At 33.8% G+C, this 72,089-nt stretch overlaps 2 protein-coding genes and 1 pseudogene across 5 annotated transcripts in view; 1 reads left to right on the top strand and 2 right to left on the bottom strand.

Moving 5' to 3' along the window:
* Nucleotides 1–14,287, top strand: part of LOC145254698 (protein fem-1 homolog C-like) — an 18,103-nt gene extending 3,816 nt beyond the window's left edge. For 2 of the 3 annotated variants that reach the window (XM_080113363.1, XM_080113364.1), the window contains exons 2-3: nucleotides 3,664–3,781; nucleotides 10,563–14,287. In XM_080113363.1, coding sequence (XP_079969489.1) covers nucleotides 3,713–3,781; nucleotides 10,563–12,302 — 1,809 coding nt within the window. In that variant the 5' untranslated portion in view covers nucleotides 3,664–3,712 and the 3' untranslated portion in view covers nucleotides 12,303–14,287. Of the gene's footprint in view, nucleotides 1–401; nucleotides 482–3,663; nucleotides 3,782–10,562 lie in introns of those variants that run through there. The other variant, XM_080113365.1, reaches the window with a different exon arrangement.
* A 13,660-nt stretch (nucleotides 14,288–27,947) lies between these two features.
* Nucleotides 27,948–40,298, bottom strand: LOC145254697 (uncharacterized). 2 transcript variants are annotated; one of them, XM_080113361.1, is made up of 2 exons: nucleotides 40,194–40,298; nucleotides 27,948–31,414 (listed from the first exon to the last, which is right to left on the bottom strand). In XM_080113361.1, the coding sequence occupies exons 1-2, from the start codon at nucleotides 40,215–40,217 to the stop codon at nucleotides 29,648–29,650; spliced, it is 1,791 nt and encodes a 596-aa protein (XP_079969487.1). In that variant the 5' UTR covers nucleotides 40,218–40,298; the 3' UTR covers nucleotides 27,948–29,647. The 2 variants fall into 2 exon arrangements, with proteins under 2 accessions (XP_079969487.1, XP_079969488.1); XM_080113362.1 differs by lacking the exon at nucleotides 40,194–40,298 and adding an exon at nucleotides 34,449–34,620.
* On the bottom strand, nucleotides 38,441–38,669 carry LOC145255053 (U2 spliceosomal RNA; annotated as a pseudogene).
* Nucleotides 40,299–72,089: the final 31,791 nt, after the last annotated feature.

Genomic DNA, 72,089 nt, shown 5'->3' with positions numbered 1-72,089 from the left:
TCTATATACCTATAAAAGTGAGTGTTAGATAATAACTTGATTAAAAGTTATAGGTCTATCTATTTATCCATCTGTCTAGTGATATTGTTAAAATAGTTAGAGTTGGTTTTATTTATTGTTTAATATTGGGTGTTAGCTGAGGATGTTTACATCAATTAGCTAAGTTAAATAAACAATGACCTTGGGCAGGCATACGTCGACAGATAACACGTTGAGACGTGTGTTTAATTAGGAAGTCAAGATTTCGGGAAGGTTAGAGAAAAGGGTTGAGTTTGGTCAGGAAAGTGAACGGGCGTGCTTAAAAAAAGCCAGGAAGCGGGCTATAAAGAATAAGCATGTAGACATGTAATGCAGACGCATTATGAATACCATTTGAGACAACTGAAATAAATTTATATTTTAGAAATATAAACTGTTCTGCGACTTGATATTTATCACACAACCCAGAAGTGAAGGTGAAAGATTCTTGGCGAAAGAAAAGGTATGCATTTATTTTATTTTTCTCATAAAAGAATGATACCTTTATGTAAATCTGAACTGTAAAATATACGCGTGTTATAACTCTGATACAACCCTACTCAGTTTATACGTCGATATATACCCTATCTAAACAATACATACAATTCATACGTTTATCTGGTGCCCTTTGGAGAATAGTTTATATATCCACCTCTCTAGAGTACACGAAGATGTGTGTAAGGAAACTTTTCAACCTATATACTCAACGATTTTTTATTTACAGACTTGAATTCAAATTTCAAAACTGAGGAAAACTTTTTGATCGGTTTTAATCTAGAAAGTCATGCTGGAAGTCCAAAACTGAAACATCTGTACGAGGTTCATCGGATTTTTATCTGTTCGTCAACTGTTTCCCAAATGAGCATCAATGAATCGTTAACGTGACGGATTCCTTATGTTAAGAATAAGTACATATAAAAGCCAAGTACGTCCAAGGATGGAATACTGTTGCCATATAGTGGCAGGAGCTGCCAAAAACAACCTATCATGCCTTGACAGAGTACAAAATAGACTTCGTGGTTTAGTGGGGGATGCCCTTTTCTCTACTCTGCAACCCCTCTCCCACAGAAGAGACGTTGCGAGCCTATCCTTGTTTTATCGTTATTTTCATTGCAGGTGCTCGTCTGAACTCCAATCCCTGGTCCCCCCTCGCCAATCTTTCACGAAAAACACCCGTCTAGCTGAATCCACTGTGAAAAATTTCCCCCACTCTATATCTGTGCCTAAATCAAAACGCGGATTCCATGAACAAAGCTTCTTTCTTAGAACTGCACGCCTGTGGAACTGTTCCGTCTGCCTGCTTCCCACCGGACTACAACTTGGATGTCTTAAAGTCCAATGTTAACAAATTCCTAATGAACCGTGCCCTTTAGTAAACACTTCATCAAATCACCACACTAACGTAATGTACTTGCAATAACCCTCATCCCTGAGTGGCTTCCGGGCCTTGATAAGTGGTGATCACTGTAAAAAAAAAGTAGGGTTAAAAATATCGTGTCAAGCTGGCCTGATGGTTATAGTACTTGACTAAATGTATTTAAATTTTAGTTATCGCAGTTAGTGTCTAGTTTGTTTTTTTTTACAAGAAAAGAACTGTTTAGAAAAAACGCATAATACTCACATGCAGATTTCTGTTCTTTCCGGTTTTTTTGTTTTGTTTTTTTTATATATCAATTTAATATTACGTTTAATACCTACGGCATTTCTGCTTATGATAAACTAGCAGAGAAACCCGACGTTCCCAGGGATTGAATGATGATCAACGAATGTTTCAAACTCCTATATTTTTGTCATCAAAATCCGTGAAATCGCCCGGGGGAAGCTTCACATTACTCCGTGCAGTAACTTACTCAAAACTATACGGTATTCAACACTGCACCGTAGAGAAAATATTTCTTTTACACAATTGTATATAAACTTAGTTAATGAACGAAACAAAGAATTTAAGATACAGACCATGCCATACAAATTTAAAAAAAAAAAAAAAACGTAAATTTTCAAGTCTGAAATTCTTTGCAGTTAATGAATAAAAACTAAATTTACGAAACTAGACTACGTCATGCAAAAAGAAACAAAACACGTTTTAATCATAACCACAGCATAATTTTCACCGCCCTTTGTTCTAAGCGACGCCAGAGAAAAAAGATCTTTACTGCTGATAAATAGGTGCTAGTGCAGAGTGATCCGCTATTTTTTTTTAAATCGTATTTTCAAGTTTAATTAAAGTTGTTTTTTAATCAATTGTAAGGTTGAAGTATAGAATAGGTACAAAACACCCTCCCCATCTTAAGAATGGCTTTTAAAATAATAACGTAATTATTTACGTCCTGGTTACTCTCTGCACTAGTACAGATTAATTAAAATAATGGTTTCGATGATCGGTAATTATCGGGGGGGGGTATCTAAGACAAAACTTAACTAAGATCACTCCCAGACTTATATACTAAAGTTCTGTAAATTTTAAAGAAAATCTGTGCAACCGTTTCTATGTCTATAAAAAAGTGTCATTTATATAATTGTACAGAGAAGAAATCTGCATTAAATATATTTATACGCATTTTACCACGTACAACGCCGGCCGGTCTGCTAGCAAGAAAACTTGTGAGCTTACCGTAAAAAAACTGTAAATCTATTAGAAATATTCCATTGAAATCAATGGAATGACTGACATTATCAAATGCATATCTAAAATATTAAAATTTTGATGAGGGCAGAAAAAAAAAACAACTAAAACACTTTCTTACCCCAGAGGTAAGTTCGAACTAGAATTTAATACAAACATAATTAACTGATCTAAACACCGTACTAATCAGGCATCTTTTTTAACTGGACAATGAGTGCGTGATTAAAAATCTGGACTGACAAACGGTATGTGATACGAGATTCTTTAAATAAATTTCCAGATTTTTTTTTTTTTTAAACAATCATTTAAAATTGTCGTAGACTCTTGAAAATTCAATGTTATCGGTCTACATCTTAGATGACTAATTTGTACGACTTTAGGTTTAAATGAAGAGTTACAGCTGGAATTGGAATGAACCCTCCTGAAATTATCTTGTCACATATTGTGAATTTCCGAAATGCAATCCGGACATGAGGACATTTAGAAGAGGTATATGCAATAAAGTCGTATTTTAAAACTTGAAAATGCCACGGGAATGTATGGGATGCTTCAGACTGGTTTTAAACAATCTTGCATGAATGAGGGCACTAGTTTTTGAGTAGCATAAGAGATTCAAGGCAGACAAGTAGTTTGCGATTGATAATGAGATCTGTAGGCTGTTTAAAGAAGTCAAAACCCCTAAGAATTTCATAGATGAGGACGGAAGAATTTGACCTGCTATAGTTTTATAGTATTTTCTTAGGTACATTTAAATTTCAGGGTATATATTTATTACAATGTTAGGGGGAGGAAAGTGCAGAATAATTGCAAAACAATCTTCGTTCCATGAAAATAATTTCCTAAACAATATCTTATTTCAATAAAGTAACTTTTCTGTATAAGTATCATGTTCGGATACTGGTTACCTGTTACAATTGATAAAATCAAATTTGTTAATACCTCTTGATGTTAACATTTCGGGTATTTTTTTATCTAAACATTAAACGACATTAATGATTTACTTTTGTAGTTTTTTTTTTCAGTAAATCCAACGTTGGGGACTGAGGAATCACAAATTCAAATAAACACAGAATGAACTGCGTACCACAGAAAACGAGGTGTAGTCGGTGTAATAGGAAAAAAAGGTTGACAAACAAAAAGGTAATATTGACAATATTAATCTAGCACTTCTGCAGTATGTGGACGCCGATTATTGTTAGGCGATTACACTAGTTGCTTCTTGGTCAAATAGCACGGCAAATAAGTAACAAGCAATATTTATCCGAACAGAACAATATTTTTAAACCAAAACATTTGTTTAAATATGTATCAATATATAATTATAAAAAAGGTGCTAATGCAGAGAGTTATCCGCACTATTTTTTTTTAAATCGTATATCCAAGTTTAATTAAAGGTTTATAATTTTTATTCAATTGAAAGGTTAAAGTACAGAATAGGTACAAAAAACCCTCCCCTCCCAATGTTAAGAATAGCTTTATAAATAACGTTATTTCAGCACGGATCACTCTCTGCATGAGTACCAAAAGTATTGAAAGGTGTGCGTAAAAAAGAATACGAAAATTTTAAACAAACTTGTAATGAAAGCAAGATTGGATTTTCAGAAAGTATTTTTTCCAACAAATAATTTAAATGAAACATTTTTCGAATTAAAGAAACATTAAAGGGTCAACAAAAAGTACAAATTATCGTCTCCTGTCCTTTTGCCGAGAAGTTTATGGTGGCCGCTTTCCGTATACTGCAGAAGTGTAATTTTTATCAGTAGACGCATTTTTTACACGCTTTTGGGTCAAACCTATAGACTAATCTAATAAGGTCCGTTTTTGTAGACTTTTTTTCTTTATTTTTACATGCAGATTCTTGTGCGGTGTACACCGTGTGAGTTCTTTTAAATTTTAAAGTACTTTTATATTTTTATTGTGTATTATTTCATTTTAGTTACACAGCAAAATAATAAACGCAGTTAGCATGTTTAAAGCTTCCTAATATTATTTCAGCAGAATTCTTAAACGGCACTATACAAAAATGAATCTCGTACGGTATAAAACCCTGTATTTATTTAACTGTGACGAATTATCGAATTTTTTTATTCAATATAAAAAAATGTTCAGAATTTGTTATATTTTATATTTTTGTATTTCGTTGGCACTTTAGTTTAATCAAAGTATTAACAAAAATGAAAATATCGAAAAAGGTTCTATTGTACGTGTATGTTATAGAATGAAGTTCTCCGCCAAAAAAAAAAATTAACTCAATTGCATCAAGTACTTTTTACAGCAAAAACAATTCATGACACCGGGCAAAAGTTTTGATTTTTAAGAAAAGCTAGTAGATGGGGTGAAAGTGTAGCGTTTTAAATAAATTCAAAGATGGCTACCTTTTAACGCGCTGTCAGAAAAATGTGTTTTTTCCGGTGTAAAAAAAAAAAATAAAATACGTAAATAAATAAATAATGGATCAAATAAAGCGAAAGTTTTTTGTTTGTTTTTTTTTTCTGAGAACTTCATTAACTAACGGATACGTAAAATAACTTTTCGATAATTTCATCTTTTAATGTCTTGATTAAACTGTACAGATACTATTTTGTTATTCCTTCTAGTTTTGTTTCAGAATTTAACATTAAATGTGTGCTTATAAATTAGGATTAGATATTTTAAAATACGCAGAGTTTTCATCAGCATAAAATATTCTATTCCTAGTCTTAAATTGTTTGGCGAGTGTGCTATTTACACGCTTTGCTATTTTTGGTAATTTTAAGTTGCATTCAACTTTATCATGCGATTTGTTTATTAAATCCTTAGATGAAAGGGTCAATGTTTACCATTGCACCAACTGAAGACGCCTCAATATTTTCTTATAAAATAACTTTTTTTAGGATTTCAGATATGCTGAACACAAATGTAGCAGGGAAAATTAGCGCAGACAAATAGTTCTAGCAATATAAACACCTGTATTATATTATTTTTAGTAGTTTTATTCGGCCACCATCTTTGTTTCTATAAAATCGTATATTGAGAACGCGCGCATACGCTGCAGTGAGCAGTCGATGTGTGTAGTCAACTCAACGTAATGTGGAATGTCTATTCCGAAAGCCGTTCTTAATATGGAGAGACGGTATTCCGAAAGCCGTTCTAAACATGGAGAGGGGGTGTTTATTCCGAAAGAAATTACGTTGAATAAACGTTTACATCTGGTAGACTTACGTACACACATAATCTGTGATTGCTCACTATCCATTTCATTGAAACAACAAAGATGGCGGCCAATTCAAACTACTGAAAATTACGATGCATAATAAAGGTATTTAAATCTCGAAAAATATTTGTCTGTGCTATTTTTCACTACGATATTCATGTTCAGCATAGTCGAAACCCTAGAAAATGTCGAAATATCGAAAAATGTTGAGGCGTCATCAGTTAGCGTAACGGTGCACTTTGACCGATACAAGTACAGTAAATTTTAAGAATGTTTTTCTAGCTATTAGTACAAATACCTTAAACTGAACTATATTTATGTGCGAAATAACGTCCAAAGTATGTATGCAGTCATTGTGTATGTATGCAGTCATTGTGTATGTGTGTATGTATGCAGTCATTGTGTATGTGTGTATGTATGCAATCATTGTGTATGTGTGTATGTATGCAATCATTGTGTATGTATGTATGTGTGTATGTATGCAGTCATTGTATGTGTGTGTGTGCAGTCATTGTATGTGTGTGTGTGTGCAGTCATTGTATGTGTGTGTGTGCAGTCATTGTATGTGTGTGTGCAGTCATTTTGTATGCACGTGTGCAGTCATTTTGTATGCACGTGTGCAGCCATTTTGTATGCACGTGTGCAGCCATTTTGTATGCACGTGTGCAGCCATTTTGTATGCACGTGTGCATGCAATAATTGTGTACGTACGTGCGCATGCAATAATTGTGTACGTACGTGCGCATGCAATAATTGTGTACGTACGTGCGCATGCAATAATTGTGTACGTACGTGCGCATGCAATAATTGTGTACGTACGTGCGCATGACATCATTATGGATGTATGTATGTATGGCATCATTGTGTGTATGTATGTGTGTATGCAATCATTGTGTATGTATGTGTGTATGTGTGTATGCAATCATTGTTTATGTATGTGTATGCATGTCATCATTATGTATGTGTATGCATGTCATCATTATGTATGTGTATGAATGTCATCATTATGTATGTGTATGCATGCAATCATTGTGTATGTGTGTATGCAATCATTATGTATGCAATCATTGTTTATGTATGTGTGCATGTCATCATTATGTATGTGTATGCATGCAATCATTGTGTATGTGTGTATGCAATCATTATGTATGCAATCATTGTTTATGTATGTGTGCATGTCATCATTATGTATGTGTATGCATGCAATCGTTGTGTATGTGTGTGTATGCAATCATTATGTATGCAATCATTGTGTATGTATGTGTGTATGCAATCATTGTGTATATATGTATGCAATCGTTATGTATGTATGTGTGTATGCAATCATTGTGTATGCGTGTGTATGCATGCACTCATTGGTTATGTGTGTGTATGCAATCATTGTGTATGTATGTGTGTGTATGTATGCAATCATTGTGTATGTATGTGTGTATGTATGCTATCATTGTGTATGTGTGTGTATGTATGCTATCATTGTGTATGTGTGTGTATGTATGCTATCATTGTGTATGTGTGTGTATGTATGCTATCATTGTGTATGTGTGTATGCATGCAATCATTGTGTATGCATGTGTGTGTATCCAACCATTATGTATGTATGCAATCATTGTGTGTATGTGTGTATGAAATCATTATGTATGTGTGTATGCAATCATTTTGTGTGTATGCATGCAATCGTGTATGTGTGTGTATGTGTGTATGCATGCAATCGTGTATGTGTGCATGTATGTGTATGCAATCATTGTGTATGTATGTGTGTGTATTCAATCATTGTGTGTGTATGCATGTGTGTATGCAATCATTGTATGTGTGTATAGAATTATTGTGTATGTATGCAATCATTGTATTATGCAGTTATTGTGTATGTATGTGTGTATGCAGTCATTGTGTATGTGTGTATGTATGTAATCATTATGTATGTGTATGTGTGCAGAGAGAGAGAGAGAGAGAACTCGTGAATTTAACGAGGTTATTAAAGAAAAAACAAAACATTTTTATTGATAGACAGATTTAAATAGTCGCGACACTAGACATGGTAATTTTTCGGTCAAGACAATAAGTCCTCGTCAAAACCGGGCTTCCTCGGTTTAAGACGAACTTCATTAAATACCCCGACAAGGACTTTTGGGCTTGGCCGACCGTCTGTCCTAAGAATTAGCATGTCCAGTGTTGCGACCATGTAAATTTCTCACATATATTATACTAACAAAATAACATTTTATTAAAGAACACCTATATTGCTGACTGTTTAGAATTACTTATATTTTACTTAGCGCAGGACATATAAATTATATAATGAACTGAGCAAGCATGTCGGTAAATAATTTAATTTTCAACATGAGTTTTACTCGTAGAAATTAAGATTTGAAGGTAAGAGTCGTACCGTTGAAAGTACGATCTGGTTTCGAACGTCCGCTTGTGTAAGTAGCTTTACAATCGATCGTCCATAATATAAATCTCACCTGTCTGTTAAAATGTATGTGTGTCTGCCTAAAACTTTCGACCGAGGGATCGGATTTTCACGAGATCGGTATCGTTTTAAAGCTCCACCATTCGGATGACAAATTTGGCTAAAAAAATTAATTCTTTCACCTTCAAAAGAAATCTTTTCTACAAGGTGGGATCGCTTTTCTCGCCGATATTTTCGAAAGCTGTGTACTAGCCTTAATTTGAACACACATCACTTCCGATATGGTGCTGAGCGCGGCAACAAAGACGTCAGGGTTTTTTTTCACGTACTTCTCGTCCTTCACGGTACGGGTTCGAGCCTGGCTGCCTACTACTTTTTTTTTTTTTTTTTTTTTTGCTCAACACACACCCGGGAAACGCCGGGCACCCAGGCCACAATATAATCAATCCAATAAACATTTTTGCCCATATTCATACCAGACAATGTACATTGATCCTACAACGATGTGAATGATCGACTATGACTACAGGGGCCCTCAAAGTAGGGAGTTACAGCCAGACGTATGGTGTTTACGAATTTTTTAGATTAATTATGATTGATTATTTTTATTATTTGAATTCATCAGAGAAGTGTTCTCATCTTCAGTGATTTTTCACGCTTCGGTCGATGTAACCTCCGACCTTTTTCAGGTGTATCTTGTCAAACTCGGAAATGTTTCTTGCTGAACTCAGGATTTTGGACAGAATTTCGAGCGGTATCCTTTATTTACTTCACGGGGCTACTATGCTCTTGTTCCGTCAGCCATGGCTGGATGAAGGTCCTAAGTAAATTGAAATTGTATTTTTCGTTTGCCCGCACGGAGTTTAAAAATTTTAACTTTCAGGAGAATATCACTTTTTACAATTGATTTTTCTTTCCAAGTACTCTAAACACTGCGCCACGGGTCCACAAATTCCTGTGTTCAACAAGATACCCCTAAAGAAAGTCGGTTACATCGACGGGAACGTTGTTAAACTCACACTCAAGATGAGAACAGTAGTCAGACGAATCCAAATAATAGATGAGTGGTGTCCAGTTTCTGAAATATTCAGTGAAACTCGCCGGTGTATATGTAAATACCGGTTTTTATTGAATATCGATTCAGAAAATGTACCGACTCTTTTCAGTTATTCTTTCCGACCTAATTTTTATGAAAATATTCCTTTATACGACGGTATAAACGTTGATATATTTATTGTATAGAATTGTTTCTAGAAAAAAAGCATACCATTACAAATACGTTTATTTATAAAATATTCAAATGAATACGAACATTCACATGTTTTCAAGAGTATATTTTTAAATTGCAACGTATTTGACAATGTTTCAGTCGTGGAAATCTCTGACCTTTTTTTTTTTCTTGCATTTTCTCGTAGTCTTTTGGGAATTTCGGAGTTAGGTTTTATCACATTCCATATTTTCCTGTATCTATAGATGTCTTCAACACGCGATTATTAGTGCGTTCATCAATGTCCGAACTCCGTATCTATAACTGGAATTACTATCAAATAAGCTTTAAACAAAACTTGCATCAGATTAATGGAATTCAGGTGACCGGTCATCTCCCTCTCCGTACAGACCAATAAATCTCTTGGGCATCATGAGAAAGTTGTTGAAATCTGTTAAATAAGTAGTAAACCGTCTCAGCAAAAGAATCTTAGTGACATGCAATATGGTTTCCGTTTTGCTATATCTACAGATGTGCTGACAGTGATCTCATAGGATTAGTGAATCTATCTACATAATCTTTCTAGTGCAATTGCTCTTGACATATCAAAGCCCTTTAATAATGACATAAATTTCTACTTCAGAAGATCTTCAGCTATGGTATAGCTTGATATGTCTTAACTATTACATTATTTGTCTATGATAGTTTGATGGGCAGAAATTAAAGCCATCTAAGAAAAAATAAGTGAGACATTGTTTAAGGAGTTTGTAAAACGTGAAATTAGGCTGTCTAATTAGAGCATCCGGTAATTATGACAAATAGGTGTTTATGTGTATTTTGCTATTTTTAAATAATTTTTTCGGGTTAAATTCAAGTTTTACGATATCATTTTTTATTATTATTGAACTTGATGATAGCAGCACAGAATAGCTACACAGCACTTTTCCTTTTCCATGTTAAGAATGTCTTTCGAAATAACTATTTCAGTGCGGTACCAAAAATACATAAGTACCGACAAATATATGAAGGATTGCGAATAGATATAGCGAAATCTTGTTAAAAAAAAATGAAATGTTGCTGAGATTTAATACATATAATTCTTTACTTGCAGATGAATGAGGGTATTGCAGTTCAGGCACGCCCAGCACATTTACCGAATGGGCGCTCGATTTACGATTTGATAACTGCGAATAATCTGGAGGGAATACGTTCCAAATTCGGTCCGCTGACTCTACGCCATCGCCAAATGATTACCTACCAAAAGGTCTATAGGAAAACGCTTCTCGGGCGTGCTTGTGAACTCGGCTTCCAGAACATCGTTAAATATCTCTTAGACGAGTGTGAAGCTAATATCTCGCAATGGTACACTTCCGGTGAAATACCCTGGTCACCGTTACTCGTGTCTATTGAGAACATGGACGTTTCAATGTTTTTTTTATTGATAAGCCGCGGGGCTCTTATTGCTGATGAGAACGAAGCGATTATTTGTTCTACTCACGCTTTGTATAAAGATTATTTTTACTTTGAATTCGTTTTGAATTGTTACATTAGTTGTCATTTTAAACTCAATATTGAGTTAAATCAACATCCGGACAACATTTTAATCGCTTCGGCCTTAGGAGATGTCAAGAGATTGAAAACCTTAATAGCCTGTCGCATAAACGCAAAAGTAATAAACGCTGTTGAGAATAATGCCTTGTGCATCACCATCTTTATTGGGGATAGCAATGCTGAGCACCTTTTACTGAATTATAAGGTGTTTTCAGCGACGGAGTATGTGCGGGCTTTGGATATATGCGGGGCGAAATTTGTATTATTTTGCTCTGACCTTAAAAAAGGGTTGGATTGTTGGAAGAAGTCGCTACGAATCCGTAACGAACATTCTATGGGGTTTTCGGATAAATTTTATAACCAATTTAAAACTGGTTTGGGGTTGGAATTTTTTTGTGAAAAACAGCTAGACACACTGATGAATCATGAAGCTGAGCTTTGTATCCAAGCGTTACTAGTGCTTTCCCGTTTGCTGTCTCCATTCAATGACATTCTTCAGGATGCGTTTGCGATTGTAGCCCATCACAATGAGTTCTACGATGACTTATTACAGGCCATGGAAGTACTCGGCGAACTCTCGGATATCCTATATGTGCCTGAAAGTGGAATGTCTAACCCTATGCAAAGATCTTTTGTCGAATTAAGGAAATTGCTTGAACGTCACTTTTATAGTAGTCCCTCTGAAAGGGATATATTTTTATTACAGTTTCGAAAATTGATGTCTTTTATAGTTTGCATTGATTGGGGATTTTTTTACAGACTTCGAACAAATTTTTACATTTTTGCTCATTTTAAATTTCTGAGCCATGTACTTTCGAAGATTAAAGACATCAGAAAAATCCATCTGAGCAAATGGGAAAAGTTTTGGATTAAAACTGGGATCCGCAGAATCCTACGGAATCATTCACATCGTTACCCAAACACATTGCTTCACATGGCAGTCCAAGAACGGAGCGCCTCTTTTGTAGTTCCTTTTATTCTAAGTTGCTCCGTTGATGCAAATTTCACAAACAACCTTAAAAGCACCGCGATGCATATAGTTGCCGAACTACGGGCGGATAACTCTCATCTCCTGCATCTAATTAATTTGTTAGCTGATGCTGGCGGCCATATTGATGCTGTAAATAAATTTAATAAAACCCCATTTATGATGCTAAAGTTGAAGGGAGTTATCGACAATCCTTTAAAGTATTTGTCCCTTCAATGCCTTGCCGCGCAAACTATTCATAAATACAAGATAAAAACCCCTGTAATTTATCCTAAAATCTTAATAGCATTTATTAAACTTCATTCACATTAAGATTTTTTTTTAATCTGGTCTAATTTGAGCGAAATCTGATTTTTGTTTTGTTTTCTTGTCAATGATTTCATTTTTTATTTCTTAAATGTTCAACATTTTATGTTCTAAGAATTTAACGTGTAATTTTTTGGCATAGCCCGTTAAAACCCGTGCTATCTACTGTATTTGTACGCATGCTTACGAAAAACGTCGGAAGTACCAGAAGAAAATTTTGTGACTTGCTTTCGAGTAAAATGCCGGCCAACTTTTTCATTTGTAAATATATTCGTAATGGTATTCTGAAATGAAGAATTAAAACGTGGAAAAAATTAATTGAAAATTTAAAAAATGTATTTTGTGTGAATATTGGCTATTTTACGATACTTGAATTTCCAAACAAGTAAGAAATCATTAGTTCTGAATTTTGATATAAGGTATGTTTGTATTAAGATATGTATATCAAGAAAAGTACAATCTGGAAAAAATAGTGTATCGCACCACATATATTAGTGATGGGACGATTAAAATATTGTTTTAGATTCCAAACTTAATTCCCGATTCCGGTTCTTTATACATTTCTAAAAATTAAATTATAAAATTACCGTAAACATACCTGTTAAATGTGCAGATATTTTTTCAAAACGTAAAAGTAAATACACATCGATTACAAGTTTACTATTGGTTTAAAATCGATAAATATTTATTTTATCCTTACAATCAGCACCGAAAGATTTTTACTTAAAAAAATCAAATAAAGACAATTAAAAGAATCGTTTTTAGCATCGGAAAATATGCAAAAATGAATCAGATTCCATCAAAAGTTCCGATTTCAATTTTGATTATTCGTCCCAACACTAGCACATGGGTGTGCATGTGACCGTTGCAATTTTTGTAACAGTCTGTGTTTAAAAGTTTACCTAAACTTGGATAATTATCTAATCAATATTAAATTTCCACCGATTAATAAAGAATTCACTTTTTATCGGTGTAACTTCTTCATATTCGTTATATAAATATATTTTTGGAGACTATATATGTCCCCTTCTTATTTGTCCCTTGTTCGACCCCTTAATCACTAAGCACACACTCATTGAAGGCGAACGAGTGTAGAAAAACAGAACAAATTCACAGGGTGCCTCCGATATCGAGGATTTTAATCGGAAATTTGAATGCATTTATTTTGACATTCATTGAATACGTTACCAATATCTTTCAGGTGGGATAAAAAAAAATATTTTTACGAAAACGCTAAAATAAGTATACTTTTAAATCATTAAAAATGAATAAAAATTGTATTTAGAATGTGTAAATTTTCCCATCATAATGCATTAAAAATCGATATTAAAAAGTGTCAAAATTTATAAGTGATAATTGTCCCTGCGTATTACGGTTTTTCATGATACGATAGCGCGTTACGGTTTACAAAATGTTACCCCCCTATTTGAAAATTAACTACGAAGACATGGATTTCAGAAGATTATGGTAGTGACATTCCAACAAATTTCATCCTTCAAGAGCGTTACCAAAAAAAAAACGGCTCATAAAACGGCCAGCAAATTCTAATGAAAGTTTTTGTCAACATGATTTATTCAATAAAGAATCGGAAAATAGAGTATGATCTTTTTATATGGAAAAAATAGTTTGGCTAATTGGTTATTAATTAAAAAAAATAGGAAAAATGATTTTTATAAGGGAATTAAAACCTGGCTAAACTGCTAAAAATGTATGTTTGATGTAAAAAATAGAAAAAAAAGTACTAGGACACATTTAAAGCTTTATTGGTCAATTATTATGAAGTAAAAAAATATGAAGCTGAAAATAAGATTTCACCATGAATGGCGTTTGTAATAATTTTAATTCAATTAATACTTGATAGAGGTCATGAGTAATCTGCAGTTGTTTTCGGTCGCCCATTCTACATCTCTTCATCTTTCTCTTTCCAACGTCCCGAACCCCCATTTTATATACGTTTTTCTTTCTATCTAATTTTCTAGCCCTGTCGGTGAGGCATTAGAATACGGCGACTGCCCCCCCCCCCTGCAGAGGGTAAAAGTCCCTCAATGGGGATCCTGGATATGACCTTAAACTATATCCCAGTAGTGAGGCCCCAGCTTGTGGGCTTTGGGGAGTGTGGAGCCACCCTCTAATTACCATTGCTCCCAGGCCCACTCTGACCCGAAGTATTAATGTTAGGGTCCCAACTATGGGTTAAATAGACACCGACGTAAAAACAAATATATTCTATTTAAAAAAAAAATCTTAAATCGTGGGATTCGACATTAAATAACCCGAAAAGGGTTGATATGCCGTAAAGCAAAAACAACCAACCAACCCATGCTGAGAATAAACCTTCAGGAGTATATACATTTTAAAATTGATATTTCCAAGAACTCTAACTACTGTGCTACATGTCCTTGCAAAGAATCCAAATATTAGAGAGAGTAGGATCTATTTCAAATCTTCGTTGGATTGTACATAAAAAAGCAAATAAAATCACGTAATTTTTTTAGCCTTATTTAATCATGGTCACCCGAAACAAAACAAATTGCCACTGAAACATGCACGATCCTTCTAAGAAGTTGTAGAAAGACATAAGTGAACATAACATTAAAATTAATACATATATTTAAAGCCAACCGAATTCGATTGATACACGCGTTAAAATAAAAGCACTTCCGATATCTGGAATCCTCGTGAAATCGTGGTGTTCAATTACTTGACTATTTATGTTGGTATAAGATGTGAACTTTGTATCCAAGCGTTACTAGTGCTTTCCCGTTTGCTGTCTCCATTCAATGATATTCTTCAGGATGCGTTTGCGATTGTAGCCCATCACAATGAGTTATACGATGACTTGTTACAGGCCATGGAATTGATTCCATTTGAGGAATGCGGGATTTTCCACCATTGCCTATTGGAATAAATAATTTGACCAGGATTATCAATCAAAGGACTCGAAACAATCGATAATGTAAAATATTAAAGAATGTGTATATAAACTTTTACCAAACAGAAAGCAGGGGTGTTTATCATAGACAGCTGGCAAATTTTCTTCACCGTAAACTTCCATATCGATCAACTCCACGTGCCTCCATTGATTTCCAAACATACGTTATGACTGTAAATCAACATTTCGTCAGTGTGAAATGAAAACAAAATACTATTTTTAAGATCAGCTGTGCTGTGTTTTATTCGCTGTCAGTGTGTATATATTGTATATCAGTGTAGACGTAGAAAGTAGATGTATCAATTCTATAGATTGAAAAGATCATTTGAACGATCATCCGCATGGGAGATCTAACAGTTATTCAGGATATTTACGTCGAACGGTCACCAATGCTGTATTCGCTGACGCACATTCAATTAAAAACGTATAAAGTATAGGAAAACCATTTTCCAGCGAAAAGACCTCCGTTTGTACTTGGTTGACTTTATGTAACCTATAAGCAGGAGAGTACGTTCCTCAGTGTCTAAAGAGAAACTGTTGGTTGATGCGTTAGCGTACATGTTGCCACAGCTTGGTCTTGCAAATATTGAACTATTTAATTAGAGAATAGGCAAACAAAAATTAAACAATTAAAATCGAGCGATAAATTTCAATACAAAGTTACTAGCACAGAAATAGAAATAACTGTTCGAATCAAATTCGTGAAAAATTGAGATAAAAATTCGTTTCTAATCAATAACGTTATTTCAGCAAGGCTCGTATTCTATAAAAACTGATTAATGTTTGTTGAGTTCTTATATGGAATCCGATTGAATTAGGTCGATCGTGGGAACGTTGCCGAAACCTTGTAAGTACTATTAAACAATGGCAAAACGCACAGAAACCTAGAAAGTAGTGTTGCAAGGATTTATCTGAATGAGAAACTAGAAATTTTGTGGGTATCGGAATCTGTATCACTCAGAAAAAAATGTGCTTATTTTCAGATGCTAAAATCTATTCCCTTAATTTTTTTTAAGCACAATAACTTTCCACTGAAATTTTAAAAAAGCATTTTAAACTTTCTGTAAAATTATAATCTATATATCACCCCCCCATAAGAGTGTTTATATTTCATGTTTCAGAAAATATATGCACATTAGACGTTTTTACAGTAATCAAAAGACAAAGGCCAATTTTATAGTTAAATATTTAGATGTATAAAAAATAGAAATTTTGAAATTAGTACGGAATCAGTAATTGTATCGGAATCGATAATGATATTTTAATCCTTCCATCATTTTGCGATATATTGCCAAGCAGAAATGCAACATTTCGAAAATTTCAGAAAAAAAATTGCACGAGTCAGAAACATATTTTCAAATACTAATGCAACTATTTCCTTCAAAATGACAGCGCTCGATGTATAATTTAATAACTGCAAGCTTATATATATATATATATATATATATATATATATATATATATATATATATAATATGAAAAATAATTTATATATATACAGTAGCGTCCGAAACTAAGGGAAAAAAATTTTAAAAATCTAATATTTGTTAGAAGTCACAACTGTGAAAAACTGAAATTCTGACAAGCAGAGTCAATGTAGGAAAACCCCTTCTTCTGCAAGGGATATAGAATAGATATGGTAACTCTTTTATTCAACACTACGTTATTGCCAATCGATTTTCTGACACATTAACTGTAAGAAAAGACTTCTCGATCATTCCTGTAGACTCTGCTTTCGAGAACTTGTAAAATATCTCTTATACGACGTGAAGCTATCTCTTAACGGTTATTTTATTCATAACCACCGAGGCTATCATTGTCGATGAACGCGATGCGAGCAAGCATTCACCTTACGCTTTGAATAAAAGTAGTTAACCTTAGAATTGATTTGAATCGTTTAATCGATTTACTTTGTTTATATTCCAGTATTGTTTTAAATTGTAATCCCCAACGCATTTTTATTACTTCGGCTTCCAGAGATATTGGCAGAATGATGAACTTGCTAGTATGTGGCATGAACGCAAAATAAACCACCAAGTTTTAAGATAACGCATTGTAAATAGCTATACTAAAAGATGGATTTGTACAAGGCGACATTAATAGCATTTCGATCAGACTTTGAGAAACTCACAAAATATTGGGAAGTCAGCAGGAATCTGTAACAAACATTAGATTGGTAATTTTTTTTAAGAGTTAAAAAGGAATTTGAATACATTTATGAGGAAAACTCTGCTTATTATCGAATCGTAAATATAGACTTTATATAAAAGCGTTAATAGTTTTTTTCTTTCTATTTGCTGTACTTATTCGGTGAGGTTCTCCAATGTGCGTTTAAAATTGTCGCCCAAAAATCTAAATCTCGGGATTTATTCCGAGCTATAAGAGTACTCATATTAATTTATTTTTTATTTCGGACTATTGTTCTCATCTTTATTAGTTTTCATCTTTATTGACGTGTCGGCCAACTATTCCTCTGGCCTTCGGAGCCCGTGGCGCAGATGATAGAGACGTTGAATCCCTACGGTTCCAGATGGATATTTTCTGAAGATAGCGGTTTCAATCCTACTCAAATCGTGCTAAAGGTTTACTTGGCCAAAACCTGGTGAGACGACAACTATGGATGGCAGTGATTGCTGAGAATGCAGTTAGGAGATTGGAAGTTCATATCCGTCGCGGTTACCACCTGACGAAGACGAGAGGAATAGTTGGCCGAAACGTAAATAAATATGAAAACAACAGCTAATAAAGATGAGAAAAATAGTCCGAAATGAATTAATATATATAATGCTCATCTCAAAAATAAATTCCGATTAAGGACTAATTATATATATATATATATATATATATATATATATATATATATATATATATATAGTGCTCGTTGAACTCTCGTAATTCCTATGTGAATATAAAAGTGACCCTCAATACAAACATTTCACAATATTACTGACATTGATTCCATGACAATTTTTTTATATGATCCCAATTATATAGATGATTATTATTAAAGTTTAGAAATCTGATTTAATGAATGACATTTGGAGAGTTCCGTATAGAAACAAGGAAAAATTACATTTTAATAAACTTAGTTAATAATACCTGAACTTTAACAGTATAATAGCTAGTAAAGATTTGATCTATGCAAAATGTATGAGATTTGAACTTAAGATGAGATCGGTAAAAAACGAAAGTGTAATTCCGACTTTTATAAAACCACGTTCGATGTGATGCCTCCATTCAGTATCGAAAGACAAGATACGTTGTAGGGGCAGCTGCGTGTTTAATTGTGTGCCACGAGTTGGACAATCCTCAAACACACCTCTCCTGAATCGGTACTGCTTGAGTCCAATGGCAAGGCGAAGTCCAAGACGGCTGAAAACAATGTCGAGATAAGCGGAGAGCACATACAGAACATGGAAGTCCCAAACAGCCACCCACCTGATACAGTAAAACCACGTTACTTCACGGGTTTAAGATGTGAATTCATTTCCAAATAACAACTTATATATTTTATATCAAGGCGTTAGTAATATTTACTCTTTGGGTTGGTCCATTCGGTGAGACTCTCCGGCATGAGTTTGTGATTGTCTCCAAGCAATGCGTATTTCATAAGGATCGATTTCTAACGATAAAAATACTTGGCGAACTGTCGGAATTCATGCGTATACATGCAAAAAATAAATAAATAAAATAAAGCTTTAGATTAATTGACACGCCCCTACTGTAATACTCCTTCCAGTATCAATGAGCTTGTACTGAAATTTAGAAGTCTCGTTGATTTTTTGAATAGCGTAAACTGGAAAGTTGCTCAGTAACTAGAGCACTATTTGGTAGTGATTCTGTTATATATTGGCTAACATTGAGGGCACCATTTACGTTTGGGTGTATAACATCAAAAGGATTCCGTGTGCGTATGATTGTCTCTAATATAAATGGTTGTGTGTTTGATTATCATAAAGGGAATCGTGTGTGTGACATGTATTTTCAGAACCTACCTCTGCTTCTTCGATGTTGGACCATCTGGAAATTTCTCATCCTGGAGGGAGACTTGATACCTGTTTGACGAAGATTTATCACTCCAGTACGATGAATGGGTTCTATAGTTTTTATTTACTTTCCCCAGAGGTCCTTCACAAGTGGAAGTGAAATCGGCTTGTGTGGGTTCTTCTTCTACACACGTCAGCGTTCGTCTCCCCCCTCCCCAGTTAAGAGGGGGAGACAACGGAAAAACCGTCCGTCTTCTTCAAAGCCCAAATAAAATCTCACAGATCTAGCCAACCACGTCACTCATACGTAATCTGGTCAGCTGACCTTCTGTTCTTGTAAACGTGTCTACATTCCACGTTCACTCCCCTCTCTCTCTCTCTGTAACAATTCCAAACTTCTCATAAGTGCGTGAGAAATATAATCGTTATAAATTTTGATCTGAGCAAAAATGAAGTGTGGACTAGAGATTAAATAGGCAGGATATTAGTCTCGTACTGGTCATTACAAAAACTACGTTACTTCACATGGCGATCGAAAAACCAATTGTATTTTCTCTAATTCACTTAAAATTAAGATGCACCGCAGATGCAAATTGCACGAACAAGGCAGCAGAACAGTCAACAAATAACTCCTCTCTTAAATCGGCACTTTTGCATGACAGTGACATGAGGCAAATGTTTGTATTTTAGTTTCAAGAACTGTTAACAGATGTCGCTTGTCAGGGGTCGATAACTCTTTCTTTTTCTAAAAGTTTGTGCAATCTAAAATTATATTTTTATACAATATTTCTGTAAAAAAAAAAAACTTAAACTTCTTTAAATGTTTCAGGTTTTTAGTTACATTTTGCTACATTTTTATATAACCGTACCGAAAAGAAAGTAATTTCAAAAACAATCTAGAAAATGTTTCATTCTTTTTAATGAGATTTTGCTACATTTTATACAACCTTACTGTAAAAAAGTAATTTTAAAACCAATCTATAAATATTTCATGTTTTTATAATATATATATTAATACGATAGCGTGTGTGTTATTTTGTGTGTCACCCTTACGTCTTTTCTCTTCAGCGTGACCTGGCGTTGAATTGTTATTCTCTTCCATTTCTTGTAATAAATAATCTTACAAGGAATTCTTCATGAGTTTTGATTTCGGTATCGATTATAGCGGATAGCACTGAAGTCATCTATTTTTTATGAATAATTTTACCAAGAATGCTTCATGAGTTTTGGTTTCGGTTTCAATTCAAGCTGGCCCACCTAAGTCACATGGATATTTTGTTTTATATTTTTGAAATCACAACTTTATAGTATTCAGGAGTTGACAGAGAATTGACTCTCTAAAAATATATACGAAATTTGCATAACTTTAAATATATTTAAGCGTATTTTACGACCAGTCTACACCGGGTGTTCGTGCTAGCTTAGATAAATACTTTTGCAGTTTTAACAAAAAAGCTACAATAATATCAGAGCGTCTCCATTTACGCTGAACATCTATTGCCCGGGTGTTTGGAGGTGTGTGTAAGGGGGGAGTTAAAGTTAAGAATAAGAGATATAATAACCCTGTTTAAATATGAAAAAAAACGATGTTAAACTTCTTCAAAAATCGGACAACCCCCCCCCAAAAAAAAAGCGAACACACGTAAAACTTCTTTAAAAAAGCAATCGAAAGAACAACAAGCAAAAATAAGGGCAGAAAATGGTGTTGGGGAAAAATAAAAACAAACACAGCGAAAAGCGAAAAAATGGCATCAATAACCCTTCGGTTTCGTAAAGTCCATGGTGCGTTTCACCCAGTAGAAAGCATTGAACGAAAATGCACGGAAAAAGTCCATTCCAGTTTTTTTTAAACAACTACGAAGGAAAGAAAACCTTAACCGGTGTTCCTTTGTAACTGTCCCCTGTGAACGATCTGGAAACGGTGTAAGTGGTGGCAGAGAGAGGAGAAATTAAGTAGAGAGAAAAGATTTTACTACTTCCATTGATTTTAAACCGATTGTGGCAGTTAACTCTCAGCAGAAAAAATATAGGAATCTACGATTACTGAGGAAGTGGAGAGGTGATATGCTTATAACACACCTCCGATATTGTGCTGCAGTTTGTGCATATTACATTCGCATGAAATGTCTTGATTTTTCAACCATAATAAGGTCAAAATTATAGGGGGTAAATGAGTTCATTTTATATATATATATATATATATATATATATATATATATATAATGAAGGAAGAGATGTAAAAAGTCCACTGTGAAATTTCCGCAGGTCCGCTAATATTTATTATTTTATTTTCAGTTTGTAATCACTCTTTGAAAAATAACATTAATACATTAAAATTATATTTTGATACTTTTTTATACAATGTTTCGATTTTCCGATATTTTTTCTTATTTCGTTATGATTTTTGCGTTGTCATAAACACTTGTTTATATTTGAGGTTCACATAATAGCGGCTAGATGTAATTTCTCTTTCTAAAAAAAAAAGGGTCGATAACTCGTCTTTGTTGCTAATATTTAACTGTCATACAGAAGTGCCCTTAAATCTAGTGCCGTTGTTGGTTGATTTAGACGGCTATACTTATGCTGTTGATAAATTTTATATGGTTCCAATTATGAAGCTGAAGAATAAACTATATATTGCAAATCCTATAGAATTCTTGGCCTTTAGTGCAAACTATTCATAAGTATAATATTGAGGTCCTCGCAATTTATATGTAAATATGTTTCCTTTAGAAAATTCAGTCATGTTAACGATGTCATAGTTGAAACTGTTTAGTTTGAGGAAAATCCAAAACGCCTTTTTTTCAATAACAGATCCATTGTTTTATTCCTGAAACTCCAACCATATTTCTAAGAATTTTGTAATTTTAACTTTTTTCTTCTACAGAACTTATGTCTTTAGTTATGTTCAAGTGCGTATTTTATCTCTATATCTACAATTATATAAATGCAAGTTTGTCTGTTTGTGAGTTCTTTTCTCATAGACTCCGAAACGGCTGAACAGATTTTCTTTAAATTTTACAGAACTTTAGTATATAAGTCTGGGAGTGATCTTAGTTAAGTGTTGTCTCAGACCCCCCCACCAAATTATCGATAACCGAAACCATTCTTTTCATTTATCTATCATCGGTAAAGCGAATTTTTTTTCATTTCGTCGCTTAGCAACAATGATAGAAAAACAGGCCGTGAAAATTCTATTGTGGGAAAGTTGATAGCGTGTTTTTTTTTGTTTTTGTTTTTTTGCATGACGTCGTCTGTAGATTCAAACCCCGCACGTAAATGTCTTAATGTTTCTTTTTCGTAACCTGGACAGAAGTTTATTTGAAATAATTTTATAAAAGTCACATGGTTTCTCTAGAGTGCAGTGTAGAATCACATATCTTTGAGTAAATTACTGAATGGAGGCGTTTTAAGCTTCCTCCCGGTCGATTTCTCAGATGTCGATGACAATAAAAATATGGGAGTGTGAAATATCCGTTGATCATCTTTCAATCCCGGGCAACGACGGGTCTCTCTGCTAGTATTTTATATTTCTAGCGTTCACTCTAAAATGTTTGAGAAAATCCAGTATTAATTTAGACGCTTAGGAAGGTTGAAGTTTCAACCAAATGCTGACGGCACACAAAAACATACAATTCCGAATTATTTTAGACTTATGTTAGTTTATGGCTTACAGTACTGATAACATTTAATCCCCGTGGATTCAATATTTTTCTCTGTGTGGATTCCGTGCAGATTTTTACATTTATTCAAACGTTGTCTGGTTTGAGCAGAATCCAAGTGTTTATATTTTCAATGATAGGTTTATTGTATTATTTCTGGAATTTTATATGTTCATTTCTAAAAAAAGCATTTACAGTTTATGGTCTATGCCAATGTTGATTAGGTTTACTATGGCATTTAATAGTATTTTTTCCATCATTTTACACTTTCTGGACTTTTAAATTCTTAATTTATTTCTAAACTAAGGGAGTTTTTAAAGCCGACCAAGTCTTTACTCTAATAATAAATATTTGTCTATTTCCTCCGTAGTATTTTTTCTGTATAGTGCGCTTTCAATTACTACGATAAATATTTCTATTATATTTTTAAGCGTGGTTTATTTGTAAAAAAAAAAACATTGTTTTAAAAAAAAAAAAATTATTATACAAGCTGAACATATCCAGTGTTTGTTCTTAATTTCACTTCATTACGATTTTTTAACAATTTACATTTTGAATGTTTTTCTTTTCCACTTATATAAAGACATTTTTCGTGAATCCATTTTAATAATTTTGGTTATCTAGCGTATTTGTAATATCTATCAGATTTTTAAAAAGCAGCAGCATCATAACTTATAAAAAAAATAACGTAACTAATATTTGAATCAATATTCTCATATGTAATGTGCACATGCATATACACACATTTAAACAGACAGGTGAGATTTATATTATAGACTAGCAGTTACGCCGCGTCGGTACACACAACGCAGTCAAACACAAAATTCAGTACACTCAACATTGTCTTACTATCAACGGTTACCCTGTGAACTCGGAGTATGGGAAATTTCCATATATGCAAAAAAAAAAATAAAAAATAAATAAATAAATATATATACCCGGACTAACGATTACTATATTGTCTACTGTACACTCTTTAACCCTTATCCTCAAGTGGTCTCTTGGCATTGATAAGTGGTGAATCCTATGTAAAAAAAAAGAAAGAAATAAGGGTAAGGATAATGAGTAAATGTTGGATAAAATGATTATGAACTTGCCAGGATCCGAACCTGGAATCGTCTGATCCGTAGCCAGACACGTTATCCATCGCGTCATAAGTCCTGGCCGTATGACGAAAGGACTTGGCGCGATTGTATATAAACAGTGCTAAATTCTGGTGAATTCAGGTAACTTTGTCGACAAAAACGAAACGGTTCAAAAACCCTTATTTCGGGCTTTTTGTGTGACTCAACGTTGTTCGTTAGGAACCGTATATTGATAGGTACAATCTAGGGACTTAAAACTTTCAGGGGGGGGATATTTTTTTAATTCGGTGCATGAATTGGAAAGTTTTTATGGTATATATATATATACACACATAAATAAAAAAAACAATTTATTAATAGTGTATATATATATATATATATATGCATACACTAAGATCATTTTTAAAAAGTAACAGCGTTATAACTAAAAACACCTCATGTATATTTGAATCAAATGTATAGTTGCATACGTGAATCTAGAAAACGAGACACTGCAAGTTGTTTAGGTAATTTAGTTTTATATTCACAAATACTTATGCTTATACAGACTTGCAGTAATAATACAAATTTAAATGAATATAATGCAGTGAAAAAAAACATCTGTTACGTTCCTGTCACCGAACACTAATGGCATATTCCAAAAATCGCGTAATTTGATCAACTCATTTTTTGATAACAAAATCAAATTTTATTACCTGATTGATACGAGAGTAACCAGACGCCATGTGACTACATTTCAAATTCATTCCTCGTTACCTCATCCTTAATAATCTCAGAGTAACTGCTCATCAATGATTTCGTTGCAAACATTCGGTCTTTTTTTACAAACAATCTTACATTGTACGTTTTATTACTGTCGCCAACTTATTGCAAGACGTACACGTAACTGTTCCTGTTAAATTTTTAACATGTATCGCATGACAACCATATATCACAACATGCATTTAGTTATAAAATGTATTTTCATAACCATTTAGAAAAGCTTCTCTATCCTTAATGCTCCCGGTTTCTATTCTAATAAAAATGAAATTGAAAAATTAAAGATGGAGCAGGGCGTTTAGCTGCTTGTATTAGCAAATAAGAAATAGTGCATAATTTTATATATTACTTAAAGTTTTGTTTTGTGTCCGAAGATTAGCCATTTTGTGAATACATTTTATACGAAATAATCTTGAAACTTGACAGCTCAATAGAAAAATTACGATAAAACCACATGCACACCCAGACAAAGAAAATCACCTCTTTTAAAGGCTTACATTCAAATATCCGTGTACTTAGATAAAAAGAACAGATGAATGGATTATATGAACACTGTAAATAGTTAGGTGAAAGTAGAGAAAAGTGTTTTCTTTCAAGAGAATGTAAAAAATATCTTTGTCAACAGATGTTAAGAAAATAAACAGAAAAAAATACTGCCATCATTAATTACTTATGTAAAAAAAATAAAATATTAAATTTAAACAACGCTCGTGTGAATCCGTTGATTGCTGATCGAACCATAATTGAAATCCGGGTGGGGGACAAATTCTGCATGAGTAACATTCTTTTTTTAATTTCGTCTTTTGTTCAATTTTTGGAGTGGGCTATCAGCGATTGCAAACTAACAATTCAACCAAAATGCAAAAAATTCAACAATTAAATAATGATCATAAGTGCTTAGCTTCTAATACAAATCCCAGTAAATCAATCCCCCTTAATTGAAACCCTCAAGGGAAAGACGGAACCAAATTATTGCCAGATTCTATTTATAAACGATGCGGCTAAGAACTGACGATTCGGATTAATTCATGTCCTGCTACCAACCAATCAGAAACCAGAATTGCTCTATAAATATTAAACCTTCCTGTACAATTTCGCATGTTTTCTTCTCCGTGTCAACACGAGAAGAATCTTTTGCTGTGTGGATTCCAACTCGAGAACTGTCTACTGCAAACCAGTCAACTACCAGGACTTGTGTAGAACAACGAACACTCGGAAACTGTTCTGAAACTAAACATGGCTTACACTTCTAGACATGTCATGTTTATAAATAATTATTTCGCTTTCAAAATAAACATTTTTTTGTAATCGCCTAATGTCTACTTGCGTACAGGGACACTTACCTTCTATACGCATGCGATCGACTAACGCCTGCCAATTTCCAATCTTTCTTAATGTTAGACTCCTTACAAGCGCTTTCTACCGATTAAAAACTAGTTAAAACTTAATAAATTCGAATTTGACTCTCCATGTTTCGAGGGAAGTGTATTTAATTTTTTTTTTATATAAATGGAGACGAACATACAAGTTTATAAATTAGATGACGTTTTTATTTTCGTGCAGATGTACATAAATATTAAACAAATCATTTGTAGAAAAGTTTTTGTGGTTGTATTTATTTCGTTATTGCTATGCATGAAATGCACCTGCTTGGTTTTGTGTAATCACCGCGTGGCTCCTAAGGCTTCCCGTCTTGAGTTGGCTTATATTCCGGTCTGCGTTCTTTAATATACTAGCAGAGGTGCCCGGCGTTTCACAGGTATTTAGATGGTGTAGTAAGGCGCCTCAGGAGAGTTAAACAACAGTAGAGGGGGTGTCCGGGTGTGTGTAGGTGCTGTAGTAAGGAGCCTCAGGGTTGTAAAAAAGTGGTAGTAGTGGGGCGGGGAAATCAAAACAACAATAGGCAGACGTGTTAAAAAACAAAAGAAATGAGTGGTAGTCGACAGGAAGGCTTGAACCTTTGATACATGAGATGAATTCGTCCCAGATGAAGCTCCTATCTCGAATTAAAATTGCACCATTAAGGAGACAGTCAAACACGACACTCGACCATCTAGCGTTTACATTTGGAAACTCGTAAGTTTGATTTTCGCTCGTATGTAGGGGAGGATTTTTGCTCTGAAGGCTTCTCGTATCTCGAATTTCTCGTAACTCGGGTAGCCCGTATGTTACGTGTTCACTGTATATGTAAATCCCCTTAGGATTGGCATCCTAGTCAAGTTAGATCAGTATCAAACAGCTTTTGACGCCAAAATGGCATCCCGTTTAAAGACGGTCCTAATCAAGGATATTTTAAAGAGCAGGAAGTACTAATATAACAAGATTATAGAACTAATCTGTCGTTTTCAGTGAATAGAGAACAGTAATAAATGAGAAATATAAACATTGAAATCAAAGCAAATTTATAACAATTGTCCCGTTAAATTTATCAACATGGGAGAATCTATTAGCTGGAGATTCTATTTTAGCCCTCGACTTATAGTTATTGATGTTATAACAATAATCGCGTTGTTATATTGTATTATGTGAAGTAGGATTATACATTATAAAATGTATATACATATTACATTGTATAGATGGAAGATATTCAGTTATATTATATTGAGTGGTGGGGAGATATGTTCTTATAACATCTGTATTAAACGTATATATTGTATGCATGTTTGTTTAGCTAGGGGATATATCGACGTTTAAACTGAGGCATGTTGTATCAGAGTTATCACACGGGTATATTTTACAGTTCATGTATAAGTAGAAGAAAATAAGCTTCATACCTTCTTTTAATTCTTCGGTGGCGAGCTTCGTGAGGAAACCATATCATAACCAATTGACACCTCTGTTCTTTCCTGTGTGAAACAACAGAACACATAGCAACACATTTATCATAAATTTATTTCAGTTGTCTCAAATTGTCTTCAGAAGAATCTACATTTCTTGTCTACATGCTGATTCTTACAGCCCGCTTCCTGGCTTGAAGTACGTCTATTCCTCTGCTTGACTAAACTTCCCGACCTCTTGACCTCAGTTTCGGTGACGTAATCAGTTAAAAGACGTCCCCTTAACGTGAATATTCCGTCCTGTACGCCTCTTCAATGTTACTGTTTATAATTCTAGCAAATTTTTGTAAACCTCCTTAGCTAAACCCATTGCTACACTTTATAAACAATAAACAACTCCCAATATGAACTATTTTAAGAATATCATTGAATAGATAGATAAATAGACAGATCGATAATAACATTGATTTAATGTTAATTGTTTAAGAATATACCTATTGTTATTCAACCCGGTTTTTGCGTGTGTGGCACTGTATAACAAATTGCCCTGTCAACGTTTGTCTTAGAGACTTAAATATCTGTATTTAGAATATTTGGAAAGCATTTCAATTTTGCTTTTAACAGGTAAAAGTTTCTAAATATGGGTAAAAAATGTAATTAAAACTTGGAAGGGATAAGTCAAACTAATGTGTATCATTTATGCATTGAGAAATACACATCTATATGCTTAAGTCTGTCAATTTGTGAAGTTTTTATATGTATGTGGTCTTAGAATCTAATACAAAATTTGCATAAAGTATATTCTGGTATGCCTGCTAGGTTAGTGAAGATGAATTCTTATGTTTTGCTTGAATTAGTTGGTTGTTTTTGTTTTACGGCATATCAACCATTTTCAGGTTATTTATTGCCGAATACAGTGATTTTGAAGAAATGTTTTAATAGAGTATATTTTTTTCCTAGTCGATTTCTATTAAGCCCATAATTGGGACCCTAACAGCTACTGCCATTCTGGGTCAGAGTGGACATGGAAGCAATGGAAATTAAACGGTGGCTCCACACTACCCAAAGCTCGCAAGCTGGGACCCCACTATCGGATATAGTTTAAGGTCATATGCATGACCATGCTTGAATTAGCGCAGCACACACACATTATATATATATATATATATATATATATATATATAGTGTTCCAAAATGTTGGCCCCTTTGTCGCAGACAAATAATTTTGCAAATTTTCGTTAGAATGACCTCAATTTTTCACCCCTTGTGTAGAAACGTTTGAAGTTTTTGTGGGTAAAGTTTGGTATTCCTATCTTTTCAGGTTAAGAAATGTTCACTTCAAAAGAAAAGGCACTTTACGTGTTAGAGTATGTTTGGTCTTTCACCGAATACAGCGCAGCGTACCTTCAAAGTTTGCAAAGATGGCACCGACTACAAAACAAATTAGGAGTTGGCACGAAAAGCTTTTCAGCAAAGGACTGCTTATGCATACCAAAATACTACAGCGAGTGTGGCACGAGCTCGAAAACCGACTCGACGTGTGCAGAGCCACAGGCGGCGCTTATATTGACTATTTATGAAAATCTGTCAGAACAGACAAATATTTGTATTTTTCCTTGTAAATAAAACCAATAAAACGTATGACCTTCAACACAGTGTATTTGGTTTCATAAAGATCCATCCAGTAGTTTCAAAGATATGGTCATTTAGAATGGGGCAACTATTTTGGAACACCCTGTATGTGATATATATATATATATATATATATATATATATATATATATATATATATTATATGAAATATCGATGGTACACATGGAAACAGGAATAAGTATCGATAAATATAACGGGTGTTGAGAGATGCAACTTTCAAGATATGTCGTGTTTATCAAGAGGAAAATCTCTGCACGGTCATATCCTCCAAGTATTTAACAAAGAAAAATTTAAATCTAAACATTTATAATTGACATAAATTCACGAAGTAATATATTCCGAGATAGAAATTTAAAACCATAAAATAAATATCGTTAAAACTTAAGAAATTTAACATTCGGACAACTATAAAATAATCAATGAAGCTTCCCTAAGAAAAATAGGGGGAATCGTTAAATAAAAATGATTAATGTGAATGTTTTGTGAATGGAACTTCATTAATGTGAATGAAGTTTTATGAATGAAGCTAAAATTTTGGGATACCACTCTGGGACCTTAATATTATGTTTATAAATAGTTTGAGCAGCTAAACATTGCAAGGACAGATATTTTAAAGGAGTTTTAATGTCACCAATGAGTTTTAATGGGGTTGTGCCGAAATTATTGACTGCATCAATATGGCCGCCCGCGTCTGCAAACAGGTTAATCAAATTCAACCGATGAGTAGGTTCTATGTCTAGATTGGAGATTATATGCATCGGGGTGTTGTTGTCAGTGTCCTTGCAATTTGCATCATCCGAACAACTAAGAATGAATGGAATGGCAGGATAAATACTGGGTTCTTCGATCGCCAGGTGAAGTAACGTGGTCGGGTAGGGATCGGAATTCAACTTCAAGATTCTTCTGATCTCATTTTTAATTAAAGTCTTATCGTTTTTGCACAAGTCAAAGTATTCCATATAGGTTAACTTCCAGAGAAGAAGGAAGAGTAGTTGGACGTAGATTATTATGTAGAACTGACTTCGACCGTTGAATAAGTTTTTCCAATCGATTTCATTTATGAAACCCGTCATATTTCGAAATTGTGATACAAAGATATTTTTGTCAAAGGTATCGCTATGAAAATGATCTCGAAACAAGAACACTGCGGTTTCAATAGCCCTTTGACGAGAGTCAACGTAGCCAAATTCAGATTCATTTGGGACTCCATACAATAGAGCAAGTATATTTATTGCGCAATGCAAGTCTTTAGAAACGGAAACATGCTGTGCTACAAACACAAACGCATCCTGAAGAACACTGCTGCTGGTAGGAAGAAAACGGAGGAAAACGATCAACGCCTGGAGATAAAGGTCAGCATCATAATCCTCCAGAATATCTAGTTGTGCTCCGCATTTAAACTGGAAACCCAGATTAGTTTTAAATTCATTCCGGAATTCATCTGAAACGACACAAAAATGTTCGTTTCTGATTCGTAGCGACCGCCTCCAACATCGCAGTCCTTTTTCCAACTCCGATTGAAATACTATAAATTTAGCCCCGCACAGCTCCAAGACTCGCACATGATCCTTGGGCGAGAATAGTCTGTAATTCATCAGAAAGTGTTCGGCGTTATCCTTCTCATTCAAGATTGCTATACACAAAGCATTTTCCTCAAAAATATTTATCCCTTTCGTATCTACGGCATCAACTAGTAAGGTTTTCATTTTATCGATATCACCCAGCTCGGAAGCCTCTAAAAAATCGGTAGAATATGGACATAAATCCATATCAATAAAACCAAGTGCGGGAGGAATGCCAGAAAACTCCTTGTGTTTCATTAAATAGATTTGGCGATCTAAAAGAGAGTTGACGGCGAAATACTCGTTATATAATGCGTAAATAATAGAAGTCCTCACTTCGTGCTCATCAACACTAACGATTCCACGGCGTATTAAGAAAATGATTATTGAAATGTCCACGTTATCGATAGCGACTCGCAATGGTGATAACAATATTTGACGATCGGTAAAACGCTCAGAGATATCAGCTTCGCATTCATCCAGGAGATATTTAACGATGTCTCGGAAGCCGAGCTTACACGCATGTCCTAAAAGGGTTTTATTGTTCACGTTTCGGCTGACAATCGACTGGCGATGGTGTAGTGTCAACGGATTAAGTAATGAACGTATTCCATCGAGATTATTCGCAGTAATAAGATCGTTGATTGTCCGTTCGTTTGGTAAATTAGCCCGGCGCACGTCAAATGCAACACCCTCTGTCATCTGAAACGAAAATAGTTGCATTAGTATTTGGAAATATGCACTTTTCAAAATATTTGGACTCTCAGCTGTCATTTTGTGTATTTCACTATTCAACAGGTTTCTGTCTACGAGTAAGCAGATTTCATTCCTTGGTCTAGCGTCATCAATAGCTCCATTTACCTTGTTGGACCGCCGATAAAAGGAGGATTGACCTGTAAATTCACCCTTATCGCTTCGTGTGTTTCCATTTTTCTAAAAAAAAAAAATAAAAAAAAACACACACACACACACACACACACACATCCGCCTTGAAACTATTTGAACTTTTGTACAAGTAAAGCATGATACGAGTAAAAAAAAAGTAACAGAACTGATTTTCCGGGAAAACTCAGGTTGTCCCTCTAGGGGAGACTTTCGGGTTAAAATGGCTAAAATTGGCGCTTTTGTGCTTAAGAAAAATGATGCCTTGGATTTTTATAAAACCTGAAATTTGTAACTGATTTCTATATAATGATGTTTGTCTATACTTCGCGATAACACTTGGTTGAGCTCCAGGGATCTTTTAGACACTCCATTTTTGGGACTATTTTACCATATTTGTCCAAAATTTTCTGGGTATATATTGAGCAGTTTTGCATTGTGCTGAACTCAAATTTAAATATATTAAGGCCTTGTGAACATTTGGGTCTAAATGGGGAGGTGTGGACTTAGTCATTCCTTTTTCTTCATAACTCAAATTTACATATGTTAAGTCCTCAAAGTGCAGTGCTGTTCGTTTTCATTGGGATTTGTACGTCCCCTGGGGATTTGAGGGCTAAATGGGGGAGGGGTAGCAATGCTGTGTACTCACGGGGGACGATGCATGCTTCACTTGTTCTAGATTAATCCGCCGATATTGCCCAGGCTATGTGAATATAGGGTGATTCTTTTTTGGGACGACAGCTCGTCAAAAAGTACACCACGGGCCAAATTTCATCCCGTCATAAAACCAACTTTATACAGAAAAAAAAACTTTATTTTACACTTATCTCGCGAATAAACATGAAATTATATATATTGAAAACCGTGTTCATTATTTTTAATATCCAACAACGGAGTTGTAGTCAATGATTTCGATTTTAAAACAAAACGAATTTTTTTGATAATCTGTTTGGCGTACTCATCTTTTTTTTTTAAGAATAAAATAAAAATTGAATAAAGTTTATTTTCATAAGAATCTGTAGACATTTACTTAGCGAATAAGCATAAAAATGTGAAAACCCGCGTTTATTATATTTTAAATACCAAAATTATACACCGGGTATAAAGTTGGCTTCTTTTTTTTCTTAAACTGAAGTGACTTTGATAAAATTGCGTTTAGCGTACTCATGATTTATTTGTTCTAAAGAATAAAATTGAATAAAGCTTATTTTTACAAGAATGTTTAGACATTTACCTAGCGAATAAGCATAAAAATATACATGAAAAAACGCGTTTATTCTTTAAAAAAATCAAAATCATACACTGGGTATGTAGGTTGCTGTGTTTTCAGTATATAATTTCATATTTATTTGCGAGATAAGTGTAAAAATAAGGTTTCTTTTCTGTAGAAAGTTATTTTTATGACGGAACGAAATTTGACCCGTAGCGTACTTTTTGACGAGCTGGCGTCCCAGAAAAGAATCACCGTGAATATAGGATTTGAGAAAGATTATCGTCAATTTGTTTAACGCAGTTACATCCCTGAAAACGATAATTGATCGACTGCTTTTGAACACTGAATACATCCGATATTAAAAGTAAAACACGCTCCTCGTGTTTCGAATTTTCAGAAAATTTTCGAATAAGAGAATAGAAAGGTAAAGGTCGGAGAGTGTCACGTTAGAAATTGTATCAATAATTCACAAAATTAAAACAATGTAATCGTCAGCACGAGAATATTTAAAAGTAATTACTTTTCCCCTTCGTAATGTTGGGTTGTAAAAAGACTTAAAATATAAAGTGATTTTATTAGACGGCAAACTTTAAATTGGAAAATATTTGCTTTAATTGCATACTTGGTAACTATCAGTATTTGAGTTCAACATTTCATAATGAAGGGACTGAAACCAGATCAGAATTTGCAAATTACGATGATTTTGTTCGAAAATAATTTAAAATATTTTCTGAACGAATAATTTCAAAGAGACATTTAAAATGGCCACCTTATTCGTACGATTTAACGCAATAATGCCATTGTCTTTAGGGATGGTGAATTGGTAAATCAAGCAATATACCACTTGAAACGCAATATTCCCGCGTATTTGAAATACCGCGTAATTTAATGCGTACAGTCTGAGAAAATTCGAATTCTAGAATACGCTCAAGCCGCAGAGGCTATATTGCTTTTTTTAATTATTAATTCAAATAAATTTGTGAAATAAACCTCATTTGTAAGATATATTTCAGGGTTTTATTTAATGTTTGATACCTAAAATTTTTATAAAATTGTATTAACGTCACGGGTACGCCTACTTCTGAAGCGCCGGATATAGTAATCTTTCGCGAACGAGAGAGGAAGATAGATGCACAGAGACGACTGAATAAAAATTCAAATTAAAAATTTATGAAGGAACGTAAGCAAAAAAAGGGGGGGATACGTGCAACTAGACAGGAGACGTTTTACTTTATAAACAAAAAAAAAAAAAAAAAAAAGCCAGGCGTTGCGCCTGATTTACAAAGAAACTATATTTAATCTGCGTCCAGCCTAGATTATTGGGTACTCGCTCCTTTTGATTAGCCAGGCTTATATATAAACAAGGTTTCAAGGGCAAATTTAAAACCCGATCGCAATTTCAATAGTCGAGATCTTATTCGCTAGGATTCCACTCACGAAGTAAGGGAGCATTCAGATTTTAAATTATGTATCGACTGCTTGGATGGCTAAATTCATCCACGTGATATTATTACCTTACTATAGATCAAGTAAATAATTAAATTAAAACACGTTTACTAAAAACTACCAAGCGCCGTCGATGTTTCCCACAATTGAAACATCAGCCATGTATTATAGAATTAAAACATTGTGATACCTTACCTTTTACGTTTTTAATTTAATTATGATACAATCGAACCAATAGTTATGTTCAGTTAATGAATGACAGGGGGGGGGCTCCATTATGTTCTATGATCCAAGATAAATCAGAGTCGCTTTTAGTGTGATCAACGGAAGATGTTAATATTTGACTAACACTGTTTTAATTGTAACATTTCTCCAACGTCGTATGTTTAAACTAATTGAAAAGGTTGTCCCAAACTTATATACACTTGCTATACACTTTATAAGCTTTTCTCCAATCGCTGGACGTTTGATGAATACATCACTACTGAACCCAGGGTTAAGATTTTAAATTACGATATTTACGGTTATAATTTGTTCATCGAAATAAATAAAAAAAATAGTAAAAACGGTGTTACGGTAAGGAAGCGCTCGTCTCTTACATTCTAAAAGAATAAAAATTGGACATATCCGAAAAACAAGATACATGGGACTTAGAAGTTTAATCAACAAACAACTCCATATACAGTAAATACATGTTATAGCAAATAAAAGTCAAGTTAGTACTCATCTAGTGATTTTTTTGTGTGTTTAAAGTAAAAAAAAAATGTTCTTGAATAATCGGTTCTTATGAGCCGTTTGGCAGACAAGACATCGGTCTAAAGCCTTCGTGAAAGAAATATACCCTATATTGTCCACGCACCGCTCGTAAAGACGGTATATTTGAGATTAAAACTATTTAAATTTTGTAAAATTAGAAAAACGAGCCAGATAAGTACAAAATTAACTTATTGGCTATGAAAACGGTTATGAATCGTATATCTGAATATGAGCCCTTTTTCATTTGTTGTCTTCTCTGCTACATGTCATATGAGAACTTTATTAGAGGAGTCCAGTCAGCGTAAAAAAACATTACCCGACAATTAGCATAATGTCTTTTAGAAATAAAACACCGATAATCAATTATTCGGTACATTTTTGGTACTGTGCTGCAATAACGTAATTTTGAAAACTATTCTTTATCTGGGGACGGCTTTGTAACTATTTTGTTCTTGAACCTAACAGTTTAATAAAGAAAAAATTATATCGTGAAACTTGAATTTAACCTGAAAAATAAAGAACTATTTAAAAAATAGCGCGATACCAAAACAATTATTTTTTAAAATCTTTTCCATTTTTTTAACTGGTTGATCCGAGCATTGATGAAATGGAAAATCGAGCGGCAAAGTAGTTATGCTTAAAAATGCTTCAGAAGTCTTGGTTGCATTTTCCTCCTACAACAGACAACACCTTATCCAACATACAAATATCTGTGCACGAGGTCGCCAAACTAATCAAGAACCTTGATTCCAGTAAAGCAACTGGCCCAGACGGCATTCCAATCATAGTGTTGAAACAGCTTCGACCAAAACTTGCCCCAATACTAACAAAATTGTTTAAGCGTTGTCTTAAGGAGAAGTGCTTTCCAACACCCTGGAAAAGCTCGTCAGTATGCCCTGTATTGAAGAACTCAGGTGATAAGTTATCCTTCTCTCAGTACAGACCAATAAGTCTCTTGTGTCATCAGCAACTTACTAAATATACTAAATAAAGAAATGGTCAACCACCTCAGCAGAAATAACCTTAGTGACATGCAATATGGTTTCCGTTCTGCTAGATCTACAGCTGATGTGCTAACAGTTATATCCCATCGGATTAGTGAATCTCTTGACAAAGGCTTCCTTTCTAGGGCAATTGCTCTTGACATATCAAAGGCATTCGATAAGGTTTGGCATAAGGGCATATTTCACAAGATTTCCAGCTACGATATAACTGGAAATGTTTTCTCAATAATTAAATCATTTCTGATAGATTCATAAGAATAGTGGTTGATGGGCAGAAATCAGAGGCCCTCAGTATTAATGCTGGAGTCCCTAGGGGTCAATCCTGGGCCCAACTCTCTTCCTGATCTACATAAATGATCTCCCAAAACACAATCCATTCGTTGACATCTATGCTGAACATGACCATATACGGCAACACAAAGGCCGTAAATGACAAAGCTCTCTGATCCCCCCCACTTTGATCTTGAGCGCATCGTTTAGTGGGGAAAGACATGGCTGGTTACTTTTAATGCATCTAAAACCAAGCTCCTAACTTATCAACGCTCTGTTCCTCATCTAGCATCAATTGAAATGGATGGCTCTCATCTTGGGGAGTCTTCATGTTTTGACAAGCTCCTGGGTTTAACCTTTACTTCTGATCTGAAATGGAACACGTATATCAAGTCTGTCCCCCGGGCCGCTGGGAAAATGGTAGTATCCTGCTACCGCTCCAGAAGATATCGCACTATTGATGCAATTCTCTATCTGTATAAGAGCCAAATACGTCTAAAGATGGAGTACTGCTGCCACATCTGGGCTGGAGCTTCAAAAACAGCCTATCCTGCCTTGATAAAGTACAAAATAGACTTCGTGGTTTAGTGGGGGATGCTCTTCTCTTCCCTGCAACCTCTCTCCCACAGAAGAGACGTTGCGAGCCTGTCTTTGTTTTATCGTAATTTCCATGGCAAGTGCTCGTCCGAGCTCCAATCTCTGGTCCCCCTCGCCAATCCTTCATGATAAACACCCGTCTAGCTAAAACCACTGTCAGTAATTTCCCCCCACACTTTTTATCTGTGCTTAAATCAAAACGTAGATTCCATGAACATAGCTTTTCTGAGAAGTGCACGCCTGTGGAAGTCTCTTCCGTTTGCCTGTTTCCCACCTAACTACAACTTGGACGTCTTCAAGTCCAACATAAACAAATTCCTGATTAATCGCCCCCCCTCTTAAGACACTTTATCAAATCTCCAATATAAACTATTACTACGATATTACCCCATTGATTATTGTACACAAAATAACCCTTATCCTCGAGTGGCTTACGGGCCTTGATAAGTGGTAACTCCCATGTAAAAAAGTTATCCGGCTAATCAAGAATAAACTGGCAATATTTATGCAGAAAAGGCACCGTGCTAGAATTTAGTGATAAATTCATTCGTAAAATTGGGAGGGAAGGGCGATTTGATGAAATTGTTATTGTTTCACCTTGAGCATTAGTCACATAACGTAACCCCCAAAGGGGTTGTATTACTATACACAGATTCAAAAAAAAAAAAAAAAAAAAAGTTAAAAAAAATAAATAAATGTTATCAAAGGTAAAACAAGTTGCCTTTCTACCTAACTGGATAAGTTTAGTATTTTTACTTAATAGAACATGTTTAATAAGCTCGGAAAAAAAAACAGTTTACCGATGTATTTACAAATGGTGCCAGACTCTTGCACACGGTAAGTTTGGGAAAATTGGTAGTTAACTAAAAAGAACTACAAAATAGTGTTAGAAACTAGCTCAATACCGTGACATAGGCTAACATATTCGGTGTTTTATTTAACAGTATTTTGTATAATCTTCAGTTTCAACTCATTTTCCCAAACTTATTGTTCAGAGAGTCGGGCGCCATTTGTAATTTTCAAATACATCGGTAAACACTGCATGTTTTTCGAGATGAAAAAAAACATGTTTGATTAAATAAAAATACAGACTTATCCAGTTATGTATAAAAGTAACTTATTTTGCCTTTGATAATCTTTTTAATGTTTTGACAACTTTTGAATCCATCTGTATCGTAATACAAACTAATAAAAACTCAAGATAAGTAAAGTAAGCCAAATAATCTACATGAAAGAAACAAAAGGTAATTATTCAAAGTATATTTCTTCATTCAATTGTCAACGAATAAACGCTCAGGCGATTGCCATTTACAATAGGAAAAAGGTTGTGGAAATTTAGGTGGCTATGTACAAAGAGCAACTATACAGGGAAAAATCGTGTCAGGCCAAGGCCGCCTTGAAGCCCTGTTGTGTGGGTTGGTTTACAACTCCATCGTGTAGCTGGCTCCACAGATATACCACTCGATCCTAGAACGCTTCCGTAACCCTTGAAAGTAAACCTTTTTCGCTTGCCCACGGAGCCAGTGTGCCGGGGCAGGAATCAAGAACAGGTCTCGATCCAGGCCGCAGCGTACACAGAAGATATTGTACCTATTTACACTGTCTCCCCACGGGACAGAATTAGACACCAGGGTCGTTTTTTTTTAACGCCGAGAAAAGGTAAAAAAATAAAAATCGTCTAAGTCGTGAAGGACTGCTTCTCCACCGAAAGAGAACAAGAAATGGAAGTGCAGCATCCGAAGAACAGATACTACACTTTGATCTTGGCCAAAAGGCCAAGTCAAGTGAAACCAGGAGATATTGCAGACGAGGATGAAATAGCCTCAAAGTCTGAGCTCAAGAGAAAAAGATTTAGAGCTTTTAAACATTGCTCTAGGCCGGCCACTATTCTGGGCGCCAAGCGCTGAACACATTCGAGACGCTGGACGTACTTCACGTAAGTGTGTGGTTGGAATACGGTATTCGAAAATTGGGCACAGTGTAGAGGGGAAGGAAGATAGAGGGAGTGAGACGAATAATGAAGCGTCGAATAAGAAACAGGACACCCCTGGTGTTGTTAGCAGCGATGATGCAGTGTTCAGAGGGTGTGGAATGCAAAATCAGTCTAAATTCTTGGCTTGACTGACGGACTCAGCCAGCCTGGTTGGGAGTCAAGGGGGGTATGGAGGAGTTAGGAGATATCGGCTGCACTTTGCGACGTTTAAACTCAGGTCTCACTCCAGATTCTTTGCTGGGGGTCTTCAGAGTCGCTACGGGTGTGCAAGAATGTTGACGTCATCAGCAAATTAGAGAGGCAACTGAGAAATCACTTCAACCAAGAAATTGATGAAAAGGGGGGCTGCTAATGCACTTATCGATCCACGCTTTTTTATTTTTAAATAAGATCTCCAAGATTAAAGTGTTATATGGGTTTTTATTTAATATTAAGGTTACAGTACAGAATAGATATAAAACACCCTTCCCATGTAAAGAAGGGATTTCTAAATCATTGGATTATTTAATATCAATAAGTTGGTTGGTTGTTTTACGGAATATCAACCCTTTTCGGGTTATTTAATGCCGAATCCAAAGATTTTGAAGAATTTTTTTTTTAATAGAATATATTTGTTTTCACGTCGGTTTCTATTAAACCCATAGTTGAGACCCTAACAGGTACTACCACTCCGGGTCAGAGTGGACCTGGGAGCAATGGTAATTAAAGGGTGGCTCCACACTCCCCAAAGCTGGGGCCTCACCACTGGATATATTTTAAGGTCATATCCAGGACCCCCACTGAGGGACTTTTACCCTCTGCAGGGGGGGGCAGTCGGCCTATTCTAATGCCCCACCGACAGGGCCCAATATCAATAAGTGCACTAGTACCAAAATGTAAAACAACAGGAGACTAATGATTGAACCATGTATCACACGACTTGTTTTACTGCATACATTGGAAATGCAGCCGATGGCTTGAATAGCTTGTAATGACATAAAGAACCCGCATTCTTTACATTAGCAGAATGATTGTTAACTGATGTGCTTTCAGCATATTTAATAAACAAATATCGAAAATATTAAGTGTAAAATCCTATCTATAACAAATGTCAAGGACCTTATTATTCATAAGTATCAGAAAAGCTTCTGCAAATTGATACTTATCTGAACAACAAATAAATGATTAAAAAATACTGAGAAATTCAAAATTTACAGTTCAGGAAAAATGTATCACAAAATCTTTCTTCACACATCAAGGTTAAGAATTTTGTAGATAATTATTAAGAAAAATTTTAAGAAGTAAATAATAAAATACACAAGATTTTCTGTCCAACTTTACCTTTTGTTTTTTTTTACCGTTCATTCTCTTGGGTATTGTTCACAGCAACGTCCATTTTTATACTTCCGTGCGAAGTTCATGCTAAACATGTTTACATATATCACTTGATAAAAAGTGTGTAATTCCATTCAAGTAGATAAATCAAATAGTGTTTAGCGTTTCCCTGAAAAAAAAAAGACCAAGGTGGATGCGAGGTTCGCGCCTTCCTGGCGTGACAATTGCTGTTTCTTTTTAGTGGTATTTTCTGTTAAGTAAATGTGACGATTTTAATTTTTCCAAATCTCAAAACAACTTTTTGACCGAGATTAATTTTGTTTTCATTATACCGTTGAAGTTTATGAACCACAATAAAATAACGCTACTCCTATAAATGGGGTGGGGGTGATGTATTTATATTCATGTTAAATCCCCTTTTTTATTTATTTAAAAAGAAAATACAACTTTGTTAATAATGTTTTGTGGAATTGTATTAATCTGCAAAAGTTCCATATTCTTTTAAATATTCATTGTAAATAATTCCCTGTTAATTTTTCTAAGTTTTCTACTGGGATGATAATCTTAAGCTAATGATTACGTGTAATTATATTCATGCAGACAATCTACATGACTTGTACTTGCGTAATATTTACGTAAAAGGATTATAGAAAAAAACATATTTCTATATAAATTTATATATGCGTATATATGTTTGTTTAAAAGATTACGCCTACCAAACTCCTCTACAGACATGAAACTTGATATATACGGTATTCGAACCCATGTGTAACATTATAATTTAGTCTTCGCCGGAGAAAATCGGTGAAAATATGTGACTATTAACAAAAATGAAATTTGGCAGTTGAAGGTCGAACGACGGCATTACGAATATGCATGCGCAACGTAATAGCTATTGATTCATGTTTTAATTTTTTATCATTGCACGAAACATGTGTTCATAGCCGAGGCATTAACGTCAGAAGAAATAGCAAATCGTAAGCTAAACATTTTTGTTTCGATATACAGTAGTGGCGCACGAGTTATTTTTACTTTAACTTTTTAATTCATTACTATATATTGGGTCCAATATAATATAATAATAAACAGAAAATAGGCATTAATCAAGATATCATATTTAAGTGCATTTTCGACCGGGAAAAAGTTAATGTGTAAGCCGAGTGGAAAATGTTTTCTGCAAAGAGAACTAAACAAAAATCAACTATATTAAAAAATATAACAAATAGTATATCCGTAGGAAATGTAATAAAGGGAAACTTTGTATATTAGTGGTGTAAATTATTTTACATACAAAGAAGGTAAAAAAAAAACTGGCGTAAATGTAGTAAAATACAAACTGAATGAAAAGTAATAAAAATGATAATTTACATTTTTGTTAATCTCATCGAGTATATACTTAAATTGTAGATTTTAAAAAAATAAAATTGAAAAAATAAAATGTTATGACTTATCGTCGGGGATCTTTTCTCAATTATAAGGCCGAGAAAAATATTGTCAAAGAATCCGTGTTCAATTTTGTAGAACGTGATACTAGAAAACTATTTTGCGACGAGAAATGTCATAAGGATTATTTTTCAATCTGAAAGGTAAGTTCGTAATTGATGAGATTAACGTGAATAAATTGTCAATTGTGGAATTTGGAGGGGACGTAAATTGCCTCGCCAGAGATGTGTTCATATTATCATTTCATAAGATTTTTGCGCTCGATCGAATGTTATACTTTATTAAATCAAATAATTCAAGAAAGAAAGCTGGGACGATTTTATTTTAATGTAGAAGGCAAATATTTTACAAATGGTACCATATCATGTACTGTTTTAAAGAAAAACAAAATGAAATAGTTGTAAGTCGTTTCAGAGACTGCAAAATATTGGATCCTTGTTTCGAAAAGCTGTACCGTATCACGTATTGCTACATCAAAGGAAACGGTGCCGCCGCTTTTGGGGCAAATGTATTCACGTAATATAAGTATAGCCAATGATAATCATTTTAATGCTAGTAATTAGAAATTATTATGATCGACTTGTAAAGAGTAATGGTGGTTATATGTGTATGAGTGTTTTTTTTTTACACAGTGATCACCACTTATCAAGGCCCGGAAACCACTCAGGGATAAGGGTTATTGCAAGTACATCACGTTAGTGAGGAGATTTTATGAAGTGTTTAATTAGGGGGGGCGGTTCATTAGGAATTTGTTAACATTAGACTTGAAGACATCCAAGTTGTAGTCCGGAGGGAAGCAGGCAGACGGAACAGAGTTCCACAGGCGTGCAGTTCTAAGAAAGAAGCTTTGCTCATGAAATCCGCGTTTTGATTTAGGCACAGATATAGAGTGGGGGAAATTTTTCACAGTGGATTCAGCTAGACGGGTGTTTTTCGTGAAAGATTGGCGAGGGGGACCAGGGATTGGAGTTCAGACGAGCACCTGCCATGAAAATAACGATAAAACAAGGATAGGCTCGCAACGTCTCTTCTGTGGGAGAGGGGTTGCAGGGTAGAGAAAAGGGCATCCCCCACTAAACCACGAAGTCTATTTTGTACTCTGTCAAGGCATGATAGGCTGTTTTTGGCAGCTCCTGCCCAGATATAGCAACAGTATTCCATCCTTGGCCGTACTTAGCTTTTATATAGATAGAGAATTGCATCAGTAGTGAGATATCTTCTGGAGCGGTAGAAGGATCCCACCATCTTTCCTGACGTTGGCAACAGACTTGATGTACGTGTTCCATTTCAGATCAGTTCATAACAGTGTCAAGGTCAATATAGATATTTATATATTTACCCTGTCCTTAATGAGAGAGTGGGATTACAATTCAGGAAGAGGGAAAAATACAGACAACTTCGTCTATAGATCTTGGCGATCGTGATGATGTTGCCCGTACGAAGTAAGATAGGATATTATTATAAATGTGTCTGTAACGGCGTTTAAAAGTTACATAAGATGGTGGGTAAAAGTTTAGACATAATTAATTTTTATGTGGCAGATGTTATTGCAAGCCTACCGTAATTTGGTTCAGCAGGGAATTTCTGCGATCAAAATATTGTTTGTTTTGTTTTTTTTGTATAGGGGTCACCACTTATCAAGGCTCGGAAGCCACTCGAGGATAAGGGTTATTGAGTGTACTGTAGTCAAATGGATAATATCATAGTAGTCAATAGTGGATATTTGGTAAATAGGATTATTTAAGGAGACAGTTCATCAAAATGTGTTTATGTTAGACTTGAAGACTACGGAATTGTAGTCAGATGGAAAACAGGCGAACGAAAGCGAGTTCCACAGGCGTGAAGTTCTAAGAAAGAAGCTTTGTTTATGGAATCTACGTTTTGATTTAGGCAAAAATAAAGATTCGGGGAAATTATTTACAGTGGTGTGAGAGTGTTTTTCGTGAAGTTTACCGAGGGGAGATCATAGATTGAAGCTCAGACGAACACCTGCCATAGAAATAACGATAAAGCAGAGACAGACTCGCAACGTCTCTTATATGGGAAAGAGGTTGCATAGAAGAGAAAAGCGCACCCCCACTAAGCTACGAAATCTATTTTGAATTTTGTCAAGGCATTATACTGCTTCTAGCAGCTCCTACCCAGATGTGAGAATAGCACTCTAGCCTTGGATGTGCTTGGATTTTATATAGATAGAGAATTGCACCAGCAGTGAGATATCTTCAGGAGCGGTAGAAGGATCCCATCATTTTTCTTACGACCTTGGCAACAGATTTGATGTACGTGTTCTATTTAAGATTAGGAGTAAAGGTCAAGATAAGAAGATTGTCAAAACATGAAGCCTTTCCAAGACGAGAGCCACTCATTTCAAATGATGTAAGATGGGGATCAAAGCAATGATGATGTAAATATAGAAGCTTTGTTTGAGATGCATAAAAAGTAACCAACCACCCTTTTCTTAATTGTACCACGTGCTCAATATCAGATGAGAGAGAATCAGAGAGAACATGGTCATTTACGACCTTTGATGTGTTGTAAAAGATGGTAATATCGTTAGTATAAATGTCTACGAATTATCTAAGGATGTCTTTTGGGAGATCATTGATTTAGATCAAGAACAGAGTTGGGCTCAGAATGGACACTTGAGGGACTCCAGCATTAATACTGTAAGCTTCTGATTTCTGTCCATCAACCGCTACACTTATGAGCCTATCAGAAATAAATGATTTAATAACTGTGAAGATACTTCCATCTATACCATAGCTGAATATCTTGTGAAGTATGTCTTTATACAATACCTTATCAAACGCATCTAATATTTCAAGAGCAATTGCCCTAGAAAGAAAGCCTTTGTTTTGAGAGATTCGCTAATCCTATGAGGTATAACTGTAAGCACATCTTCTGTAGATCTCTCTCTATCTTTATATATATATATATATATATATATATATATATATATATATATATATATAAGATATTTTTTAAATAAGGAAGGGATTGGGATTTATCCTGCACTTTCATTTCAATTCAAGTAAAACGAAGAGGTTTTATAGGTTTTCGAGACTGCTGAAAACGAATATTTTGGGCAGATATGTAGTGTTCTAAATAATTGGACATATTTTTCTAATCTATTACTTAATTATTTTCAGTGCATTAACGTGGATAGGGTGTTTTTTTACCACGCAGGGGAATTAGTCCTTGTTCAATTAGGAATAAAATCTGGTCACCAGTGAAATCCTAAGTTATTATATTAGATAATAAAAGTGTTTACATCAATAAAACTACTTGTCTTCTGCAAATTTCTTGTTCCATTTTAGTATATCTACACATCTATAAAGGCCGTCTATTTTACGGTGAATGTCGAGTTGCAGTCAAAGTTTAAAAAATTCGAATTTATATGCCTTAAGTATTATAATAAAATAATAGCACTTGTGCATATGTGCGAATGTAGATCTTTTTATATACAAGTATCTATCAATATTGATGACGATTTACGGAAATGAAACGAGACCCGTTAGTGGAATAAAAAAAATATTGATATAAATTTGGAAAGAAAACAAATAAGAAAATCAAAGGTTCGTGGAAATGACATCCAATTAAATATCGGTATCTCTAAGATTTATTTACGATTATCGGAAATTAGTTCGAATTGATTGATGAATTAATATAGGAAAGTCAAAGAATTGTAAGACTGAAAACTATTGCAACTGGAGATTAAACAATTAAAAATATGTCAGCATTGGCAATCGTTTAAATATGCACATAGTGCCCAACATGGTATGGCCGTAGATACGCTCAAATATTATTGTTTAACTGGTGCAATTTTCGTATTTATTTTTATAGAACTACTAATCTATTGATTATTTTATAGAACCCGATATAAAATAGGGATTTCAAATGTTGTTTTTAATATATGACTTGAAACAAAAACAATATATATATATATATATGTGTGTGTGTGTGTGTGTGTGTGTGTGTGTGTGTGTGTGTGTGTGCCTTTTTATTGTACAGACGTCATTGGTTACATATTTGCATACATGTTTTAGTGGAGTCATAATTCAAGGACAGCACTTCATCACACCAAAAAAGAATTGATAATGAAACAGGTGTCAAAACCACATTGGTTTTTATAAGATATTTGAGTGCGATCTACATTCCTTGGGCTGCATGTTTTGTGAAATCAGGTGTGGTGGAGGGAAAGGGGCATGCTGTTTCCCGTGTTTACGCCTTTATTGAGAAATATCCTCTGTTTATGACGTCAGAAGTGTGGTTTAAAACGTAACTAATTTTCACGTGGATTTACATGTGTTTATCCACAAATACTTTTGGCACACAAAAGAATCCTCAGTTATAATTCTAATTTATTTTTAAGCAATATATCTTAATTTCCATTGTCCATTCATTTAACTGATATTTTTTAATATTCAGATATCTAAAAGAATGGACAATAAACTCTTTTTCCGACATACACAATGTTAACTATTCATAATAGAATTAACAATAGACTGAATTTCTAACATTTTATTTTTCTATTATCTTTAACACTTGCATACAGGGTTCGATTCTAGATTGATCCTAATATCATTTTCCCTCATCTAGTATGTCTTCTTACTCACATAAAAAGGGGGCATCCCTTCATGTAACATTGTTAAGTGTTTTATTTTTTTGGTTTTTGTATTTATTTTATTTTTTCTTGTTATTTATTTATTTTATAATTTATATATCTTCATTTACTTTTTTATTCTTCGCTATATTTTATTCTTCCTTCGTTTTTAGTTGTTTGGTTCATTATTTATTTACTTATTTGATTGTTTATATATAAGATATGTTATTATGGTTGGGTTAGTGGTTATTTTTATGATGTTTGGGGTAATTATCTTGGCAAGATTGTTATATGTTTATGTATACTAATTTTCGATGGTTTCCATTTTTAAAAAATATTTCTTTTTCTCTAATACTCTAAAATGTATATATTTGAGAGGTTTATTTATTTTATAATTTATATATCTTTATATATCTTTATTTACTTTTTTATTCCTCGCTATATTTTATTCTTCCTTCCTGTTTAGTTGTTTGGTTCATTATTTATTTACTTATTTGTTTGTTTATATATAAGATATATGTTATTATGGTTGAGTTAGTGGTTATTTTAAGTGGATACATGGGTCTATTAATAGGGATTAAATAAATGTGGTGGATTGGTAGTTATGCAGTGATGTTTGGGGTAATTATCTTGGCAAGATAGTTATATGTTTATGTATACTAATTTTCGATGATTGCCGTTTTTAAAAAATATTTCTTTTTTTTTAATACTCTAAAATGTATATATTTGAGAGGTTAATATGCATAGTTCTAGGTTGGTTGGTTGGTTGTTTTTGTTTTACGGCATATCAACCCTTTGCAGGTTATTTAATGCTGAATCCGGTGATTTTGAAGAACATTTTTTTAATAGAATATATTTTATTTTGCAAGTCAGTTTCTATTTAACCCATAGTTGGAACACTAACAGGTACTACCATTCCGGGTCAGAGTGGACCCGGGAGCAGTGGAAATTAAAGGGTGGCTACACACTCCCCAGAGCCCGCAAGTTGGGGCCTCACCATCGGATATAGTTTAAGGTCATATCCAGGACCACTTAGTTCTAGGTTAGTGGGTTGGTTGTTTTTGTTTTACGGCATATCAATCCTTTTCGGGTTATTTAATGCCGAATCCAAAGATTTTGAAGAAATTTTTTTTAGTAGAATATATTTGTTGTTTTCAGGTCGGTTTCTATTCAACCCATAGTTGGGACCCTAACAGGTACTACCACTCCGGGTCAGAGTGGACCTGGGAGCAATGGTAATTAAAGGGTGGTTCCACACTCCCCAAAGCCCACAAGCTGGGGCCTCACCACTGGATATAGTTTAAGGTCATATCCAGGACCCCCACTGAGGGACTTTTACCCTCTGCAGAGGGGCAGCCGGCGTATTCTAATGCCCCACCGACAGGGCCGCTTAGTTCTAGGGATTGGATAAAAAATACATGTGCACACAAGTATTATATTTTTTTTCTAAACAGTTCACTTCTTGGAAGTAAAAAATACTCGAGCCGAGATTGAATCCAGAAGCTAATGACAGTGAATCAAATAAGAAAACAATAAGGCCAGCTCGACACGGTCTTTAAAAAGTGATTTGAAACCTACTTATTATGAACAAAATCTAATCGATTTGCGCATGAGAAGACGTGAGACAATTTACAAATATGTATTAATAAAATGCGATAACTTCCAACTAACAATTTTTAAAATTGTGTTCCCTTAGCAACCCTATTTTTCGGATTAAAACCAATGAAAGTCTTTCACATGTCTGAATACCCTATGTACCAAATTTCAAGTCTGGAGAAAACACTCCTTGAGTATATATGTTGTACTCACATACATGCATTCTCATACACATATATATATATATATATATATTTAAGACTGTGTATTTTTTAATCTTCTATAAAAAATTTCTCAAGTTCTAAAAAGATACACCGCCTTAAACGTTGTACAAACCATGACTGAAGATGAGGAAATGTAATTCATAATTCAAATAATTTGAATTTTCAACATTTATCTTAAAAATCCGAAAGAACTTCTTAATATCGATCAGAAAAAAATTCTATTAGGCTTGTTCATATCTTAGTTTCAAAATATTCTTCCATATCTAAAGAATACACTCAGACCCGAACCACAAACCTAATTTTTATTGTTTAATTTATCATCAACTAAAGCATGTTGCTGTAACCCCTTTTATTTGAATTTATTATGGAGCAGTTAGCATTTGTGCGTTCGTAAATGCAGGCGTCGATTGCATAGAAAAGTATAAAATAGAACTATTGCCCTAAAGCTTCTAGGAAGAGAATGGTAACAACCAGAAGGTAACTTTGAGAAGATTTAACTTTTGAAATAGATACGAACATTTATATTTTACATCTTTTCGAATTTTTTTATGAATAACTTATTTTATTGTTTGATTGTAAATGTGTAACTCTAAAGCTATAACGTTTTGCATTCAGAATTTTTTTATAATTTCGCAACCCAAACAAGTTCTTAATTCTTTTTCGACATTTGGAACATTAAAAACGTTTAGGTTACATTTCATATTAAAATCGAAGTTATATAATTTCGGTTTATCGGACTATTCTCAACTTATACAGATGTTACCTCTGACTTTCTTCAGTTATATCCTATTGAACAATGGGAAAGTTTTCGGAATCCGAACTGATTTTAATTTCTTGTGGACATACTTTTTTCCCTGATATTTTCGTGTAACTCTAAAACTGTAAATATTTTGTATTAAGAATGTGTTCAATAATTTCGCAAACTTGACAAGTTCTTTATTCTTATAGTTATATTGAAAACATTCCATAATAAAATCCAAGTTGTAGGACTTCGTTTTTCTGACTATTCTCACCTTAAGTACTATTGTAATATCAACGCCTATATCACACCCGACATTCTTAAGGTATATCTTGTCCAACATTGGAAGTATATGCATGGAACTTATTTAAAACAGTGCTTTTATTTAATCCACCGTAGTAACATGCTCTCGTGTTGTCAGTCACGGTAAGGAGGAAGTTTTAAGTAATACGCAATGCATTGTTAGTAGCATCACCAGATTGAAGCTGCAATCCTAATTTTAAAGTGAGGACATATTAATATGTCAGATCTTTTTTTTTTTTTTTACACAGTGGCCACCACTTATCGAGGCCCGGAAGCCACTCAGGGATAATGGTTATTGCAAGTACATTACGTTAGTGTGGAGATTTGATGAAGTGTTTACTTAAGGGGGCGGTTCATTAGGAATTAGTTAACGTTGGACTTGAAGACATCCAAGTTGTAGCCAGGTGAGAAGCAGGCAGACGGAACAGATCTTAAAAAGTAATGGATTATTTTGATTTGCAAAACACATTATGTTACTACAGGAAAATGTTTAACGCTCACGATTTCTGACAATAATATTTTTTTTCTTAGTACTAAATAGGTCTTTTCCTGAGTACTTTCACGCCTTTTGCTTTTATTTGTGTGTTAAAATTACAGGGACCCGTGGCGAAATGACTAAAGTACCAAGTTATAAATTCAACTTTTATTGAAGTTGAAGGTTCAATTTGTTATGGCGATATTTCGTTTTGCTGAACTCTCATTTCTGTTATTTTTAAATAGATCCGTTCAAATAATTTAAAATTATATTGTATAAATCCAAAAATGCTATACTCAACGTCGCTTTTGCCGATATTTTTCTAGAAAGACATCTTTCTAGAAATGCCTAGCACTCCTGGAAGGGACTTTGAAAAAGTTGCCAACATCCTTAGTGAAATTGATTTGTAAAATGAACAGGATTCGAACTTATAACACCCATGTCGTTAGACACTAATGCTTCTCTTTAAAGCACCGTCACCTTCCATATTTTTAAATAAGGAAGCCTGTTTCGCTGGTGTAACGATGTCAGATTTGTAATTCTAAAGAGTGGGGTTTAATTTATATTTTTTTTTCGTTATGATTACTCCTTACCTTTTGTATTTCTACAAAATTTGAAACGAACTAAAGCGACTTTGATCAATATAGCCTTATTGTCCCACTGAAGATTTGCTGTAAAGAGTTGCATTTTAAGAATGTTCAAGTTTCACTATTTCTTAAAACAATTTCAAGTTTTCACAATGTTTCGTCCGTTTTTTAAATTTGTTTGATATTGTTAATAGAAAAACTTGTCAACATTCTATGTATAACATCAGAACCAGAAGAGTATTCAGCAAAAATGAGAAATTGAAGGCCTTATCATACACACTCCATACAATTTTTTTTTCTTGGTGACTAGCATTTCAGCCCGGCGTTGCCCGGGTGTTTTGATGTGTATGTCGAGTAAGAAAAAAGTGTCAGTAGGAAGGCAGGCTCGAACCCGTAGCGAAAAGGAGGAAAAGAACGGGGGAAACCCTAACGTCTATGCTGTTACGACTACCGCCAAACCGGAAGTGACATTTTTTAAAGGTGAAAATATTAAAATTTTTAGCCAATTTGTCGACATTTATCGTCTGAAAGGTCGAACTTCAAAACGATCGTGATCTTTTGAAAATCCGTCGCCCTTATCGAAAGTGTTTGGCAGACATACATACGTACATGCATACATACATACATACATTTATATATCGGTAACTAAAAAGTTTCGACCTAAACCGATGAAAAAGCTTGCCCAATCTCTGAATATCCTTTATGTAAAATTTCAAATGTTTAGACCAGAAATTGTCTGAGTAATTTGATAGAGGCCGCAGTGGTAATTTTTTTTTTAATTTGACCCCTATTATGACCCACTTAACGTTTATTGTTTTGGGTTCAAACAAAGTTATTAAGTTAGGTCCCTATCCAAGGAAACTTTATATAAAATTTCAAGTGTTTAGACCCAAAATTGTCGGAGGAGGTTGGTAGAGTGCTCAAAGGGCAACTCGTTGAACTTTGACCCCCTTAACAGCCAAATTTTCGCTCGAAACCCGATCTCATAAATTGTCCCAAATCCGAGTACCCTGTATATATAATTTCGAGTCAGACTTAAAAATGAGTTTTTGAGTAGAGAAATGTACATAGACACACAGACACTTTCACTTTTATAGATGTATAGACTGGCAGATTAAACAAAAATATATACGTATACATAAATATACATGGAAACAATTTTGTTTACTGTAAATTTTTTACGCACATATTATGCAAGTATAAATCATGTAGAATATCTGCATGAATATAATTACACGCAATACATATAAAGATGATTATTTCATTAGAAAACTGAAGCAACTCAGAAAACTGAAAAAAAACTAATAGGGAATTCATTAAAATGAATATTTAAAAGAATATGCAAATTAGCTAGAAATTTTGCTAGTGAATGCATTTCCACAACACATAAGAAAATTGTATTTTCCTTTTAAATAAATAGAAAAAAGAGTTGCCTTTTTTCTGTTCTTGACCTTCAGGTCGGGATCAAAGTGTATTATCTGTTCTACAGTGCTGCACTTAAGGTAATGTGTCTCAGTCAATGGAGGGGACACCCTCTGTACTGGGGAAAATTACTATTTTGGGCCCCAACAAGAAGGCCCCTTTTGCTTTTTTTTTTTTTTTTTGCTTTTTTTTTTCGGGGAGCTGGTTTAACTCCACATGTTGCTTTGGTGGGAAAGCAAGTAAATACTAATAGACAAGAGAGTTGCCTTTTTTCTGCTATCGGCCCGGGATATAAGTGTAGTATTTGTTCCGGCAGATACTGCAAGCAAAGACCATATGTGGGGGCAATCCCACACAGAAGACCTTGGTCAATGTAGGGGCAACCCTTCATACCAATTGTCACTATCCAGCTCCCCTACTCCCCGGGAAGTTGTCTCCATTTCCCCTTCACCCCTCACATTAAAATTGGCCTTGTGCCTAATTTGTTCGGTGGGGGAGCAAATAAATACCCTGTTCTTGGCTTTCGGGCCAGGATCAAAGTGTATTATCTGTTCTGCAGATGCTTCACTTAAGGCGATTTGTTCCAGTCGATGGAGGGGAAACCCTCTATACTGGGGCAATTACTATTTTTTGACCCAACCAGAGTGTCCCTTTTTTTCGTGGGGTTGTTTTAACCCGACTTTAAAAACGACCTTGTGTCACATTTTGCTTTGGTGGGAAAGCAAATAAATACTACTAGGAAAGAGGGGTTTTAATATGAATATCAATACATACAAAAGAAAAACGAATTTATAGGAGTATAGATATTCGTTTTTACCATGCTAGTCGTTCATAGCAGACGCAAATACCCCTAAAAAGCAACTCTGCAGGGAAATTATTATGGAATCACTAGTTCACCACATCGCAAATGCAACTCTGCTCTCTGACAAACAGTGTGGGTTTAGGCAATGTGGTTCTACTGCAGGTATTTTAAGTCCTCTCTGAACGCATTTACCATATCCTGGATAAGGCGGGCGAAGCCAGGGCTGTAACCCGTGATATATAAACGGCCTTTGACAAAGACTTGCATAAAAGGCTGCTAATGGAAATTAAACTGTACGGTATAACTGGGCGTGTACTAAATATAATAAGATCCTTCTTAGACAATAGAAGCGTACTGGTTGTCATTGACGGACGTATATCCAAGCAGCATAATATTAATGCGGGAGTGCCTCAGGTGTCGATCCTTGGACCATTATTATTCCTGATAGTCATAAGCGGCCACACTAATAATATTGTGTCCGAGATGTGTATATTTGCTGATGATACAGCACTCTATAATATGCATAAGGGAAAATAGAATAGTCTCTCCATCTTAGATAAAGTCCAAAGAGTTGTCAATCTAATCGGGCCCACTTTATCAACTAAGCTTCAGCCCCTGTCTCATCGCCGCAATGTTGCATCACTGTGCCAGTTTTACAGATATTTTAATGGAAAGTGTTCTGATTAACTTATTTCACTTATACCCCCTCAATGTACATTTCCCCAACAAATCCACTTAGCAACAAAATCTCACCCCTTCACTGATGTTGTCCCTAAATGCCAGAAAGTTTTCTATTCTAGTAGTTTCTTCCCTCGAACAGCTAGACTTTGGAATTCCCTTCCTGCTGCCTGCTCCCCTGGCTGTCCTGATATGCAAAATTGTAAATCTAACATAAACAAATATCTTATTCTTTCCTAGACATGACATTAAATAGTAGCCTTTTACGTCCAAGTGGCGATATGCTTTGTAAGGGGTGACCATGAGTAAAAGTCTTCAGTAAGACAAACAGGCCAAATTGACCGAATTCTGTCGAAATAAACGTAAAACGTTCGCCTCACGTTTAAAATTTCACAGAAGCACCCTCCTTTAATGTAATCAATGTTCAATGAGAATTTTTATAGCTGCCCTTCAATATTACATCTAAATTTCTTACATTTCAAATTTAGCTATGAGTGACCGACAAAAAGATTGATTGAAAATTTAGCTCTCTAGAACTTATATACTGTGTCTATCAAACTACTGTTATGTTTGTCTTGAAAATGAAACTTGATGCATAGAATATTTTAACATGTGTAGTAAATTCGATTTGTTTCTTAGTCGGTAAAAATAGCTGCTACGAAACAGTGTATACTTAACTCTGATTTGGATCGAGATAAAAAAAACTGAATGAGTTATTCGGATCTGTGGAACAAATTCACATTAATTTTTATCTGCAAAATATCTAAGGGCATAAATTTGAAAAAAAAAGAACCTGAAAAACGTAAATGATCAAAATTTAAAGTCGGCAAGTGTAAGTCTAAGTGTATTACTTCTCAGCATGCGCAAATATACATTTTTACTTTTAACGTATTTTATCTCGCTCATATATATATATATATATATATATATATATATATATACTGTATACGATAGTTGTTTTCAGTAGGTTTTGTGTCGATAAACGAGGCCACAATTACCCTTATAAAGTGTTTTTACAGATCGGGTATATATCGATATAAACGTATCAGATTGTGAAGCATGTGGCCACGCAAATCGTCGAATGGTCAATTGAGGGAAATGCAGCAACAGGACATTAGTGAAATAAAATTAATAGGAAAAAAAGCCAGAATTTCCACAAACGCGCACCTTTTCATTGGGATCAAAAAAATATCCAAAAAACTAAACTTTTCGCAAAATAACGTCGAAAATAATTCCAGAGCTTTTGCAGTACGTATAAGGATTATTTACGAAGCCCTACTTAGTATGGACGAACAGACTTGTCAATTAATCTGTACTAGCTTTGAGCATGTCATTGCCTTGGTACAATACACTTATATATTTGTTCATGTATCCCGTTGCGTATGTATTATAGAATCAATACTCTATTGGTTATATTTTACGGGGAATAATTTGTCTGGGCTTATTTGCAAAGAAAAATGAATAAAATAATGATGAGAATGTCGTTCCTCAAATTCGGTCCGCGTTGCTTTACAACACATCAGCTTATATTTGAGTTTGACGATGAATGCTCTAGAAAAGCCACTTTTAATTAATGTTTAGAAGTGATTTGTGGCGATTTTAAATGATCCCTGTTCTTTTATCGTTAAATGACTTCGTTTATCATAAAAATAAAATAAGGTACATCCAAGCTTGAATAGGGAATCATTTGACCTGTCGTTAAATGCTCGAAAACTTAACTATATTTCCAGATAAATGTTTTTGTTTGTTTTTTTTAGGAAGAAATGATTTGAGATTTTATTTCCCGTCGTCTGTGTAACGTAAATATTATGTAAACTTACTGTTTTTTTTTATCTATAAGAGATAAAGAATATTTAAAATCGGAATTTTCCGATTTTTTATACTTATCGGATAAATTTCTGTACGAAACATCTAAACAGACTGGAAGCCATATTTAGATTTGTGTGAAACTTGTAAAAGATAGGCGCAGCCATTTCGGAACCTGTGAGGAAGGAACCCTCACACACAAAATGACTTTTCTATAAGAGTGGAGATTTTCGGCTAACAGTTTTTAAAGAGGATGACGTAAAATTTTAATTTAACCTGAATCAATAACACAGGATTTACTTTACAGAAGTATCGTACTTCTGCATGTGAAGCGTACGTCTAATTAAATGAAAAAAAATTTCATTTCATTTATGTACTAAATGACCGTTCTCCGACGGTATAGCCATGTCACATATTTTCCTTAAATCAAAACCAAACATGTTTAAAATATTTATAAACGTTTATGTACTTCGAAGCAAAAATTGGTTAAAGTCTGAATTAGAACAAAAACATGGCAGTCGATACAGTCATATCTGTATTAAATAATCATTCATATCAAAAAATAAACAAAATACAGGGTGACCATATTTTCACACGATTGTTGACATTAATCAGATGTGATTATAACAGGACTTTTCATTTTCTATTTTGAGCGATTATACCTGCTCGGCGTGGTTGTATTGAGACCGCCATATGTTTTGTCACAACTCAAATTTATAACTATTTTTTTCAAAATGAATAAAGAGAAAAATTTGTTAAGACACACAATTTGTCCAGGTAGGTAGAAGAGTAACTTATGAATCGGGTAACATTTTTTTATTTTTGTTTTGTTTTTGTTGGATCTTGTTAAAAATGCCCGACTTTTTCGGTGTCTTTGCGATTTATTTAGAATTAGTCGATTTCTATGCTTTAATCAGGGATCGTACAAGACATCCCTATAATTCTAGATAGTTTCTTGGCCAACTTGTTTACTAACTCGAATGTTAGCAATTTAACTATGAGTAAAATTAGCTGGACATGGAAATATAAAAACGTGATAGTTGATTAAATTAAAAATTCGGTTACATTCAATGACTAATGAATGCTAGAGTTGCCAGCGACGGACACCTTGTAAAAACTGTAACAGTCCCGTTCAGTCAAACGAATTGAATGATTGCCTTATACTAATGCAACTATTTTTATTTCAGATGGCTGAGGGTTTCGCAGTTGACGTGCGGCAGGCTAATTCACAAAACGGACGACTAATTTACGATTTGATTACTGCGAATAATCTGAATGGAATACGTGCACTATTGAACCCCTTCAGCCTACGTCACCGTCATTCGATTGTTTGCCACAAGGTTTCCAATAAAACTCTTCTGGGACATGCTTGTGAACTCTGCTTCCGTAACATTGTGAAATATTTCTTGGACGAATGTGAAGCGGATATTTCTGAGCGTTACCCTTACCGTCAAACATGGTTATCACCACTGCGAGTCTCTATCTCAAACGTTGACCTTTCAATGCTCTGTCTTTTGATAAGACGTGGCGCTGTCACCGTTGATAAACTCGAAGCGAGAACTTGCGCAACTTTCGCTTTCAATAAAGACTATTTCGCTATGGAGAGGATTTTAGATCATAGCATTAGTAGAAAGACACCAAGGCTCAATATCCTGCAGTTGTGCCATACACCTTCTTTCGATGTCAACAGGGATTTACAAAATCCCAACTTTCTTATAAGTTCTTCGCGCCGTGGAAACATCTACGAGATGAAGACCTTGCTTATGCATGGCTCACGCGCAAAAGGAAAAAACTTTTCCGAAGAAAACGCATTGTGTTGTGCCATTATCAATAAGCAGCGAAACGCTGAACATTTTTTGTTAAATTATAGAGTATTTACGTTAAATGATCATGTACGGGCTCTTGAATTGGGCGGATCTAAATTAATAGCCTTAGACTTTGACTTGGAGGCAGGTGTGCTATGTTGGAGAGAGGCATTACGAATACGTAACGAACATTCCTTTGGCGTTTCTGATAAATTTACTATTAAAGTTAAAACTGATTTAGGGTCAGAGTTCGTTTGTGAAGAACAGCTAGACGAACTGAGACATAATGAGGCAGATCTTTGTATCCAGGCGTTAATAGTATTAGTCCGTTTGCTATCTCCTAACAGTGATATTCTCCATGACGCGTTTGTGAATGTCGCCAAGCATAGTGTATTTCAGAAAGATTTATTACGACAGCTTAATATCCTTGCCGAACTATCAAAAATACCGTATGTGCCCGTGAGTGGATGCGTTGATCCGGTTCAGCGGTCTTTAGACGTCTTAGACTTCTTGATTCGACTTAATTTTCAAAGTAATCCATCCAATATGAGCGAACTTTTATGCAAGTTTCGAAAGCTAATTGATTTTATTAATGGAGTTAATTGGAATGTCTTGCTGCGCGGTAGGAATGATTTTTACCCTGAAGTTTTCTCGCGTCTTCTTTTACTAGTCCTTAGAAATATAATCGGCATAGAAAATGAACTCGGCTTGGACGAAAATGCATGGATAAATGATGACATCAAAAGCATCCTGGAGCATCATTCTGATCCTTATCCAATCACATTACTTCACATTGCAGTCGAAGATCCCTCAGCATCATCTGTGCTTCCTTTTATTATCAGCTGTTCGGATGATGTCAATTGCACAGATGACCATAAAAGCACTCCAATGCACTATGTAACCCACCGTTTTACAGATAACTCTACTCTCTTAGATCAGGTCACATTGTTGGCAAACGCAGGCGGCCATATTGATGCAGTTAACAAATTTAACCGCACCCCATTTCTTAAACTTAAAAACAGGGGTGTTATTCAAAACCCATTAACTTTTCTGTCTTTACAATGTCTGGCTGCTCAAACCATTCATAAGTATAACATCAAGGTTCCCGACAAGTATCCTAAAAAATTAGCCTCGTTTATAAAGATCCATTCCACTTCCTAGTTTAAACACTCTATATTTTTATATTTATATTTCAAATTTAAATCTTTTTTATTACTAAGATTTTTATGGGTTTTAGTTTTTAACCCCCCAGAATCTATTCCTACGTGGCTTTAAGTTGCCTTTTTATTTTAAATTCTATTTAATCGTAATTTTCGATTGTTTATCAATATCAAGACTCGTAAATTTTTAACCCTCTTCCAAACGAGTCTTAATCCGTACTGAAGACACGTTTGTCTTGTTTAAAATGAAGTGTTTTGTTTTCATGGGTTTACAACTATTACATAAAACATTCCGAATATAGATTTAATCGTGCTATGCTTGGTAAAACAATTACAGAAACACACTGGCATCTTGCATCTGGTTCATTTGTGAGCAGACGCAGGCCGCCATATTGGTTCATTTAATAAATTCGGTATGTCACCATTTTTACTGTTAAAAGTTAAGTGAGTTATGGACAATTCTTTTAATGTTTTTTTTTCAATGCCCTTTTGCGTAAAGTGTTCCTAAGTAAGCCATTAAAGTCCTTAATTTCTCTGCAAATTTTAATTTCATTTCTAAATATTCATTTACGGTAAAATTTTTACTTTTCCAAATTTGTCTATTTTCTATACCAGTTTTTCGTTTTTTGTTTTTTTAACCATATTTATTTGTAAGAATTTCGTCTTTTTTTAAATAACATTACTCCGCGACTTCATATCCATATCTTTATCTCAATTATTTATGTATTTCCTTTGAAATCAAATATGTTTATCCTTATCGTGATCCCTCTGGAAAATGTCAGAAGTTTTGTTTATTTTTTTTTCAACCAGACTTATCCCTTTCTTTATTATTTAAGACGTGGTCTTTTTTCACCCGAAGTTGAATGTGATAAGACTACACAAACCCCATTGACATCCATATCTGGCTGCATCCTAGACGATTTTTTATTTGTTTTGTAAAACTTCGTATTAAGGGTTTACTCTACAGCCGTGTGCAGTTTAAACAGTACTTACTTCGCTTAATCAGTATTTAATCTCCACAGCAAAGTTTGTAAATTTGAACTATTTACATTTCCAAAAATTGTATGTGTTTTCATTTTTCTCCCCAAGATATATTTCTACATTGTGTAAAGATCAGTTATATTTTTTATTATGTAAACCAATCGAACATATATAACTGGTTAATTATGGTCCCCCTGTCTAAAAATTTTACGGGGATTTTTTTTAACACCGCGTATTTATCTATTTTATTATAAACTTGTCTTAGTTTAAAATGCTGAAGTTTAATGAAGGTGTTAGTTTTATTTTGCGTACAATTTATTTTCCTGGATGTTTCGAGCATAGTTTTACTCGTCTTAATGCAAGTTTTAATCGTGAGATAGGAAAAAAAATAATGTATATGAAACTCGCGGCACTTGAACGGCGTTGGTATTATTTTTTGTTTTGCTTTTATTTTATATTTTTCTGTCAAGTTCTTTTTTTAAATTTTTACAAAACGCTTTTATTCGTACTTCAACACATTTGATAGATATCTGCATTGTGAAAATTAATAAATTTCGAAATGTTACTTTTAGAATAAAATCAAGCAGGCAGACACGACGTTGCTCGGGATTGAATGATGATCAACAAATGTTCCATGCTAAATATTTTGTCACTGAAATTCTTTTTCAACTGGATCGATGAATTGCCTGCTTGTTTTTAGTTACCCATCGATCTAACGAAGGGAAGCCTTACATGCACCTTTGCAGTAACGTAACTTACATTGCACTGTAGAGAACATTGATTTGCATAAAATTATTCTTACATAATGGCTTAAATTAACGTTTAAAATACAACAGTCTAGTATTATGATTTTATTATACGGGCACCTTCACTTCATACGCTCTATTTTACCTGAGAAACTACTGTTCGTTCAATTTGCTGGAGATTTCTGCTTCTGCAGTGATACAACTTCAACGGACATTCGATGTTAGGCGGTATAAAAGTGTTTACTTGGGTGAAAGTTGTGTTGGGTTATGAAGCCAGGCAATAACCTGATTTTGTTAATAGCAATCGCAAAAACAAAAGGCCGAGCCTGGACTTCCTAAACATTGACATCAAATAATGACGTCGTGAACAGACAACAGGAATCTGGTCAATATAAACACATGCACACCAAAGTCAGACATTGAGTTGAACAAGCATACGAATATGTACTCTCATTTCTCTACCGTCACAATTATCCTCTCATTAATCCCCTTTCTCATACTGGTTCCACTTATCAAAGGCTACAGATTGACTTTTTTTACTTAATAAGGTAGCTAAAGTGTTGAAAAGTACTGTTGAAAAATTGTACATTCATGCGAATAATAACTTAACAATCGGACTTCCGTCTGTAACCAGATTTGTTCGATTGTCGAATGCATTCCGATAGAAAACCTAGGTCAGAAAATTTGACACCAACTATATTAGTGAGAAATTATTTATAAAAAATCTGCCCAACCTTTTCGGAGTCCATAAGGAACGAACACACGCAAGCATACAATGACTTTTGTATAAAAGAAATAATGTCTTAAAACAGACTAAAGATTAAAGCTAATGAACATTTTACAAAGATTATTAGCCAATCAAAAACTAGGGATTTAACATAATTAAAAAAAAGGTGGGTTCCCTCTATCGAGCTAGGAGACTACTCACGCCTGAGAGTATCATGTACCTTTACATGGAGTAGTATTGCCACATCTGGGCTGGTGCGCCTACCAGTAGTCTCTCCCTCTTAGATAAAGTCCAAAAAAGAGTTGTCAATCTAATCAGTAACACTTAATCAACTAAGCTCAAGCTTCTGTCTCATCGTGGCAGCGTTGCATCACTGTGCCTATTTTACAAATATTTTAATAAAATGTATTCTGATGAACTTGTTTCACTTGTACCCCCTCGAGGTTCATATCCCCGACAAACCCGCTTAGCAATAAGATCTCACCTCTTCACTATTTTTCTCCCTAAATGCCAGAAGCTTTCTATTCTAATAGTTTCTTCCCTCGAGCAGCTAGACTTTGGAATTTCCTTCCTGTTGCTTACTTTAAATGTAACATAAACAACTATCTTGTCCATGTTTCCTAGATATGGCCCCAAATAGTAGCCCCTTAGGTTCAAGTGGCGAAATGCTTTGTAAGGGGTGAACATGCGTAAGACACAAAAAAAAAGATATGGGTTAATAAATAATATAAAAATAAATCGATATAAAGATATGGGTTAATAAATAATATAAAAATAAGTCGATATAAAGATATGGGTTAATAAATAATATAAAAATAAATCGATATAAAGATATGGGTTAATAAATAATATAAAAATAAGTCGATATAAAGATATGGGTTAATAAATAATATAAAAATAAGTCGATATAAAGATATGGGTTAATAAATAATATAAAAATAAATCGATATAAAGATATGGGTTAATAAATAATATAAAAATAAATCGATATAAAGATATGGGTTAATAAATAATATAAAAATAAATCGATATAAAGATATGGGTTAATAAATAATATACAAATAAATCGATATAAAGAAATGGGTTAATAAATAATATAAAAATAAATCGATATAAAGATATGGGTTAATCAATAATATAAAAATAAATCGATATAAAGATATGGGTTAATAAATAATATAAAAATAAATCGATATAAAGATATGGGTTAATCAATAATATAAAAATAAATCGATATAAAGATATGGGTTAATAAATAATATAAAAATAAATCGATATAAAGATATGGGTTAATAAATAATATAAAAATAAGTCGATATAAAGATATGGGTTAATAAATAATATAAAAATAAATCGATATAAAGATATGGGTTAATAAATAATATAAAAATAAATCGATATAAAGATATGGGTTAATAAATAATATAAAAATAAGTCGATATAAAGATATGGGTTAATAAATAATATAAAAATAAATCGATATAAAGATATGGGTTAATAAATAATATAAAAATAAATCGATATAAAGATATGGGTTAATAAATAATATAAAAATAAATCAATATAAAGATATGGGTTAATAAATAATATAAAAATAAATCGATATAAAGATATGGGTTAATAAATAATATAAAAATAAATCGATATAAAGATATGGGTTAATCAATAATATAAAAATAAATCGATATAAAGATATGGGTTAATAAATAATATAAAAATAAATCGATATAAAGATATGGGTTAATAAATAATATAAAAATAAGTCGATATAAAGATATGGGTTAATAAATAATATAAAAATAAATCGATATAAAGATATGGGTTAATAAATAATATAAAAATAAATCGATATAAAGATATGGGTTAATAAATAATATAAAAATAAATCGATATAAAGATATGGGTTAATAAATAATATAAAAATAAATCGATATAAAGATATGGGTTAATAAATAACATAAAAATAAATCGATATAAAGATATGGGTTAATAAATAATATAAAAATAAGTCGATATAAAGATATGGGGTAATAATATAAAAATAAATCGATATAAAGATATGGGTTAATAAATAATATAAAAATAAATCGATATAAAGATATGGGTTAATAAATAATATAAAAATAAATCGATATAAAGATATGGGTTAATAAATCGATATAAAGATATGGGTTAATAAATAATATAAAAATAAATCTATATAAAGTTATGGGTTAATAAATATTATAAAAATAAATCGATATAAAGATATGGGTTAATCAATAATATAAAAATAAATCGATATAAAGATATGGGTTAATAAATAATATAAAAATAAATTGATATAAAGATATGGGTTAATAAATAATATAAAAATAAATCGATATAAAGATATGGGTTAATAAATAATATAAAAATAAATCGATATAAAGTTATGGGTTAATAAATAATATAAAAATAAATCGATATAAAGATATGGGTTAATAAATTATATAAAAATAAATCGATATAAAGATATGGGTTAATCAATAATATAAAAATAAATCGATATAAAGATATGGGTTAATCAATAATATAAAAATAAATCGATATAAAGATATGGGTTAATAAATAATATAAAAATAAGTCGATATAAAGATATGGGTTAATAAATAATATAAAAATAAATCGATATAAAGATATGGGTTAATAAATAATATAAAAATAAATCGATATAAAGATATGGGTTAATAAATAATATAAAAATAAATCGATATAAAGATATGGGTTAATAAATAATATAAAAATAAATCGATATAAAGATATGGGTTAATAAATAATATAAAAATAAATCGATATAAAGATATGGGTTAATAAATAATATAAAAATAAATCGATATAAAGTTATGGGTTAATAAATAATATAAAAATAAATCGATATAAAGAAATGGGTTAATAAATAATATAAAAATAAATCGATATAAAGATATGGGTTAATAAATAATATAAAAATAAATCGATATAAAGATATGGGTTAATAAATAATATAAAAATAAATCGATATAAAGATATGGGTTAATAAATAATATAAAAATAAATCGATATAAAGATATGGGTTAATAAATAATATAAAAATAAATCGATATAAAGTTATGGGTTAATCATTAATCGTTGTAACAAGGCGCCTAATAAATTCAAAGGACCATCTACACCCACTTCTATGGATACGACAGAGGCAAATTTGAAATTCTGTATGTAAATATAGGAAAGTTCGTGTTGGGAATAAATCTTTGGGACAACTCACACGTTTTCTTTGTTTGTTCACGCTAACCAGAATCCGGCGTGGAAAGAAATACAAGGCATATTTATAAAATAATACCACACCAACTGTCTAATTTGGTGGTAGCAATATCATTCATTTGATGTGCTGCTCAAAGAAAAATCAATGCGAAAATAGTTTTATAAACCGTGCCATAAAATTTTCCATATAGCGTTCTGATTGGATTTTCCAGTTTTCAGAGTAAATTGAAAGTTCTTAATAAATTAAAACGGGAGGAATTAAAATAACAAATGATTAACGATAAAGAACTACAGTAAAATATGAGTTAATCAGAAATTAGTGTAACAAAGCGGACAATTCTTAAAGAAATCAACAAGAACAGTCTAAACAGATGCACCGTCGAAGTTCCTTCTAGGACATTGGGAGAAGGACGAAACAGTTAAGTAGTTTTCACATTTCTCTTAATCTGGTGTAAAAAATCTATATCGCCAGTTATATTGATTGAGATTGTCGGACTGACTTCCTCATCTTGGTTGTTATAGTCACAACGTTTCGGCCGGTGTTTCTTTTATCGAAACTGGGACATAGTTGCTAATTCTGTTTTGAATGTTACTTTTCACTGCCTTCGTTCAGGGTTGAACTCAGCACCTTTGGGTAACTGTTAACTTTGATACGTCTAGGACCACTCGGCCATATGTCACTAGGACAATTCTTGATTTTTGTTAATGTTAAACCTATGTTGTAATTCAAGGTCATCTCTCTCTATCAGAAGTGTCCAAATTGCATTCAGCTCTATGCTTGGTTTGCTCAGTAGGTTGTCATGTCCGAGCATGTGAGCTGTTTCTTTAAGTTTTCTCACTTTCCAGTGGATAAGAACGAGTCAACACTCAGACGACACCTGGTACGAGTGAAGCCCCGCATGGAGGAGGACATGACCAAGAACAGTTGACCTTTATGTCCAAATGAAAATATGTCTTACATTCACTTTTTCACCCCAGACAATACATATTTGAAATGTAAGCAACTACTATACAGAGATTGTCTAAAATGGGACTGTAGGGAGTTTAGTAGGGAGATGTCGGTTTACATAATACTAGCGGGGTGGTGTGGGCGTCCGACTTTGCCTGGTCGTAAAATGCGCTTAAATGTGATATTTTTATTTATCAAAATTTTGTATATATTATTATAGTCGTGATTTAAAAAAAATAAAAATATTTGGGTGCCGTCAACTAGAATCGAAACCGAAATCAAAACTCTAGCATTCAAAGCTGGTGGCGTTACCACTGTATAAACATTACACGTATATGAACTTCTTAAAAATAAACTAATATATAAAATGCATAACGATTTTTTTATTTGGAACACTTAAAACTATTTTAACTGGCTGAAGATCCAATCCATAAAAAACGGTTGCTACGGTCTAAAATGGAGCCAGAGGGGCGTGAGCAGCGAGATGACGGTTTACATTATATTTAAACTTTAGATAAGTAGTTAGGGAAGACGGATACAGGAACAAAAGTCCAAAGTCTAGCAGCCCGAATGAAAGCATTTATTAAAGTAGATAGTTGTGCAGCATCAAATGATCTTGACATCAAGGGCTAAGGTTTGGCTGTTTGTCGAGTAAGTCGGAGGTGTATTTAGGGTTTCCAATAATTTGAAGAGCATTTTATACTGATGTGTTGATATGTTTAAAATGGACGTTTACAGCAATAGAAAGCAGAAAAAAGGTTCAATGGTATTTTAGAGTTCTTATGATAGCAATGGGGTTCATTAGTTGAAATATTGAAGCAGTCTAAATCGATTAATAAATATCGCTGCTCATGTTTATGAATTATAATTCATTGAAATTTGTTTATAAGAGTCAATGTTCATTTGATTTTCGATTAGTAAGATAAAAAGTAAGAATGATTGGAAATATTTCATTGAATAAAGTTATACAGATTGACAGGCGATAATGAGTCAATGAGTTGTGTATGTCTGCGTGTTCGTTTATGTTTGTGTGTATGTGTGGATAGATGTTGCAGAAGAAAGCGCCTAAAAGAAAATAGGCTAGTGACATCGATCCGCAGACTCGAATCAACTGAGTTCCACTGGTTTATTGCAGAAAAATCTGTCTTTTAAAATGATTTAGGTGGCTTCCAAAAAGATCATTTCAAATATATTCAAAATGTTTCCTGATTAGTTCAAAATGCAATTATTTTTTTTTTATTCAAGATATAGTGTATGCGCAGATAATATGCATGCGAATACGTTTACGCATTTTGATTTTGGACGTAAATGTATAAACACCAACTGCTACATATGTGCGTCGAGAGGGTGCAAGTGCTATAAGTTCGTCAAAGTAAATTCTATTAACGTACTTTGAAAACAAGCCGACAATGGGGAACATATTAGACTTAAAACTTATTTTTGGACACTTGTTTATTTGTGGTACGCAAGAGCTTCAACTGTATTTGTTTTAAAACGTGCAAACATTTGCACAAGGCTGAAAGATTCAGAGCACCGATTAGAAACAAAAAGAAGGCTCTATACACAATGAACTAACACGAAAGTATATAATGGTTACCGCGTTTAAACGTATACGATGTGCCTTGTATAAGTTGGCCACTTTTATTGGTACATACACATAAATCTCGAGTAGCTTTAGAAATAATATTCTCCAGCTTCAATGCCGTTGTTGTACCGTTCCAACATGTTCTGAGACACCACATGGAAGTCTTCTTCTGTGCGCGTAACAATGACCCCCGCCACAGTATCTTTCATCTCAGTTGTCTTCTAGGACAACAAAATATTCTCCTTGTTTTAACTCTCAAGTATCTGTCCGACCTAGTTTGACGCAGTTAATCAACCAACAACCACAAATTCAAGTCGCAGAGCGGCGTTATGTGCATCGAATGATTGGATTTCGCGCCGTTTTTCTATGGGTCTTTAGCCGGTTGAAATAAATTTTAAATTATCAAAAAGAGGTCAAAATTGAAAAAAATACTTATCCATTTTACATATTCTTCTTAATCAGTCCATAAGCGTGTAACGTTGGTATAGTGGTAACATTACCAGCTTTTAATGCTACAGATTTGCTTTCGGGTTCGATTCTAGCTGATGGCACCCAAATACGTTTTTGCTTACTTTTGAAATCATGACTCTATGATAATATATACGAAATCTGGACAAATTAAAATATCATATTTAAGCGTATTTTACGACTGGTCTCCCTCTACTTGGTTATAACTAGGTCTAGTACAACAGAATATTCTTGTTGTTGTTTTAACTCTCAAGTATATATCGGACACAGTTTGACGCAGTTAATCAACCGACAACCACATCACTCTACATAAAAAACATATATCAACAGATATATACTCGAGTATCAAAACAATGAAAGGAATATGCTGTTGTCCTAGACCTAGTTATTAGTCAACAAGGAAGTAAAAATAAAAACATCAAATTTTCAAATTAAAAATATGTTCTTCTACATTATAGCGCCTAACAGCATCTGACTACCGCCTCGATAGCAACACGCGCTGAAGACATTTCTAAGTAGGTGAAAAAAAATCTCTCAAATGATGAATTTGTATAGCAATCGTTTTTGATCGCGTCAGAAACAAAACATCAACTTTCAGTCTAACTATGTCTTTCTGTTAGTCTGTCTGTCCCCATATTTTCGAACTCTATCACTCCGAAACAAAGGCCGCAGAATGGCGTTAGGGGCATCAAATGATTGGCTTTTGCGCTGTTTTTCTATGGGTCTTTAGCCGGTTAAAATAATTTTTAAATTGTCACAAAGGGGTCAAAATTGAAACAATAGTAATACATTTTACATATTCTTTTTAGTTTATTCTTAATAAGCCCATAAGCGTGTAACGTTAGTATAGTGGTAACATTACCAGCTTTTAATGTTACAGATTTGCTTTCAGGTTCGATTCTTGCTGATGGCACCGACATATTGTTTTGCTTACTTTTGAAATCACGACTGTATAATAATATATACGAAATATGAACAAATTAAAATATCATATTTAAGCGTATTTTACGACTGGTGACGCCCTGACACTCTCTTCTCTCTCTACTGTGTTATACGTAGGGCTAGGACAACAAAATATTCCTATTCTTGTTTTAAATATGTATCGGACACAGTTTGACGCAGTTAATCAACCGACAACCACATCACTCTACATAAAACCATATAATATATGGACAGATATATACTCGCGTATCAAAACAATGAAAGGAATATGCTGTTGTCCTTGTCCTACTGATAACGTCACACGTATGTATATATATATATATATGTATATATATATGTATATATATATATTCTATTATTCCAGATTTCAATGAAATAATACTTAAACGAACATTTCCTCAATATTAAAATATAGTGTCGCGATAGACCATAGTTATTTTCACTTGGCGATGCATCTGATTACAAAAAAAAACAACTTCTGTTTTAACATAAATTGGAAATACTAATATATCCGACGTACATACATTACTACAACGCCACTTCTCAGGGTATATATATATATATATATATATATATATATATATATATATATATATATAAAGGAGCCAACCGAGTTATGTGTTCATCAACGTTTCGTCTTTATTTCGAGACTTCCTTTGTATGAATTAAATTAAGAAAACAAAAACACCAGTACAAATATTTGATATTTTTCTTGTGAAAATATGGAGCTGTTCCTCTTTAGAATCGAAAAAGACGTTGGAAATTCAAAAAATTAGGGGAGCTTGCGATGTTAAAGAAATGGAGGTTTTTAATAATGCAATATAGCCATTAATATATTTATAAAATATATGACGCAGTTAATACTCTTTCTGATAAAAACGTGTCCGTTACAATTCAAACATAGGTGTGTAATTAAATGAAATGAGTTTGTTTTTGTTATGTAATTAATTGATTGGAATTATATATATTAATTATTATAAGAGGTGATTATAATTAATTAATTATAAGTAATTAATATAATATGGTGTGAGAGGTTTAACCTGCATCTACAATTAGATTAGGCTCGTTTTAATAGTTACTTATTTATAGCGATACATTAAAGAAACCTCCATATTGTTTCATTGTGCTTGAATTTAGAATGAGTGCTGATTCAAGAAGTCTCTTGTGCGGGTAATGTTGAAATAAATTTGACTATTTTTGCTTGTTTTAAGTCAAATGAGGCTGCAATGAATGTGAGAATTGCTATTTCTCATATCTCTTATATGTTCATTGAGCTTTTATTTCTAATTTACGCTGGGTTTTACAAACGTATCTATGATGGCAATTGTAGCATTTGTATACGGCTGCATTTGACACTAGTTTGTTTTAGCGATCTTTTGTAGTTTTTAATATTTGTCTCATAGTTTTTAATAGTATGTCTTGTGTGTTGCAAATTATTGTATCAGTGGTGCATGTAGGTAAAAATATGTACGTTTATGAGAGAAATGTCTGGTGTGTGAGATGATTTTTGATTATTTTTATTTTATTTTTTGTATTACATTTTAATCCTAAACAAGGCACATTGCCACTCAGGTGTAGGGGGCTACTATCAAGGTCAGCAACTACTGGGGCACTATTTAGGGATTTTGGCAGCAAGATGTCGGTTAACGTTGCACTTAAACTTCTGCATGTCAGTACAGTTAGGGAAACAGGATCCTGGAATGGAATTCCAGAGTCTAGCGGTTCTGGGGAAGAAACTACTGGAGTACAAAGATCTTTTACATCTAGGAATCTCTACTGTGTCGGGGTGGGATTTAGCTGCCTGTCGAGGGTGTCTGCGTCGTGGGGGCACAAGTGTCTGCAGTTCGTCAGAGCATTCACCATTAAAATACTTGTAGAACAAGCAGAGGGATGCAACGTTTCGTCGATGGGACAGAGGCTGAAGCTTAGATGACAGTTCAGGGCCTATCAAATTGGCGACTCTTTTTTTAACCTTGTCTAGGAGCGAGAGACTAGTAGTAGACGCACCAGCCCAGATGTGACAACAATACTCCATACATGGGCGAATGGTGGCCTTATAGAGATACAGGATACTTTCAGGTGTCAGTAGTTTTCTAGCACGATAGAGAGAGCCTACCTTTTTTGCAGCGGCCCTAGCAATGTTTTCAATATAATTGTTCCAGCTCATGTTTCCTGTGAACGTTAGGCCAAGCAGTTTGAAGATGTACTCTCAGTCTCTGCAAAAGCTTTGCGTGGCTTTTCGCTTGCCATTTAATAAAAAATATATGGAATATTGCGAGGTTTTCAAAGGTTGGAAAAGTATTTATATTCTTTGTCCAGATAGTCTGGACTGAAATTTATGAATGCACGTAGGAAAGAACCAATTATCATACCTGTTTTTAGTTTGTTATTATGGTGTTAGTAGAAATATTTTTTGTCAGTTTTGTGTGGAGTTTTGCGGTGAACTTTGAAGATTAGTGTTTTTATAATAAGTATGTCTAGTAAAGGTAATGAGTTATAATTTTCTGTTTCATAGGTGAAATTTATAGAGGGTTCCCCTTTAATGTTGTGTATGTTCGTGTTTCCAGGAAGAAAAATGAATGTATCTAAAAGTATTCTGTCTTTGGATGTAATGTAATTTTGAAAGGACCAGATTCTAGTAATTTTTTTTTTCAAAAACTGCTTATTTAAGCTAAATTGAATGTGACGGTTTAAACAACTTATACCTCATTTGATTCGACTTTTATTCCTCTATAATTTACTAGTTCATATTTGATTTTTAATTGAAATATTGTAGTGTTCACATCAATTTAAAAAACTTACTTCGAATTGAGGAGGCAAAAAGAAGCTCCGCAGTAACAAATTCGTTTAAAACCAGCTTAAATTATCGCCCCCTTAATCAGTTTTAAATATCCACAAACAGACAACAAGGCAACGTAATTAAACTAAACGTAATTGCTCTTGTTCCACGTTATACGACGTAACATTTAGTCCATACGTCACGACGTTCTCTTACTGATCGTCAGTAGCTCATTTATCTCCACCATTCTGGTTTATCCAATCGAGAAATCGGCCGCAGATTGAAATGTAATGCACAAAAGAACCGATAGTGTTTGTGATGCCCCTAAATCTGGTCCTACTAGAGTTACTTCTAACAGGTAAGCCAATGCTATCAAGATCCGCAGCCTAAGAAACAGATTTAAAAACGGCTCCCCAAATCCAACAACAGTGCAATCTTGTTAAAAAGTGCTCTCATTCTACTGTCAAGAGCAGATTAAAGCAATTTAATTTGCGCGAATATGTTGACAGACGCAAACAAAGCAAATGATTTCTGTAAAGAACAGAAAGCGCCGTCTCGACTTCGTCAGATGCAATGAAGATCATGACTCTTCCTATTGGTCAAAAGTGCTTTTTAGCGACGAAAGCAAGTTCAATAGGATATGCAGTAATGGAAGGCAGTATGTTCGTCGGAAGAAAGACGAAGAATTTAATCCTAGGTGCTTAGTTTCAACGCTGCAAGGTGGTGGAGGTTCAGTTTTTAGGTGGGAATTATTAGTACGAATGGTCCAGGGCCTACAGTTCGCTTGCAAGGTCGAATTAATTCATCCAAGTACATTAATATGTTGACTGAGCATTTTCTACCCTACATTGGTCGGGATTTGGATGATAATCCCATTTTCATGCAGGATAATGCTCTTATTCACATAGGTGGCAATGTCAAGAGGTCCTGGAAGAGCATTATATTCCGTGTTTGGATTGGCCTGCACAATCTCAATACCTCTATCTTATGGAAAACTTATGCCATTACATCAAGCAACAGCTACGCAATGAAAAAAATTCAAATTTGGAAGAACTTAGGACAAACATTAAAGAAAAGTAGGATGGCCTTTCCTCGGAGTATTGCTGCAGTCTTATTCAAGAAATTCCCAAAAGCTTGCAGGTTGTCAAATTGCAGTAGGGCTATGCTACTAAATATTAACTAGTTCATTGTGTTCCTGTTGTATTTGTGTTGCATTTATGTCCTAAAGTTACATTTAAATAATAATTTTCCATTGTGCGGAATTAGAAGTTATTTTTCTTAATTTACGTGCACACTATAATATTTGAATTAAAAGTCAGATACGAACAGGTTAAATTATAAAAGAATAAAAGCCTAATCAAATGAGGTGTAGTTTGTTTAGACAGGTACATTAAATTTAGCTTAAATTTGCAGTTTTTGAAAAAAAATTAGAAGTCCAGACTTTCTTTTTACCTCCTGTGTATATGTATACATATATATATACATATATATATGCATATATATATATACATACATATAAAAATATAGATTTATACATATATTAGGTTGTTCGAAAAATAATGGCCATTTCAGGAAGTCTGTTTTGAAATTAGATTTTATCATAGGATTTTTATTATATTTCAGGTAAACATCAACATGATTATTGATTTATATGTGCTCTGTAATAATTTCTTACTTTTTTCTTTCAGAAAACGTTTTATGAGCGAATGAGTCCATAATTTGGAATATGAGAAAAGAAGACTTACGATTACTTTTCCTGCATGAGTTTAAGCTTGGTAACAATTCTTCTCAAACAACTGCAAATATCAATAGGGCATGGGGAGA

This window comes from Euprymna scolopes, chromosome 30, assembly GCF_053919585.1.
Source record: "Euprymna scolopes isolate OS-2025 chromosome 30, ASM5391958v1, whole genome shotgun sequence".
NCBI lineage: Eukaryota > Metazoa > Mollusca > Cephalopoda > Sepiida > Sepiolidae > Euprymna > Euprymna scolopes.
Note: the sequence above shows the minus strand (reverse complement) of the source record. Positions and strands in the feature narration are given on the sequence as shown.

What these genes read in the sequence shown, in the direction of transcription:
- LOC145254697 (XM_080113361.1), bottom strand. Translation starts at nt 40,217, where the DNA reads ATGAACGGTAAAAAAAAACAAAAG. An exon ending in ACGGTAAAAAAAAACAAAAG is followed by an intron (nt 31,415 to 40,193) that starts GTAAAGTTGGAC and finishes TTTTCGTTTCAG; the next exon opens with ATGACAGAGGGTGTTGCATT.